This window comes from Neoarius graeffei, chromosome 5 (genome assembly GCF_027579695.1).
Source record: "Neoarius graeffei isolate fNeoGra1 chromosome 5, fNeoGra1.pri, whole genome shotgun sequence".
NCBI classification, from domain to species: domain Eukaryota; kingdom Metazoa; phylum Chordata; class Actinopteri; order Siluriformes; family Ariidae; genus Neoarius; species Neoarius graeffei.
The window spans coordinates 10,738,416-10,810,504 of record NC_083573.1 but is presented as its reverse complement, the minus strand read 5'-3'; the positions used below and the strand labels follow the sequence as shown (position 1 = coordinate 10,810,504).

The following is a 72,089-nucleotide window of genomic DNA, read 5'->3' as shown; positions in this document are numbered from 1 at the left end:
TTTATTCATCTTCCATTTTATGCTACACGGAGACGTTGCGATGAGGACTCGTACCAGACTCTGAACTGCAGCTGGTCAGCTTCCACCTTTTCAGAGCGGGCCGTAACACAGACCTCACCTCTTTATCTACTTTTAGGACTTGTGTGAAAATCTGATGATGTTTTAGGTCATATTTATGCAGAAATATAGAAACTACTCAAGGGTTCACAAACTTTCAAGCACCACTGTAAATGGCAAACAGATGGAGTTTCTATAAAATGACACAAAGTTGTCTTTAAAAAGAGAAGGGCATCAGATTTGGTTGTCAATATGTCAGAAGAGAAACTGACATCAGGGTTTTAAAAAGTGTAACTCGTAAATAGTGCAGTGAAAGTGTAGATTTTTATTGTGTAGATTTTTATTTTGGTCAGAACTGATATTCCGATAGATTTGAATGTAACATATTACCGATGGAATAAATCATCATATGAAGTTACTCACGACTAGAGTCGTCATTTAATACGATTATTATTATTATTATTAAAGTCACAATACTTTGACCCGAGTACAGTTTGTGCTTACTCTACCGCCTATGATTGTGTAGAATTTTAGGAAACACCATGAAAAATTCCTAAATGTTCTGCAGTCGGACCCCCAGATTCCCTGACAGATTTAGTGAGGGCCCCTCCCAGCTCTCTATTTTTACTGCCTTGGTATCTCACTGGGCTGCATGTTGCTCTCCCAGTCCTCTGGCCCCAGGTTCCAGTCTAGTGTGGGGTGACCCTCTGGTTTCTTTTTTCCTCCTCTTTGGAGGTGCTCATCCCTCAGTTTGCTTTCCAAGGCGTCTCTCGGCCCGATCCCCTGCTCAGCACCTTGTGCACATCAGTGTTTCGTTGGTTCTGCACTTGGGTTCACTCCCCCAGTCTCAGTTCCTGGAGCAGTGGGTCGCGCTCCTTTCTTTAGGAGCAGCGACTGAACCAGTTCCCCATTACATCATCATCATCATCCATTACTCTTCTTCTACAGCAATTTAATTAATGTCATCATATCCTGTGGGTGGGGTCTTCACCAGTCTGGAGGCTGGAGGCGAGAGCGGGCTGAGAGGTTGTGCGGGAGTGGGCTAAGAGCGACCTGCGGGCTGCGTAACAACAACAAACGCAATGCCCCCGAAGAGAGCTCCTATGCTCGAGGAGATTGACAACATCAAAAAATCCCTCGACTTTCTGGGTGAGGAAATCTCTGCTGTCAGGATGCAGCAGAAGACCACCCTGGACCTGGTGGAAGAGGTCAGAGTTCTGCGGCTGCAGAACACGGAGAAGGCAAAGAGGATCGCCTTTCTCGAGAACTGAGTGGAGGATCTTGAGCAATACACCTGGATAAATAACATCATTGTGACCGGACTGCAGATTAAACCCCGGTCATATGCTGGAGCAGTGGCAAGAGGAGACGGAGAGCAGCAGAACGAGGAGGATGCTAACTCTGTGGAGCAACAGGTGATAGCATTCCTGCACTCCAAAGGGATAGAGGTAAAAAGCTCAAACATCGAAGCATGTCACCCTCTCCCACGGAGAAGCAACACAGACAAACCGGCTTTAATAATAAGATTTGCCAACAGAAAGCATAAAATGCAACTGTTAAAACAAGGGAGGAAACCGAAAGGCTCAGACGTTTTTCTAAATGAGCACTTAACCAAAAAAAATGCAGACATTGCAAGAAAGGCGAGACTCCTGAGGAAACAGGGGAAAATCCAGAACACTTGGAAACAAAACTGCAAAATATTCATAAAGCTGAAAGGATCTCCAGAAGAGGCCAAGATCCTGGTCATCCGAGATATTGGGGAACTGGACAAATTCTGAGGGAGCCAATCAAAGCAACTTACAATCATGACACAAGGACAGGCCACTGGACACTGGACACAAGAACTGGACACTTTCCTTTATACTGAGCATAAAACACAAGATATGGAAAATAATATTGATCCGGAAAATAATCTTTTCAGCAACATCAATATCAGCTGCGGGTATTACACTGAAAATCAATACAATGCAATGATCAGAGAAGGAAATAAGATATCAATTATTCATTTCAATACCAGAAGTCTATATGCCAATTTCCATAAAATGAAGGAATATCTCAGTCAGTTCAATACTCCATTCAATATAATAGCCATATCAGAAACTTGGATCAATGATGAGATGGGAGTAGATTTTGAGCTGAACGGGTATGAACTTAATTATATAAACAGAAAGAACAAAAGAGGAGGGGGAGTGGCAATATATGTTGATAATAGTTTGGAATATAAAATTAATAATAAAATGACGGTAGCTGTTGATGATTGGATGGAGTGTATTACAGTAGAAATATGTTGTGAAAAAATGAAAAATATAACGGTGAGCTGTATATACAGATCTCCTGGATCAAGCAGAGAAGTTTTTATAGTTTGGATGGAAAGTATGTTCATAAAATCAACACAGAAGGTCATGTACATCTGTGGTGATTTTAACATCGACCTCTTAAATCATAAGAAACCTAAAATGACAGAAGAGTTCATTAACTCAATGTTCAGTATGGGACTGTATCCAACTATTACCAGACCAAGCAGGATCACTTCTCACAGCACCACTTTAACAGATAATATATTTACTAATATCCTGGAAAATAATACAGAGAGTGGACTACTATTAACAGACATCAGTGACCACCTACCTATTTTTAATGTATATTACTGTAATTATAGCAAGAAAAAGGATACTAAAAATTATAAATATATAAGAGTGAAAACTGAAGAAACCATGATTGCGCTAAAAAATGACTTAATGATAGAGGACTGGAATGTAGTTTATAAAGAAAAAGATGTTGATAAAGCATATGAGGAATTTTTAATAATATTCAATGAACTATATAATAAAAATTGTCCTATAAAGAAATACAGTAATATACATAAATATACAAATAGTCCGTGCGTCACCAAATGCCTACAAAATGCCTGCAGAAAGAAAAATATATTATACAGACAATTCTTAAAGCATCGAACTATAGAGGCAGAGGAAAAATATAAAAATATAAAAATAAATTAACTAATATTATGAGGATATGTAAGAAAGACTATTATAATAAATTAGTGGAGAAAAATAAAAACAATATTAAAGGTATATGGACTGTACTAAATGGTATTGTGAGAAATGGATCCAAAACTACAAATTACCTGGAGTACTACAGTGAAAATGATAAGACCATAAATAATATGGAGGATGTGGTGAATGGTTTTAACCAATTCTTTGTAAATGTGGGACCAGATTTAGTGGCAAAAATAAAGGAACCCGAGACAACACAATGTGGGGACATAGAAGATATGGGGGACAGAAATCCAAGTACAATTTTTCTAACTGCAACTGATGAATAAGAAATTATGCAAATTGTAAGTAAATGCAAAAACAAAACCTCTGCAGATTGGAATGATATAGACATGTCAACAGTAAAGACAGTTATTGAGGGAATTGTGAAACCACTCACCCACATCTGCAATTTATCTTTTCAATCAGGTACATTTCCAGACAAAATGAAAATTGCAAAAGTGAAACCATTGTTTAAAACTGGAGATAGACACCATTTCACAAAATACAAGCCTGTTTCTTTACTCCCCCAATTCCCCCAAAATACTCGAAAAACTTTTTTCAGATAGACTGGACAAATTCATTGAAAAACACAACCTCCTTACGGACAGTCAATATGGATTCAGAACGGACAGATCAACATCGATGGCACTAATGGAACTAATAGAGGAAATCACAAACTGTATAGACAATTAAAAAAATAGCAGTTGGAGTATTTGTGGACCTAAAAAAAAGCATTCGATACCATTGATCATAGTATATTATTAAGTAAACTAGAAAAGTGTGGTGTTAGGGGAGTTGGGTGGAGCTGGCTGTCGAGCTATCTAAGAAACAGGCAACAGTTTGTGCAGATAGGTGACCATAAATCTGATTTCATGCACATTATATGCGGGGTACCACAGGGGTCAATATTAGGTCCGAAATTATTCATATTATATATCAATGACATATGGAGAATTTCGCAAGTACTGAAATTTGTTTTGTTTGCAGACGACACTGATATTTTTTGTTCCGGTGAGAATTTGCAGCAGATTTTCGGGACAATCACAACTGAAATAAATAAACTAAAACTATGGTTTGACAAAAATAAATTATCATTAAATCTAAGCAAAACAAAGATCATGTTGTTTGGGAGACACAAAATAGATTGTAATGTAGAATTGATAATAGAAAATACTAAGATAGAAATGGTACAGGAAATTAAATTTTTTGGTGTGATTTTGGATCATAAAGTCTGCTGGAAACCTCATGTAGGATACGTATGAGCAAAACTGGCAAAGTGCTCGGCAATTCTGCGGAAAACAAAACATATTCTTGATTGCAAATCTTTGCGTACTCTATATTCCTCATTATTTTTGCCATATCTGACTTACTGTGTCGAAGTCTGGGGAAACACCTACAAAACCACTCTGCAGCCGATATGTACAATACAGAAAAGAGCAATAAGGACAATAAACAAAACAGGATACAGAGATCACACAAACTCTCTATTCATAAAATCACACATGTTGAAATTTATGGATCTGGTCAAATTCAGAACAGCACAAATAATGTACAAAGCGAGAAATAATCTATTGCCAAAAAATATACAAGGAATGTTTAGTGAGAGAGAGGGGGGATATAATCTAAGGGGAGACCTAAATTTTAAAAAACAAAAGGTTCGAACAAATATGAAAAGCATGTGTGTATCGAGCTGTGGGGTGACTTTATGGAACAGACTGGAGACAGAAATAAAACAAAGTGCAAATATAAATCTGTTTAAAAAAAGGTAAAAAAAAATATTTTTAAACAAGTATATAGAAGAGGAAGTATGATAACGGAGGATGATGAGGGATAAATAGAATAGGGATGATTGTTATATTAGAACTAACTTAGTATATGGTATATATTTATTTATGGGGATAGTTTATATATTCATATTTACAGGGATAGGTATGTAGTAGATATTTATTTTTGTAATTGTATATTTATATAGATATTTATGAAGTGTATTTATGGTATATAGTATATATATTTTTAGTAATTATATATTTATATAGATATTTATTAAGTATATATATGGTATATAGTTTATATATATTTTTGTAATTATACATTTATATAGATATTTATAAAGTGTATATATGGTATATAGTATATATATTTTTAGTAATTATATATTTATATAGATATTTATTAAGTATATATATGGTATATAGTTTATATATATTTTTGTAATTATATATTTATATAGACATTTATGAAGTGTATATATGGTATATAGTATATATATATTTTTTTGTAATTATATATTTATAAAGATATTTATGAAGTGGATATATGGTATGCAGTATATATTTATTTTTGTAATTAAATATTTATATAGATATTTATGAAGTGTATATATATGAGACATTTATTTTTTTTTGTAATTTTATATATATATATATATATATATATATATATATATATATATATATATATATATATATATATATATATATATGAAGTGTATATATGGTATATATTTTTATAGGTGTATTAATGTAGTTTGGATTTCGGGGTAGTTAAAAAAGGGGTGGGAAATTAAAAAAGTATTGTACTTCTTCCCACTCCTTTTTCGAACAGTGTGCGGTGTTTTGTACTGTCTTAGCTCTTTATGTTATTTTATTTATTTTTTGTTAATTTCTCGTTTTCTTTCTTTTGTGTGTACAAATAGTTACATACATTTTTTTATACATGTTAGAAAATAAAAATAAATTCATTCATTCAAGTTGTGACGTGGCGGATTTACGGGTCAGGGGCGAGACAGCTGATGCAGCGCACAGACGCTTTAAAATCTCCCGTGTGTTCTTCCCCCTGAGTCTGCTGTGTTCTCTGAGCAGCTTACTGTCACAAACATCACCTGTATTTCTATAAACATCACTCACTCATCACTAATCCATGTTAATCATTGAGCTTTTGATGGTGTTCAGTGTTTAATGTCAAATTAAAATTCCATTTGATTGAGGTGGAATTTTGGAGCTGATTATTTGAGCGGATTTACAGCGCAGCACCTTTACTGCTGTTTCTGTGTGAGTCGTTTACACCAACATTTATTCACTATGAGAGAGACACACACCATTTGTGCAGCATTTTTCAATCTGAGGAGTTTATTTTTGAAAAGTTTCTCATTTCCAGTCAGGGAGTGTCGATGTTACTGAGGGACGACCTGAAAGAGAAAAGCAGAGGAGAGATTTTTTTAGAACAATAATCATCAAACCTTTTATCCTGGTATATAATATTCCCATTGCACTATTCTAGATCATATGACTGCATTCAAAAGTATTCGCTCCGCATGTGCTTTGTTTAGTAGCGAGCTCCTGAGGTAATGAACAAGACCCATTCTGTAAGACATTACAAATATAACTGTGACTCATTCTGAGCTCCCTGACCACTGCACCCTTCTTCTTCTCCTCAACCTTCTCCTTTACCTCCAGGATGTCGTCCACCTGCCCCTCATCCTTTTGGCGCCCCATTTCCTCCATTAGTTCTCCCCAAGGCAGTAATGTGGGAGTTGAGGGTCTGGATGGGATTGGGTCGACGCTGTCCATTATCTCGCCCCACATCAGGGCCTTTGGACTCGCGGGTCTGGAGGACAAAGGCTCCTCGACGCCCACAGTTTCAGGTGGCAGACTGGAGGTGGGTTGAGGTTCAGGCTCTGACTCAGCTGGTGCTGGTGTTTCTGGTGCCGCATGTAGATCTGGACAAAATCAAGGACAAGAAGGAGATAAAATGGACCGTTAAGACAGAGAAAACATTACAACATTAAAGAATGCGCAAAAGAATCAACAGCGGACAACTGAGATATATTTTAATCTCGTTTACCGAGTGTGAGCACGTCAGTGGCATGAGCCTGAGCAGTGATCACACAGCCATCGTCTACACGTCCACCTTCAGGTGGTGTCACAGGAGACGTGGCGTTTCCTCCCAGAATCTCCTCCTGGACGGATGGGACGTGGTGTTCGTTCTTCCCCATCGTTGCGGGTGGAGGGTAGTAGGAGGCGGATCTCAGAACGGGGTGGGACGGGGGGTAGAACTGGTCTGGCATGATGAAGTAGGCCGGGGGGTAGAACTGCGGTGGTAGGATGGGGTAGAACAGGGGGTCGAAGTGAGCAGCCTGAGACTGAAGAAAGAAACAGTTGGATTTTAGAGAAACAAATTATTTCCTCAACAACAAAGTCCAAAAAGAAATGAACAGGTCCATACAATAGGCTACTTGTCTTACTGAATATTACAGCGACAAAATCCCGGTGGTTCTGTCATATGAACCCTGACCATCAAATTTACTCATCAGCATCATCGTCTTCAGAAGGGGACCTGGTTCCAACTTACCATTTTCGATAGAGGATGGAGTCACGCGTGAAAAGTGAAGTTTGAAGGCAGAGAGAGATGTGAAGCGTCGAGTGAGAGACGTGAAGTGTGAAATGTGGAGTGTGGAATGGAGTGTGTGTGTCATTTATATGTATTGTTTCAGGATTCCGATCTTTGAAGTTTGAATTTGAATTCAATTCTGTTTTTGTTTAAATTGTCCAGCATAAAAACTTCATCATAGCTCCGCCCCTTTTTACAGTTCTTTGAAGTTTGTATTTCAATTGTTTGAGTTTGAATTGGACCCTAATGTCATTTTTATTTGAACAAGGGGAGACCCTCAAAAAACCATCAGGTTGCAGGCCTCCCCTGCATGTCTTGTATTTGTTACATTTTTTAAGCCAATTTTGGTCTTGTATGTGCAATAAACATAACATAAGAGGAATTAATAACCCAATCAAGAGGGGAAAAAATTATGGGGCAACTAAAGAAATGACAATGTTCAGTGGCTCTCATTCATTAAACTCTATCTGAGACAGAGCACTTAAAGTTAAAAAGAGAGCGGGTTGAGCAGAGTGCCGAGGCTTTAAGATATGAGCGGCTCAGCCCCGAGAGGCCTCACTCTGATCTTTTTGCTGTCGAAATTGACACTAAAATTTTTTCCATGCTCTCGAAATCAAAACGCCCTCGGTACAGTTACATACAGTTACTGCCAAGCATTGACTGTCAAAAGGGTTTTCTGTTTGCCATTTAATATGGCAAGATCATACAGATTTGTTGAAAAGTATGGCCACCCCTTTTTTCTTCCCTTGATGGACTGTAACTCTGCTCAACCCGCTCTCTTTTTAATTTTAAGTGCTCTGTCTCAGATAAAGGACTTTCTTGAATAAGAGCCGCTGAACATTGTCATTTCTTTAGTTGCCCCATAATTTTTTCCCCTCTTGATTGGGTTATTAATTCCTCTTATGTTATAACTAATAAAGTTCAAATAAGCCATAGTTTTTATTTACCTTTCAGATAAATAGCTCTCTATTCATGAACCTATACATCATCTTGTTTTATTGTTTTGTTTTATTGTTTATTGCACATACAAGAACAAAATTGGCTTAAAAATGTAACAAATACAAGACATGCAGGGGAGGCCTGCAACCTGATTGTTTTTTGAGGGTCTCCCCTTGTTCAAATAAAAATGACGATATTAGGGTCCAATTCAAACTCAAACAATTGAAATACAAACTTCAAAGAACTGTAAAAAGGGGCGGAGCTATGATGAAGGTTTTCAAGCTGGACAATTTAAACAAAAACAGAAATGAATTCAAATTCAAACTTAAAAGATCGGAATCCTGAAACAAGCCATATAAATGACACACACACTCCATTCCACACTCCACATTTCACACTTCACGACTCTCACTCGACGCTTTACATCTCTCTCTGCCTTCAAACTTCACTTTTCACGCGTGACTCCATCCTCTATCGAAAATGGTAAGTTGGAACCAGATCCCCTTCTGAAGATGATGATGCTGATGAGTAAATTTGATGGTCAGGGTTCATATGACAGAACCACCGGGATTTTGTCGCTGCAATATTTAGTAAGACAAGTAGCCTATTGTATGGACCTGTTCATTTCTTTTTGGACTTTGTTGTTGAAGAAATAATTTGTTTCTCTAAAATCCAACTCGGTTTCTTTCTTCAGTCTCAGGCTGCTCACTTCGACCCCCTGTTCTACCCCATCCTACCACCGCAGTTCTACCCCCCGGCCTACTTCATCATGCCAGACCAGTTCTACCCCCCGTCCCACCCCGTTCAGAGATCCGCCTCCTACTACCCTCCACCCGCAACGATGGGGATGAACGAACACCACGTCCCATCCGTCCAGGAGGAGATTCTGGGAGGAAACGCCACGTCTCCTGTGACACCACCTGAAGGTGGACGTGTAGACGATGGCTGTGTGATCACTGCTCAGGCTCATGCCACTGACGTGCTCACACTCGGTAAAGGAGATTAAAATATATCTCAGTTTTCCGCTGTTGATGCTTTTGCGCATTCTTTAATGTTGTAATATTTTCTCTGTCTTAACGGTCCATTTTATCTCCTTCTTGTCCTTGATTTTGTCCAGATCTACATGCGGCACCAGAAACACCAGCACCAGCTGAGTCAGAGCCTGAACCTCAACCCACCTCCAGTCTGCCACCTGAAACTGTGGGCGTCGAGGAGCCTTTGTCCTCCAGACCCGCGAGTCCAAAGGCACTGATGTGGGCCGAGATAATGGACAGCGTCGACCCAATCCCATCCAGACCCTCAACTCCCACATTACTGCCTTGGGGAGAACTAATGGAGGAAATGGGGCGCCAAAAGGATGGAGGGGCAGGTGGACGACATCCTGGAGGTAAAGGAGAAGGTTGAGGAGAAGAAGAAGGGTGCCGTGGTCAGGGAGCTCAGAATGAGTCACAGTCATATTTGTAATGTCTTACAGAATGGGTCTTGTTCATTACCTCAGGAGCTCGCTACTAAACAAAGCACATGTGGAGCGAATACTTTTGAATGCAGTCATATGATCTAGAATAGTGCAATGGGAATATTATATACCAGGATAAAAGGTTTGATGATTATTGTTCTAAAAAAATCTCTCGTCTGCTTTTCTCTTTCAGGTCGTCCCTCAGTAACATCGACACTCCCTGACTGGAAATGAGAAACTTTTCAAAAATAAACTCCTCAGTTGAAAAATGCTGCACAAATGGTGTGTGTCTCTCTCATAGTGAATAAATGTTGGTGTAAACGACTCACACAGAAACAGCAGTAAAGGTGCTGCGCTGTAAATCCGCTCAAATAATCAGCTCCAAAATTCCACCTCAATCAAATGGAATTTTAATTTGACATTAAACACTGAACACCATCAAAAGCTCAATGATTAACATGGATTAGTGATGAGTGAGTGATGTTTATAGAAATACAGGTGATGTTTGTGACAGTAAACTGCTCAGAGAACACAGCAGACTCAGGGGGAAGAACACACGGGAGATTTTAAAGCGTCTGTGCGCTGCATCAGCTGTCTCGCCCCTGACCCGTAAATCCGCCACGTCACAACTTGAATGAATGAATTTATTTTTATTTTCGAACATGTATAAAAAATGTATGTAACTATTTGTACACACAAAAGAAAGAAAACGAGAAATTAACAAAAAAATAAATAAAATAACATAAAGAGCTAAGACAGTACAAAACACCGCACACTGTTCGAAAAAGGAGTGGGAAGAAGTACAATACTTTTTTAATTTCCCACCCCTTTTTTAACTACCCTGAAATCCAAACTACATTAATATACCTATAAAAAATATATACCATATATACACTTCATGAATATCTATATAAATATATATATATCAGCTGGATAGTACAGTGGTAATGCTCACTGACTACGACGCAGGAGATCGGGGTTCAAATCCCGGTCGGGGCAAAACATCATCCAGTAAGGGTCCTTAGGCAAAACCCCTCATGATATTTCAGCCTACCTCAGGAATGAGTGAAAACATATCTGATAGAGTCATACCGGCTCAGACGTCGCCCGGGTCAACAAGGTCTGCGTCAGTTGCTAGGGAACCAGGGCAAACTGATGAGAAATGGGCTACTGGAACAAGACATCGATGGACGAGGACAGAAAATACGGATTTGCTGGAATGCTACTATACAAGCAATCCCAGAGAGAGGGGATACATGCAGCGAATGTGGGACCATTGGATACTTCGAAACCCACAATCAAGGCTAACAAAGAAACAGCTATTAGCCCAGTGTTCCAACATCCGTAATCGAAATCTGCTATCACAACTAGAGATTAATGAAATACAACAACGGCAAGGGGGAGCCAGGAAGACAGGTCAGTGGGGAGATGTCATCATCCCCACAACCAGAGATTGGGTACCAAGCCCCAACAGCTAACAGCCTCAACACAAGAGCTGCTGACCTGAGAAGGAAGATCGTGACCCAACTGGAAACCTGGAGCCCCCGACAAATACCGAAGCTGAGTTGCCAAGTACCTTCAGAAGATCTACTAGTAGATGTGAATGCTGCTCTGAAGACAATCTCCACAAGAACCATCACTGAGACCAACAAGCTGATACACAGTACAGCAACAGTAATCATGGAGATGCTTGGACACAAGGTGGGCTCGGGACATAACAAACAGTATCCACCATGGAAGAGACGATTAGAGGCCAAGATAAAGGCAGCAAGGAGAGAAGTTAGCCAGCTAGCTGAACTACAGAAAGGGAACATGGTGAATAAAGGGGCGCCCAGGAAGTACAACTCACTCTCCATACCAGAGGCACTCGAAACTGCCAAACAGCGACTAACAGCTCTGGCCACCCGGTTGAGGAGATACACCAAGGAAGGAGAGGCCAGGAGAATAAACAAGCTGTTCTCCACTGAACCAGCCAAGGTGTACTCTCAATGGCAGGGGAACAACAACCGGTCAGACCCACCAAGAGCTGAGGTGGAAAAATACTGGAAAGACATATGGGAAAGAAAGGCATCACACAACACCGATGCCCAATGGTTAGTGGACCTAAGAGCTGACCACAGCAACCTCCCAGAACAAGAACCAGTAACCATCTCAATGGCAGACGTCCAAGAAAGAGTGTCAAAGATGAAGAGCTGGACAGCACCAGGCCCCGATATGATCCATACGTACTGGCTGAAGAAGCTAACTGCACTCCATGAACGCCTAGCAGCACAGATGAACCAGCTGCTGAGGGATGGAACCCACCCAGAATGGCTAACCCAAGGCAGGACAGTCCTAATCATGAAGGACCCCCAGAAGGGACCCATCCCATCCAACTACCGGCCAATTACCTGTCTCTGCACAACATGGAAGGCCCTGTCAGGCATCATTGCGGCAAAAATGAGTAAGCATGTGGCTCAATACATGAGCGAGGCACAGAAAGGAATTGGCAGTAACACCAGAGGAGCCAAGCACCAGCTACTGGCCGATAGAACAGTCGCCCGAGACTGTAAGAAGAGACAGACCAACCTGTGCACTGCCTGGATTGACTACAAGAAAGCCTACGACTCAATGCCACACACATGGATACTGGAATGTCTGGAACTGTATAAGATCAACAGGAACCTAAGGACCTTCATACAGAACTCAATGGAAATGTGGAAGACAACCCTAGAGGCCAACTCAAAACCCATTGCCCAAGTCAACATCAAGTGCGGCATATACCAAGGAGATGCGCTATCACCACTGCTGTTCTGCATAGGCCTGAACCCCCTCAGTCAGATCATCACGAAGAGCGGCTACAGGTACCGATTCCGTAGTGGGGCAACAATCAGCCACCTGCTCTACATGGATGACATCAAGCTGTATGCCAGGAATGAGCGAGAAATAGACTCGCTGATCCACACCACCCGGATCTACAGCGATGACATAGGGATGTCATTCGGATTGGACAAGTGTGGCCGGATGGTCTCAAAGAGAGGCAAGATGATCCGGACTGAAGGGGTTGACCTACCAGAGGGCAACATAGGTGATATCCAAGACAGCTACAAGTACCTTGGCATCCCACAGGCTAATGGAAACCATGAAGAGGCCACAAGGAAGTCAACCACAGCCAAATACCTGCAGAGAGTAAGGCAGGTCCTGAAAAGTCAGCTGAATGGTAAAAACAAGGTCCGAGCCATCAACATGTACGCACTACCAGTCATCAGATACCCCGCTGGTATCATAAACTGGCCAAAGGAGGAGATAGAAGCCACAGATATCAAGACTAGAAAGCTCCTCACCATGCATGGAGGGTTCCACCCCAAGTCCAGCACCCTGAGACTATACACTAAGCGGAAAGAGGGAGGCCGAGGGCTAGTGAGCGTCAAGACCACGGTCCAGGATGAAACATCGAAAATCCGAGAATACATCAGAAAGATGGCCCCAAAGGATGAACTGCTAAGTGAATGTCTCAGGCAGCAGAACCCTGATGAGAGTGCAGAGGAGGAGGAGGAACAGACAACCTGGAGAGACAAACCCCTACATGGCATGTACCACCGTCAGATAGAGGAAGTGGCTGATATCAAGAAATCCTACCAGTGGCTGGATAATGCAGGACTGACAGACAGCACAGAGGCACTAATCATGGCAGCACAAGAACAGGCCATAAGCACAAGAGCCATAGAGGCCAGGATCTACCAGAGTAGATCAGACCCAAGATGCAGACTGTGCAAAGAAGCCCCTGAAACAGTGCAGCACATAGTAGCAGGGTGTAAGATGCTAGCTGGATCAGCGTACATGGAGAGGCACAACCAAGTGGCTGGGATAGTATACAGGAACATCTGCAACCAGTATGGAATAGAAATACCCAAGTCCCAATGGGCCATACCACAGAAGGTGGCTGAGAACAACAGGGCCAAGATTCTGTGGGACTTCAGCTTCCAGACTGACAAACAGATCCTGGCTAACCAACCGGACATAGTGGTGGTGGACAAAGAGCAGAAGAGGGTGGTGGTGATAGATGTGGCGATCCCAGCTGACGCTAACATCAGGAAGAAGGAACATGAGAAACTTGAGAAGTATCAAGGGTTGAAAGAGCAGCTGGAACAGATGTGGAAGGTCAAGGGTTGCGTGGTCCCCGTGGTAGTGGGGGCACTTGGGGCAGTAACCCCCAAACTGGGAGAGTGGCTCCAGCAAATCCCAGGAACAACATCTGAAGCCTCAGTCCAGAAGAGCGCAGTCCTAGGAACATCGAAGATACTGCGCAGAACCCTCAAACTCCCAGGCCTCTGGTAGAGGACCCGAGCTTGAGGATGACATGGATACCACCCCCCCGCCGGGGGTGAGAAGGAGATTTATATATATATATATATATATATATATATATATATATATATATATATATATATATATATATATACACACACTTCATAAATATCTATATAAATATATATATAATTACAAAAATAAATATCTACTACATACCTATCCCTGTAAATATGAATATATAAACTATCCCCATAAATAAATATATACCATATACTAAGTTAGTTCTAATATAACAATCATCCCTATTCTATTTATCCCTCATCATCCTCCATTAACATACTTCCTCTTCTATATACTTGTTTAAAAATATATTTGTACCTTTTTTTAAACAGATTTATATTTGCACTTTGTTTTATTTCTGTCTCCAGTCTGTTCCATAAAGTCACCCCACAGCTCGATATGCACATGTTTTTCATATTTGTTCGAACCTTTGTTTTTTTTAAATTTAGGTCTCCCCTTAGATTACATCCCCCCTCTCTCTCACTAAATATTCCTTGTATATTTTTTGGCAATAAATTATTTCTCGCTTTGTACATTATTTGTGCTGTTCTGAATTTGACCAGATCCATAAATTTCAACATGTGTGATTTTATGAATAGTGAGTTTGTGTGATCTCTGTATCCTGTTTTGTTTATTGTCCTTATTGCTCTTTTCTGTATTGTACATATAGGCTGCAGAGTGGTTTTGTAGGTGTTTCCCCAGACTTCGACACAGTAAGTCAGATATGGCAAAAATAATGAGGAATATAGAGTACACAAAGATTTGCAATCAAGGATATGTTTTGTTTTCCACAGAATTGCTGAGCACTTTGCCAGTTTTGCTCATACGTATCCTACATGAGGTTTCCAGCAGACTTTATGATCCAAAATCACACCAAGAAATTTAATTTCCTGTACCATTTCTATCTTAGTATTTTCTATTATCAATTCTACATTACAATCTATTTTGTGTCTCCCAAACAACATGATCTTTGTTTTGCTTAGATTTAATGATAATTTATTTTTGTCAAACCATAGTTTTAGTTTATTTATTTCAGTTGTGATTGTCTCCAAAGTCTGCTGCAAATTCTCACCGGAACAAAAAATATCGGTGTCGTCTGCAAACAAAACAAATTTCAGTACTTGTGAAATTCTACATATGTCATTGATATATAATATGAATAATTTTGGACCTAATATTGACCCCTGTGGTACCCCGCATGTAATGTTCATGAAATCAGATTTATGGTCACCTCTCTGCACAAACTGTTGCCTGTTTCTTAGATAGATCGACAGCCAGCTCCACCCAACTCCCCTAACACCACACTTTTCTACTGTAGTTAACAATATACTATGATCAATGGTATCGAATGCTTTTTTTAGGTCCACAAATGCTCCAACTGCTATTTTTTTATTGTCTATACAGTTTGTGATTTCCTCTATTAGTTCCATTAGTGCCATCGATGTTGATCTGTCCGTTCTGAATCCATATTGACTGTCCGTAAGGAGGTTGTGTTTTTCAATGAATTTGTCCAGTCAATCTGAAAAAAGTTTTTCGAGTATTTTGGAGAATTGGGGGAGTAAAGAAACAGGCCTGTATTTTGTGAAATGGTGTCTATCTCCAGTTTTAAACAATGGTATCACTTTTGCAATTTTCATTTTGTCTGGAAATGTACCTGATTGAAAAGATAAATTGCAGATGTGGGTGAGTGGTTTCACAATTCCCTCAATAACTGTCTTTACTGTTGACATGTCTATATCATTCCAGTCTGCAGAGGTTTTGTTTTTACATTTTCTTACAATTTGCATAATTTCTTCATCATCAGTTGCAGTTAGAAAAATTGTACTTGGATTTCTGTCCCCCATATCTTCTATGTCCCCACATTATGTTGTCTCGGGTTCCTTTATTTTTGCCACTAAATCTGGTCCCACATTTACAAAGAATTGGTTAAAACCATTCACCACATCCTCCATATTGTTTATGGTCTTATCATTTTCAGTGTAGTACTCCGGGTAATTTGTAGTTTTGGATCCATTTCTCACAATACCATTTAGTACAGTCCATATACCTTTAATATTGTTTTTATTTTTCTCCACTAATTTATTGTAATAGTCTTTCTTACATATCCTCATAATATTAGTTAATTTATTCTTATATTTTTTATATTTTTCCTCTGCCTCTATAGTTCGATGCTTTAAGAATCGTCTGTATAATATAGTTTGCTTTTTGCAGGCATTTTGTAGGCATTTGGTGACCCACGGACTATTTGTATATTTACGTATATTACTGTATTTCTTTATAGGACAATTTTTATTATATACTTCATTGAATATTATTAAAAATTCCTCATATGCTTTATCAACATCTTTTTCTTTATAACCTACATTCCAGTCCTGTATCAAGTCATTTTTTAGCGCAATCATGGTTTCTTCAGTTTTCACTCTTATATATTTATAATTTTTAGTATCCTTTTTCTTGCTATAATTACAGTAATATACATTAAAAATAGGTAGGTGGTCACTGATGTCTGTTAATAGTAGTCCACTCTCTGTATTATTTTCCAGTATATTAGTAAATACATTATCTATTAAAGTGGTGCTGTGAGAAGTGATCCTGCTTGGTCTGGTAATAGTTGGATACAGTCCCATACTGAACATTGAGTTAATGAACTCTTCTGTCATTTTATGTTTCTTATGACTTAAGAGGTCGATGTTAAAATCACCACAGATGTACATGACCTTCTGTGTTGATTTTATGAACATACTTTCCATCCAATCTATAAAAACTTCTCTGCTTGATCCAGGAGATCTGTATATACAGCTCACCGTTATATTTTTCATTTTTTCACAACATATTTCTACTGTAATACACTCCATCCAATCATCAACAGCTACCACCATTTTATTATTAATTTTATATTCCAATCTCTTATCAACATACATTGCCACTCCCCCTCCTCTTTTGTTCTTTCTGTTGATATAATTTAATTCATACCCGTTCAGCTCAAAATCTACTCCCATCTCATCATTGATCCAAGTTTCTGATATGGCTATTATATTGAATGGAGTATTGAACTGACTGAGATATTCCTTCATTTTATGGAAATTGGCATATAGACTTCTGGTATTGAAATGAATAATTGATATCTTATTTCCTTCTCTGATCGTTGCATTGTATTGATTTTCAGTGTAATACCGGCAGCTGATATTGATGTTGCTGAAAAGATTATTTTCTGGATCAATATTATTTTCCATATCTTGTGTTTTATGCTCAGTATACAGGAAAGTGTCCAGTTCTTGTGTCCAGTGTCCAGTGTCCCATCCTTGTGTCATGATTGTAAGTTGCTTTGATTGGCTCCCTCAGAATTTGTCCAGTTCCCCAATATCTCGGATGACCAGGATCTTGGCCTCTTCTGGAGATCCCTTCAGCTTTATGAATATTTTGCAGTTTTATGTCCAAGTGTGGGGCGGCACGGTGGTGTAGTGGTTAGCGCTGTCGACTCACAACAAGAAGGTCCGGGTTTGAGCCCCGTAGCCGGCGAGGGCCTTTCTGTGTGGAGTTTGCATGTTCTCCCCGTGTCCGTGTGGGTTTCCTCCGGGTGCTCCGGTTTCCCCCACAGTCCAAAGACATGCAGGTTAGGTTAACTGGTGACTCTAAATTGACCGTTGGTGTGAATGTGAGTGTGAATGGTTGTCTGTGTCTATGTGTCAGCCCTGTGATGACCTGGCGACTTGTCCAGGGTGTACCCCGCCTTTCGCCCGTAGTCAGCTGGGATAGGCTCCAGCTTGCCTGCGACCCTGTAGAAGGATAAAGCGGCTAGAGATAATGAGATGAGATGAGTGTCCAAGTGTTTTGGATTTTCCCCTGTTTCCTCAGGAGTCTTGCCTTTCTTGCAATGTCTGCATTTTTTTTTTGGTTAAGTGCTCATTTAGAAAAATGTCTGAGCCTTTTAGTTTCCTCCCTTGCTTTAACAGTTGCATTTTATGCTTTTTGTTGGCAAAGCTTATTATTAAAGCTGGTTTGTCTGTGTTGCTTCTCCGTGGGAGAGGGTGACATGCTTCGATGTTTGAGCTTTTTACCTCTATCCCTTTGGAGTGCAGGAATGCTATCACCTGTCGCTCCACAGAGTTAGCATCCTCCTTGTTCTGCTCCTCTCCGTCTCCTCTCGCCATGGCTCCAGCATATGACCGGAGTTTAATCTGCAGTCTGGTCACAATGATGTTATTTATCCAGGTGTATTGTTCCAGATCCTCCACTCGGTTCTCGAGAAAGCCGATCCTCTTTGCCTTCTCCATGTTCTGCAGCCGCAGAACTCTGACCTCTTCCACCAGGTCCAGGATGGTCTTCTGCTGCATCCTGACAGCAGAGATTTCCTCACCCAGAAAGTCGAGGGATTTTTTTTATGTTCTCAATCTCCTCGACCCTAGGAGCTCTCTTCGGAGGCATTGCGTTTGTTGTTGTTACGCAGCCCGCAGGTAGCTCTCGGCCCGCTCCCGCACAACCTCTCAGCCCGCTCTCGCTCAGCCTCACTCTTGCCTCCAGCCTCCAGACTGGTGAAGACCACGCCCACAGGATATGACATCGTTAATTAAACTGCTGTAGAAGAAGAGTAATGGATGATGATGATGTAATGGGGAACTGGTTTAGTCACGGCTCCTATAGAAAAGAGCACGACCCACTGCTCCAGGAACTGAGACTGGGGGAGTGAACCCAAGTGCAGAACCAACGAAACACTGATGTGCACAAGGTGCTGAGCAGGGGATTGGGCCGAGAGACGCCTTGGAAAGCAAACTGAGGGATGAGCACCTCCAAAGAGGAGGAAAAAAGAAACCAGAGGGTCACCCCACACTAGATTGGAACCTGGGGCCGGAGGACTGGGAGAGCAACATGCAGCCCAGTGAGATACCAAGGCCGTAAAAATAGAGCGCTGGGAGAGGCCCTCACTAAATCTGGCAGGGTGTCTGGGGGTCCGACTGCAGAACATTTCGGAATTTTTCATGGCGTTTCCTAAAATTCTACACAATCAGAGGCGGTAGAGTAAGCACAAACTGTACTCGGGTCAAAGAACTGTGACTTTAATAATAATAATAATAATAATAATAATAATAATAATCATATTAAATGACGACTCGAGTCGTGAGTCACTTCATATGATGATTTATTCCATCAATAATATTTTACATTCAAATCTATTGGAATATCAGTTCTGACCAGAATAAAAATCTACACGTTCACTGCACTATTTACCAGTTACACTTTTTAAAACCCTGATGTCAGTTTCTCTTCTGACATATTGACGACCAAATCTGGTGCCCTTCTCTTTTTAAAGACAACTTTGTGTCATTTTATAGAAACTCCATCTGTTTGCCATTTACAGTGGTGCTTGAAAGTTTGTGAACCCTTGAGAAGTTTCTATATTTCTGCATAAATATGACCTAAAACATCATCATATTTTCACACAAGTCCTAAAAGTAGATAAAGAGGAGAGGTCTGTGTTACGGCCCGCTCTGAAAAGGTGGAAGCTGACCAGCTGCAGTTCAGAGTCTGGTACGAGTCCTCATCGCCACGTCTCCGTGTAGCATAAAATGGAAGATGAATAAAAGTCCCTGTTTCTCTCCACCAGCAGCTGGAGTTCCTCCAGTTTATTGTACAGTAAGTGAACATTGGAGAGAAATATCGCAGGTAGAGGAGTGTGAAGTCCGTGCTGGTGGTGACGCATGAGCACACCAGTGCATTTCCTTCTCCTCCGGTATCTCACTGAGTGAGCAAAGGTGATCGCAGTTTTGACCAGAATGTCCAATAATTCCATAGATGACACCATAAAAGTTGGTAGTAAGTCTGCTGGAGTTGTTCCCCTGATGTTCATGAGCTCTTCTCTGGTGAAAGAGATTCGAGTATCGCAGCAATGAACTTAGCTCACTCAGATCTTTTTGCTGTCGAAATTGACACTCAAGTTTTTTCCAAGCTCTTGAAATCAAAATGCCCTCGAATATTTTCACATTTGTGTCTTCATGGTTTAATCATGACCAACACATCTGAGTGAATCTCAGGATTCGCTGATTTTTAACAACAACAGTGTGGATTGATGGAGTGAAGTGGAGTTTTTGGGTTTGTCCCCTCACCATGCTGGTTTTTGTCACAGTGATGTTCCAGTATGAAGGATCTGCTGAGCCACCACTGTCCCCACAAGCCTCCTACCTTCCCTCACAGTGTGTTCCTTTAACCCCCTGGTTGAAAACAGTGGCCCTGGCTTTCTCTCATGGCTTCATAAATTAAATACTTCATTTTTTAATCGGACAGAATAAACCTTGGTGGCTGTTCATGGACTTTGACAGACAGTCCAAGTGTAACCTTGTGTTTTTCTAGATGTGGACGACCTGCTGAGATCAGCTTCACTGCTTGACCTGTTTAACATTAGCAAAGGTTTTGGAAAGACAAATCAATTATACTTGATTAAAAGAATGAAAAACGATCTATTCATGGCGAACTCTTTTTTTTGAGTACCTGGAAGGTTTGTGGTCTCACTTTGGCTATTCTCTAGCAGAGATGGGACTCGAACTTGCAACTTGGACTCAAGTCATACTTAAGCCGCTCATGCAGTGACTTGAGATTTGACTTTAGTTTCGTCCTCAAAAGACTCGAGAACAATCTTTATTAGTTTTCATCTAGTTCATATTGTAATGTGTAAACAGTTGTGTTACATATAATGTGTAAACAGGATCACTTGCTCTTGCTGATAACTGCAGTTTAGAATCTAATTTGCTGTATTAGTCGTTTACACATTTGGTCATTTCCAAAGAAAGCCACCTTGTCACCTTTTGATCATTCTAGACTAAGAGCAGGATGGGTGGCTCAATCTTATCATTCCAATTTCCACTCAAAATCCAGGGGAGCTGTAATTCTTATTTATAAAAATGCTCCATTCATCATGTCAGGGGTTGAGGCAGATCCCGCTGATCACTACATAATAGTTGTGGGTAGATTAAATAACACCCCAGTCATCCTGGAAAATGTATATGCACCAAACTGGGATGACAGTACATTTTTTACTAGGTTTTTCCCACGTCTACCCAATATGGACACACATCACCTCATACTAGGGGGAGATATGAACTGTGTACTGTCACCTTAACCAGATCGGAGCTCACCCAAAACCATGGCCCCATCTAAAGCAGCACTGGCAATTCAACTGTTTCTTAATACATATGGGATGGCTGATACTTGGCGCTTCCGGAACCCCAAAAGTAAAAGTTTTTCTTTCTACTCATCAGTCCATAAAAACCATATTTGTGCATAGATTATTTTTTTCTAAACAGTCAATTACTTCCATTAATTAGAGAATGTGAATATCAGGCAATAGTAAAATCAGATCATGCTCCATTACTGATGACTTTATGCACACCAACTACACACACTAGCGACCGTCCATGGCATTTCAATACGTTACTATTCTCTGATATTGGATTTGTCAAAGTCATCTCAACTGAAATAACTGAGTATCTAGCATGTAATCAAACTCCAGGGATGTCCTCTTCAGTAATCTGGGAATCAATGAAAGCATATCTTAGGGGACAAATTATATCATATAGTGCCCAAATAAAAACAAACAAAATGAACGCCTTAAAAAATTAATCAGAGACATACTACAACTTGATGTAACCTTAGCCCATTCCCCATCAGCTGACCTATTCAAGCAAGGCAAGGCAAGGCAAGTTTATTTATATAGCACATTTCATACACAGTGGCAGTTCAATGTGCTTTACAGAAGTAAAAGCAAAACAGTAAACAATGGAAAATAAAATTACATAAAATAAATGGGGAAGAAAACTAATAAGAATTAAACAATAGTAGAAATAAAATAATAAAATGAGATAAAAGTTCAATTAAAAAAAGCAGCAGAATAAAATAGAATAAAAGTTAAGTAAAATTTAAAACATGGAGAGACTGTAAAAGTAAAGAGTTTAAAACATGTAGAGATGACAATATTAATACTTTAGCAGAAAGCATCTGAAAACAGCTTGGTCTTTAATCTAGATTTGAAGCTGCCAACAGCTTCGATTAATTCTTCAAACTGAATTCAACCTTTTATCCACAAAAGATGCTGAAAATCTTGTAAACAAATCAAGACATAAGACATACAAATATGGTGAAAAGGCGGGAAGATTTTGGCCCACCAGTTACGTCAAAGGAATGCAGACCAATCCATAGCTGCAATAAACAATGAGACGGGTATTAAACTTACAGACCCGTTAGAGATCAATCAGTGCTTCCATACGTATTATTCAAAGCTCTATGGCTCAGAATCCAATAATGATGAATCTTTATTTAATTCTTTTTTTAGCACCTTTAAAATCCCTATAATCAATGAAGAAACCACCGCAGAATTAGGTATCCGAGTGAATTCTTTAAAAAATTTGCTACTGAACTTGCTCCCATATTGCTTTCAGTCTATGAAGACTCGCTTATCTCCGGCTTGCTACCTGAAACAATGAGACAAGCAGTCATCTCATTAATCCCTAAAAAAGATAAAAACCCGTTAGAATGCAGCTCATTTCATTATTGAATGTTGATAGTAAACTACTTGTGAAAATATTAGCCCACCGTTTAGAAATCTCGAGAGGAACCAGACCCAAAAGGGAACCAATCCTCACCTGGACAACAACAGACATGACTATAACATTAACAGTTTTAACATGAAGTCAGTTTCGTTGATGTTATAAACTCTTCATTGATAGAAACTTGAGTGCAAAACTGTTCATGACAACTGCAGTCCCAAAGTTAGCAAGTCAACTGTATTCCTCAGCCACAAAATCATTTCTGTAAGAGTCCAGAGCGTCCTCCACAGGAGCGATGCGATGAGACTCCAACCAGACACAGGGCACCAGGATGGATCAGGCAGGTTCGAGGAGCAAAAGAGGTTCAGCACCTCGATCCCAGGATTGACATGTAACTCAGATGGACAGATGGGGGGGAGAGAGAGAGAGAGAAAACAGGTTGTTAGGTATGCCCAATGTCACCTGAATAATAGGTACAGTATACATTTTGCGCTGAGTACATATTGTCATGTAGACCTGCCTCTCTACACGCTTTACTGTGCTCCAAGCTCCCACCGCCTGAACCCACACTCAGGCACTCTATGAACCCAGTGGTTAAGCATTCCTTGAAGATCTGGGCACAGTTCGACGAGCATTTTTACTCAACAGTCTCTCAGTTAATGCCCCTATAGTGAGAAACTATATATTTAAACCCTCTATTACAGATAGATCTTTCAGTGCTTGTATGTTGATGATAGTTTTGCATCATTTGAGCAGCTGAGATCTAAATTCAAAATCCCTAACTCTCGTTTTTTCAAATACTTGCAACTTCGCAGCTTTGTATCATCAAATTCAGCTAATTTTCCATCTTTCCCATTCAGTACTCTCCTTGAATTGGTTTCAGAGCTCAGGTCCAACTGTAAAAAGAGTATTGGAAAAATCTATACTTTACTCAATTCTTACAATTTAGAATCCCTGACACGTTTAAAAAGACACTGGAAGGAAGAATTAGATACAGAACTTTCTGAAGACAGACAGCAATCAACATTAGATAACATACAATCATCCTCAATTCATGTGAAACAAAGTAATACAATTCACGATTGTATTACTTTATGTTATAGATGTAAACCCCCTCTTTTTTCAATTATTTTTTCCTTTTTCTGAACTCATTTGTGGTTCGTTTTGTGTCTTCTACAAATTATATGTGCAAGGTTTTACATTTAGGATGGTGCAAAGGGGTTGGGTTGTGTGTTGGACTATATTAAACTGTATTTAAAATTGTATGTTGTACAAGCTAAAAATTAATACCTTGAACAAAAAAATTTGATATTTACAATCACGTTGTATTTTTTCTTTAGTGCATATTCTTTTGTAGATTGACAAATTAGTATATTTTATCAAAAGCTTGATACAAAAATTCCCAAATGTGATAAATCACTTAAAACTTTGGGTTGGTGTTTTCTCTACTTTCAGCCTCTACTATTCCCTCGACATAAATGAAATGTATTATTCACTAAACATAATATACACATGCTCTCTGTTTGTACTGTCTAATCACTTGTTTCTCTAATATTTTCAGGTCGAGGTCAAAAGTCTGAAATAGTGAAAAATGTCATTTTCACCATGAAATATTTTTGGCTGATAACATGCGACAGTTCTTTCTTCTTCTTCTTTTGGCTGCTCCTGATTAGGGGTCGCCACAGCGGATCTTTTGTCTCCATTGCTCCCTGTCTTCCGCATCCTTCTCTACCACACCTGTGACCTACAGTCTCCAATCCAAACATCACAGCTGGTCTCACTACTGTCTTATACATCTTACCTTTCACTTTTGCTGGGACTTTCCCATCACAAATGACTCCCGAAATCCTTCTCCAACTGCTCCACCCTGCCTGCACTCTCTTTCTCACCTCACTATTGCAGCCCCCATTTTCCTGCACAGTTGACCCCAGGTACTTAAATTCACCAATTTTCTTTATGTCTACTCCTTGCGTCTTCACTACACTCTCATCCCCATTCTCATTGATGCACATGTATTCTGTTTTGCTACTGCTCACCTTCATTCCTCTTCGTTCCAATGCATACCTCCATCTCTCCAAACCCAGCTCAACCTCCTTTCTACTTTCACCACATATCACAATATCATCTGCAAACATCATGTTCCATGGTGACTCTTGCCTCACTTCGTCCATCAAGCTATCCATTGTAAGTACAAAAGCCACTGTCCTGTCTGGAAACTACAAATCCCATCAACCCACTTCCGCGTTGACCTATGTCACGCCTGGGCGGGATCACCCACGTCACATCCTCCATGAAGCCATAAGTAACTGAACGCGCTTCCGTTGCGTTCTCTCTCTCGTCTGGACAAGCGTCTGAAGGCATAAAGAGACCCGCTCGTCAGAGCAACCCCAATAAAGACATCTTTCTATCAAGAACAGAATTTAGCGCTTTTCTTTTGGTTCACCATTGGCCACGGTAGACCCCAGAATCGCGCGAATTTTAACTCAGTCGAGTTACAACCGGTTTTGTTTGTCTATTATAGTAACGTTATGAACTGCCGCCCACAACAGTTCATTTATAATTAGAAGCGACCGGATTCCTTCTAATTAAAAGTGCTGTGCACATTGTTTGATCAGAGACTTCTTTTCATCACGAACGACCACGCGTCAGACCAAGAAATTCTCTGTGCTTCACGGAGACCTCCACAACTGTGAAACTCCAAAAGTCTCGGAACATCTTCTCATAATCTTGCGTAGAGGCGAGACACTGAAGTAAGACTGGCATTTGGGCAAAAACTAGTCTTAGGAATTAACTTTATGAAGCAGTGTGAATTTAAACTCATGAATGGTTTAATTGTGTACACTGTAAACACTTAGGGTGTTGAATTGATGATTGTTCTATTTTGTTTTGATCTCTCAGTTGTGTTTAATAGATAGGTTTTGCATGCTTCTTCTATTCCTTCCTAACACTCTTAATTTCATTCTTACACATATTTTGACCTCATCAAGATTTCAGTGGATTTAGTAAGGTTATGAGCTAGTGGGTTAGCTATTGGCTAATTCTTTGTTCTACCCAGGAACACGTGGTCACACTCACCTAGAGTAATTCTTTTTGTTTAGGCCACAGGCCTCACAACACACCTTAGCTAGCAAACCAGGGTCCGGTTTCACTAAAGTAGTTTAGACTGGTCCATGGGTTAAGATTGGTCTTAAGTTTCTTAATAGACCAGTCTAATGCAAGTAAGACAGTTTCACAAAAGTTAAGACTAATTTTTTAAGTCTAATTTTAGGCTTAAAAAGTAAGACACCCCCCCCCCCCCCCCCCCCCCAGTCTAATATGGGTCTAAGGGCTTGTTCTTGTTATTATTACTATTGTTATTAGGGCCCGAGCCCTATGGGCGAAGGCCCTATTGTTCTTGTAAGAGTTCACTATTATTATTCTTCCGTCTTCTTCTTCTTCTTCTTCTTCTTCTTCCGTCTTCTTCTTCTTCTTTATTTTTCTCCGCTGTTGGGCCATTTTCGGGGCGCTTGCCATGGGCGAAAACGCACGAAATTTGGCACCAGTTCCGAGAATTGCCACCGCTACTCAGAACCAGAAGCCCAAACTTGGCCGGGGCTCAGGGCCTCCATAGCGCCCCCTAAGTCGTTGTGATTTTGGCCTCCCGCATTAAGGTGCCTGGTTGCCATATAGTTTGTAGTAGTGGCATGCAATTTGGTACGCATATGTATCTCACTAAGCCGGACAAAAATGTAATGCCAATGCATTAGCCACGCCCAACAGGAAGTGAGGTAATTTCACTTTTGTGCGAAATGCATGGCCACGAAGACGGCGCAACTCCTCCTAGACCGTTCATAGGAATGTCACCAAAATTGATACACATCATCTACAGACATGGCTGACAAAAGTTACTAAATAGGTTTCACGTAGCATAAACCGTTCAGAAGTTATACGTCAATCAATTTTCAATGCAACATTTTACATGCTTAAAAATTCATAACAAATCTTCTGATTGCTCAAAACTGCTCATACTTCACACGCAAATCATTCATTGAGCTTCTGACATGTTACCCAATTTCTGTGATTTTTCGCCACTGGGGGCGCTATTTTTGGGCAAAAATTCCAATCTTTCCTCAATTTTGGTCAAACTTCACGGCCACCCTCTTACTACCTCCCATTTCATGTATACCACGTTTTGGAAATTTTCGTCCATGGGGGGCGCTGTTTTTGGCCGACGCAATTGTTCCAAAACAGGTTTTTGGTAAATAATTCCATAATGCTTTTCCTTCACACCACTTCCTTGTGATAGTACGTTGCTGTTGTAGACACTTATTTTTCCAACTCATAATCGCTCATGTACAGCATAGCGCCACCTACTGACATGGGAAAAACCAAAAAATTTATTCTTCAAAAATCTATATCTCATCTTCTATTTACTCAATTGTCATCAAACTTCATACGCAAACTCTTCATAGCTCACCTGACGTCTACGCCAAATTTTGTGCACTTTCGCCCCTGGGGGTGCTGGTTATGGCAAAAATGATATTGCAGCTTCTGATTTGTCAAACTTGCCAAGCAAACTCTTTACAAGACCCTTATTGGGGCGCTTGCCATGGTCGACAACGCACGAAATTTGGCTCCTTTTTCTTAGACTGCCACCGCTACTGAGAACCAGAAGCCCAGATCCAGGCGGGCCTCAGGGCCTCTATAGCGCCCCCTAACTCGTTGTGATTTTGGCCTCCCGCATTAAGGTGCCTGGTTGCCATGTAGTTTGTAGTAGTGGCATGCCATTTGGTACGCATATGTATCTCACTAAGCCGGACAAAAATGTCATGCCAATGCATTAGCCACGCCCAACAGGAAGTGAGGTAATTTCACTTTTGTGCGAAATGCATGGCCACGAAGACGGCGCAACTCCTCCTAGACCGTTCATAGGAATGTCACCAAAATTGATACACATCATCTACAGACATGGCTGACAAAAGTTACTAAATAGGTTTCACGTAGCATAAACCGTTCAGAAGTTATACGTCAATCAATTTTCAATGCAACATTTTACATGCTTATAAATTCATAACAAATCTTCTACTTGGTCAAAACTGCTCATACTTCACACGCAGATCACTCATTGGGCTTCTGACATGTTACCCACTTTCTGTGATAATTCGCCACTGGGGGCACTATTTTTGGGCAAAAATTCCAGTCTTTCCTCAAATTTGGTCAAACTTCACGGCCACCCTCTTCCTACCTCCCATGTCATGTATACCACATTTTGGGAATTTTCGTCCATGGGGGGCGCTGGTTTTGGCCGACGCAATTGCTCCAAAACGGGTTTTTGGTAAATAATTCCATAATGCTTTTCCTTCACACCACTACCTTGTGATAGTGCGTTGCTGTTGTAGACACTTATTTTTCCAACTCATAATCGCTCATGTACAGCATAGCGCCACCTACTGACATGGGAAAAACCAAAAATTTTATTCTTCAAAAATCTATATCTCATCTTCTATTTACTCAATTGTCATCAAACTTCATACGCAAACTCTTCATAGCTCACCTGACATGTACGCCTAATTTTGTGCACTTTCGCCCCTGGGGGTGCTGGTTATGGCAAAAATGATATTGCAGCTTCTGATTTGTCAAACTTGGCAAGCAAACTCTTTACAAGACCCTTATTAGGGCGCTATTATTATTGGGGCCCGAGCACCGTACAGTGCGAGACCCTATCGTTGCCATGTGTCCAATTCTGTTCTTTGTCGCCATTGCGGGAGTAATGTCTCTTGCCGAAGAAGCTGTGGAAGGTATTTCGCGGGGACGCATGCCCCCGCCCCCCCTTGGCCGCTGGCGCGAGGGCCCGTCGAGGCCGCTTGCGGCTTTAATTATTATTACTATTGTTACTTTTATTACTGGACATACTTTCTTAAATTAATAAAATTTAATAAAAAAAACACAGTCAAGCCATAAGTGCCATCAATGTCAATAACTACAAGAAAGCTTGAAATGTTAAGGCAGTGAAGTACATTGCAAGTATGTAATACACAAATTTAGGATATTATAATCTAACTATAAAGTATTCAATAAAGAACAAACAGTGTAATGTCAGCTTATTCATTTTATTACTTATAAATAATATAAATATATATAAATAATATAAATATATTATTTATATATTCATGTATGCATATAATTACATCACCACTCATCACTTATCTCTCTCTCTCTCATACACACACACACACACACACACACACACACATTTATGCATATAATTACATCACCACTCATCACTTATCTCTCTCTCTCTCTCTCTCTCTCACACACACACACACACACACACACACACACACACACACACACACACACACATTTATGCATATAATTACATCACCACTCATCACTTATCTCTCTCTCTCTCTCTTTCTCTCTCTCTCTCTCTCTCTCTCTCTCTCTCTCTCTCATACACTCACACATACACACACATTACTACATCACTCCTCCATCTGCACGAGTCTCTTCAATTTAAGTTGCAGTCTTTCCTTTTGGAGCTGCAAGACCTCAATCTCCAGAAGGAGTTTTTTCTCCTCCAGATGAAGGTTGTTGTATTGCTTGTCAAGCACCATGGCCATGGTGATGGTTCTGGTGGTGGCAGATGTCTGGGAGTCCTCCACAAACGGTTCAGGGATCAAGAAAACTTAAAAAAAAAATCAGACCGAGGTGTTCATTATTAGAAACTGTAGTCACACCACAACATAGTATTTAGTTCAGCTTGTTCCAAACGTCTTTCTTTACGTGTACTACCTACTGTAGCAGAATTTAAATCTATGTTGGTCAAACCAACGACTGTATAGTCTATGGGTCAAACCTATGTTCCATCGTTTAGTCACAGACCTTGGTATCAACCGAGTGGAATAGCTATTTCACCATCTCAAGGTAACTGTAGCTTAGCTCAGTGCTGTGGGAACATAATCTCCCCTACTGTTTATGCTGAAATGACAATAAAACCCCACTTGACAACGTTTATAACTTAAACAAGACTCTACCTGTAATTTCCTCCTGATCGGTAGGCTCTTCGTGTAGTGTCACATCCGCGCAGGTACTGGGTGATGACAACTCCGAGGGTGAAGGAGCCTCAGCTTCAACGTTGCTAAGGAAGTTGCTGCTGGGTCTGGCGAAGCCGGTTACTCCACTCTCCTTTCCTCCTTTCACTCCCCAGAATAAGGGCGACTCGTCGCCATAAATGTTGATGACCATTTCGGTGGTTACTTTTAGTTTCTTCAAACCCCCTCCTCCAGTGGGGGTGTTTTTACGTTTGAAAATTTCTTTTTTTGCTTCTTGGACCATATTTTTAAACCATTTCTGCATGGCAGCAACATCTCTTCTCGCAGATGGATTAACGCTATTCACAGACGACGTTATTTTTTCCAACACTTCATGTTTTTTCTTATTGCTACATTCTTCACTGAATTTGCCTCATAAAACGTCTTTGTAGGAATTAAATTCCTCTAATATAGCCAGATTTTCCGAGTGGCTAAACGGCACTGAACGACCACTGTCCGCCATTTTTTTTGTTTTGAAAAGAGTCTTAAAATACCCACAATCCTTTGCAGCATAGTATGACTTAAGATAGTCAGAGTCTTAACTGCTTTGTGCAACAGTATTATGTTAGACGTCTATGCTAAGCCCGACTATACCCGCTGTCTAAGTTAAAGTCGTAGTCTAACTTAGTGAAACCGGCTGCAGAGCTAATTCTTTTGTTCCCACCATGTGGTCACACTCATCCAGAGTTAATTCCTTTGTTTAGGCCACAGGCCTCACAACACACCTTAACTAGCAACACAAGGCTAATCTTTATCTCCACACGTGGCCACACACACACAAACACATCTTAGCTAGCAACCAAAGCTAACTCTTTTGTACTACTTAGAAACACGTGGTCACCTCCCCCACACACAAACACACGCTCATCAAGTATATGACCATATCATATTTGAATGTATTTCAATTGCTAATATTTAATTTTTATCACACACACACACACACACACACACACACACACACACACACACACACACGCACACATGCTCAAGTATATGACCATATATTTGTATATAATGATTCCAACTGCTATTATTCACTTTTATCTTAATAATAAATTCAATTATTATTGAAACTGTGTTTATTTGTTGTACCGATATTTTTGAAGTACCCAATCTCAAAAGAATTCCAAGGTGCATATGAGTTGTGTAATACGATAAGTGATCATAATAATTTGGAATATACCATAATTTAGCTGTTTGGTAATTTATTATTAATCACCAAAATTAATGAGACTGATTTAATGAGATTATCAATGAGACTGATTTAATGAGACTGATTTAATGAGATTGATCACTTAAAACTAATTGCACCTACACCATCACTAAGGCAAACAAGAAAGGACTCAAAGCAGATCCTAGATGGAGTCCCACTTTCACCTTGAACCATTCAGTCGTTCCAACTGCACACCTCACTGCTGTTTCACTGTTCTCATACATGTCTTGCACCACTCTAATATACTTCTCATTCACTCCACTCTTTCTCATACAATACCATAACTCATCTCTCGGCACTCTATCGTATGCCTTCTCCAGGTCTACAAACACACAATGTAGCTTTCTCTGGCCTTCCCTGTACTTCTCCATTAACATTCTTAAAGCAAAAATTGCATCCGACGTGCTCTTCCTTGGCATAAACCCGTACTGCTGTTCACAGATTGCTACCTCTCTTCTCAATCTCACCTCCAATACCCTTTCCCATAGCTTCATGGTGTGGCCCATCAATTTTATTCCTCTGTAATTACTGCAGCTCTGTACATCTCCCTTATTCTTGTATATTGGGACTAGCACACTCTTTCTCCATTCATTTGGCATTTTCTCATTCTCTAGGATCTTATTAAACAATCTCGTTCGGAACTCCACAGCCGTCTCACCCAAACATCTCCAAGCCTCAATCGGGATACCATCTGGTCCGACTGCTTTCCCAGTCTTCATTCTTTTCATGGCTGCCCTCATCTCATCCTTACTAACCAACTCTGCTTCCTGATTTGCTGTCTCCAAAGAACCTGACCTTTTCTCTCTTGGATTCTCCTCATTTAATAAATCCTCAAAGTACTCTTTCCACCTTCTTAATACACTCTCTTTGTTTGTCAGCACATTTCCATTTCCATCACTCTTACCTGCTGTACATCCCTCGCTTCCCTGTTTCTCTGCCTAGCTAGTCTGTACAGGTCTTTCTCTCCTTCTTTGGTCTCCAGTCTTTTGTACAACTCCTGGTATGCATCTGCTTTCGCTTTCACTACCGCTCTTTTTGCCTTCTGTCTCGTCTCTCTGTATAACCGCCTGCTTTCCTTGTCTCTCTGATCGTCCCAATTCGTCTTTGCTAGCCTCTTCTCTTTTATAATTTCCTGCACTTCTTTGTTCCACCACCATGTCTCCTTGTCTTCCTTCCTCCTTCCCGATGACCACCCTAGCACCTTCCTTGCTGCCTCTCTTACTAGTACAGCAGTAGTATTCCAAACATCTGGCAGACTTCCATGACCACTCAATGCTCGTCTCATTTCTTCCCTAAACTCCTTCTGATGTTCAACCTCTTCTAGTTTCCACCACTTAATCTTCGGCTCCACTATTTCACGCTTCCTCTTTTTCACTTTCAAGCTCATCCTGCACATGACCACTTGATGTTGTCTAGCTACACTCTCCCCTGCCATCACTTTAGTCTCAAATCTCCTTCAAGTTATCCCTTCTGCAGGGTATGTAGTCCACCTGTGTAGATCTTCCTCCACTCTTAAACGTCACCCTGTGCTGCTCTTTCTTCTCAAAGTATGTATTGACTATTGCCAAATTCATCCTCTTTGAAAAATCAACCACCATTTGCCCTTCCACATTACTCTCTCTTACACCATATCCGTCCATCACATCCTCATCTCCTCTGTTTCCCTCACCAACATGTCCGTTGAAATCTGCTCCTATCAGCACGCGCTCCTCCCTCGGTATACTTTCTAGCACTTCATCCATCTTTTCCCAGATAGACTCTTTCTCTTCATTCTCACATCCAACCTGTGGGGCGTACGCACACACAACATTGATTACCACTCCTTGAATCTCCAACTTCATGCCTATCACTCTATCTGACACCCTCTTTACATCAATCACACTGTTGACCAACTCTCCCCTCAAAACAATACCAACACCATTTCTCTTTCCATCCACTCCATAATAAAACAACTTGCATCCATCTCCAATGTTCTTGGCCTTGCTTCCTTTCCACCTCGACTCCTGCACGCACAAAATGTCCAACTTCATTCTTTCCATCATACCTGTTAACTCTCTCGCTCTGCCAGTCAGTGTTCCCACATTCAGTGTTCCTACCCTCAATTCTAAGCTCGTTCCCTTCCATCTTTAATGCTCTCTCCTAACACGCCTCCCCCCTCTCTTTCTCCTTCTCTGTTTTGGCGCAACAGTAGCACACTTTCCACCGGCACCCTGTTGACCAACAGTAAACCTTGCTGCCTTGTCTGTCCAGTACAGGCTCCGGCCCACCCAATCAACTGCTATACACTCTGTCTTCACACCTACAAGGACACAAAATTCCAACACTTCATCTCTTCAACTTCAGTGTTTAAAGACCTTTAGTTTAGATGTTAGGCTGCACCTTGGATTAGTGTTCCTCTGCTTTTCTGGTCCAGTGTAGTCCACATCACAATGTCACCGTTTATCCAGTACACTTTCTGCTCCTTCCAGTCATAATCCAGAGAGGGGACAGGTTGCTTTTCAGAGGAGAGAACTTCCAGGCTGGTGGTCTTGAGATTGATGAGGAAGATGTCCAATTACTTCAGGTAATTAGATATTCAATTACTTCAGGTATTATCTGTTTGAATAGACGTGTAGGTAAGGGATCTAGTACACAAGTTGAGACTTTTGATGCAGAGATTAATGAAAGTAATTCAGTTTCTCTAAGGGGAGTAAAACATTCTAATTGATGATCTGATACAGTTATATTGTTAACTCCAGGGTCACTTACATTGTCTGACCTTAAATTAGTAGTTTGAATTTTTTGTTGGATATTCTTAATTTTGTCATTAAAAAAATTCATGAAGTCGTTGCTACTACATACTGCAGGTGTGCATGTGTCTATAGTGGACTTATTCCTGGTTAATTTTGCTCTAGTATTAAATAGGAATCTAGGATTATTTTTGTTATCTTCTATTCGGGAGGAGAGATATGTTGATCTCGCAGCACTAAGAGCTTTCCTATACTTCAGGAAGCTCTCCTTCCACGCTAATTTGAACGCTACCAATTTTGTTTGACGCCATTTAAGTTCCAATTTTCGAGTGGTCTGTTTTAATAGTAGTAATGTTTTTATTAAGAATACAACTTGATATCACCACAGTCTCAGCCCAAGGGCTGAACTGATGTTGTGACATTACAAAATACGACTATTAACGTTAAAAATAACGTAAAAAATCAATATTCAGACTCATACTCCTAATTAAAACATAGGGAGAACATTTGACCAGTTAAGTGTTGATTAAATGAACGATGTGCGGGATGGCACTAGTTCTGTAACGTTCAGTTCGACACTTAAGAATGTCCAGATTGCGAGCAGAATGGGTTTGACGGCAGCTAATGTTCACTCTTGTAGGCAGTAGAAGATGGCGATATTGTTCAGACACTAAGAGTGATTTGGCAAACTTTAAAGTCAGAGTCAGTGTCATCATTATACCAGGGTGCTAATTTTTTGTCTCTGACCATTTTCCTTTTAAGAGGAGCTACATTATCTAAAGTATAGCGGAACGTTGACTCTAAGCATTCAGTTGCCTGATCAAGTTCTGCAGGGGCTGACAGTGACCCAATCAAAGTTGATAACTCTGGGAGATCATTTATAAAGCTCTGTGCAGTAGTTGACACGAATGTACGTTTAATACAGTAGTGTGGTGAGGTGCATATATTATTACTCAGACATAGTTTGAATGAGATGAGATAATGATCTGAGATAACTTCATACTGTGGAAGTGTGACTATATTTTCTACGTTTAACCTGAATGTTACTATTAGATCGAGGGTGTGACCACCATTATGGGTCGGTCCTATGACATTCTGATTAATCCCTATTGAATCTAAAATGGACACAAACACTGTTTTCAATGGGTCTTCTGGGTTATCGAAGTGAATATTAAAATCTCCGACAACTAAAGCTTTGTCTCAGGAAATAACCAGGTCTGCAAATTCAGAAAGAAACTCAGAATATGGCCCCAGGGGCCTGTAAATAATAAGTAACGGAATTAACTGGGTAGACTTATTTTTCGAGGCTACATACATTATATGAGTATGAAGAACTTCAAATGTATTAAATTTATAACCGGGTTTTTGTGTTACACCTAGATAATCATTATAAATAACCGCGGTGCCTCCTCCTCTGCCAGTGAGACGAGGCTGGTGTATATAACTGTATCCAGGAGGACTCGCTTCATTTAATGCTATATATTCATTTGGCTTAATCCATGTTTCAGTTAAACAAAGTACATTAAACTCCTGATCAGTAATGAGTTCATTAACCATTAGTGCTTTACATGTAAGAGATCTAATATTTAATAGCCCCACGTTTAGATCAAAGGTGCTGGCAGCGGCTGTACAGTCAGTATGATCTAATTTTATATTGATTAGGTTACTGGAACAAACTCTCTGAATATTTCTACCTTTTTGTTGAGCTCGGGGAACAGACACAGTCTCGATGTAGTGGACCCTGAGTGACGACTCTGTGCAGCTAGCAGACAGTTGGTTTAGCCTGTTCGTCTGCTCCCTGGCTTTGGCTCTGGATTGTCAGAAATTAACTAGGCCGGAGGGGGGGGGGGGTTGTCACGTGATGGCGGTGAGCTGAGCAGATGCTTTTGCCAGAGCTCCGTGCCACTCGGTGCTAATTTTTTCATTATCCTGACAACAACCAGGCGCTATAAGCCGTTTTTGTTATGAACATAACAGGCTGTCCTTGGAAAACTTTTGGCCACAGTCTTTCAACAAGATGGGAAGAACCAGAGGAAATAAAGACAAAAAAGACGTCCCGTCCGAGCCTGGTGACGACACACAAGATGGCGACCAGGCAGAATTTGTAACCGCAGATGGGCTTGACCCTGCCCTTGCTAAAGCCCTGAGCATAATGACTTCCAACATTATTAAAGTTATTGATGAAAAACTTAGCCCTCTGGCCGAAACTATCCACAAGCATACTACGGAGCTCCAGGCCGTTAGCAAGCGGCTAGATGAAGCAGAGGCTAGGTTACTAGCAGTTGAAAACTCTGCTGCAGCACAAGAGCTGAGGATTGTGGAGCTGGAAAAGCAGGTTAGTGCCCTCACGGAGAGTTTGGACATGGCCGAAAACTATAGTAGGCGCCTAAACATTCGAGTCGTCGGCTTGAAGACTGGGCAGCTGGTGGAGTTTTTCGAGTCATGGCTACCCCGCGTCCTAAAGATGACCACGAAGGCTGGCCACATAAAACTGGAGAGAGCCCACCGTGCCCTCGCACCGAAACCGGACCCCAACAGGAGGCCCAGGTCGCTGCTGTTACGATTCCATGTGTTCAGAGACAAACAGAGGGTCATGGAAGCGGTGCGTAGGGCGAGCCAGGATGGTGGCTTAATCTACAATGGATCCAGGGTCTCTTTCTACAGCGATTTTTCTTCGACAGTGATGAAGAAATGCAAGGCATATGATGTGGTGAAACAGCGGCTGCGAGAGCGAGGGATGCCATATGCTATGCTGTTCCCGGCTACTCTACAGGTGACACACAGAGGCTCCAAAAAGAGGTTTTCCATCCCGGAGGAGGTTCGCGCTTTCATTGACTCTCTGCCTGGATGATAACTTTGTGGAGCACGGAGCTCCGTTTGTCTGGTTTGGGACACTTTTTCTGCAACAGACATAGTTTTCCCACTCAGGCTGGTACGTCATGCTCCGTGTTCTAGATGTCGCTTACTCTTGAACACTCTCTTAACATTTTGAATATATTGAACATTTCCTAACCAAGTGGCGCGGCTGCTCGTAACGTAGGGTGACCAGACGTCCCGGTTTTACCGGGACAGTCCCGATTTGGGGTTGTGTGTCCCGAGTCCCGACAAAAGTCTGTTGGGACACGGATATGTCCCGGTTTTCACCACTCGCGACGTTTGCGACTGAACAGCGTGGGAATCATTAGCGGAGAAATGTCTGCATTTACTATTTTGATGAATTGACAGGAATCGCAAACTTTCCTGGTTACTGCCCCCTGGCCCTGTGGCATGGGTGTTCATTTAGCCACATTATTCCAGACAACAGAACGGGTTGCCATGCAACAATAAAATAAACATTAACTGGCGTGAATGTTCTTTGTCTAGCAGCTAGCAGCAGTAATGCCGCAGCAATTATGCCAAAAAGAAAATTTACCTTTTCCAAAGATTTACAGGGCACCCACCCCTTCCTCCGAGAGGTGCAGAACAACGTGCACGAAGCCTACTGCACACACAAGGTCAACTATATTCCTGAGGCACCAGCGAGAGGTGGGGAACTCCGTGAACAAGATGGCGCACGGTTGAGCTGAGCTGAGCAGTAGTGTGGAGCTGTGATTTGGAAATAAAATACCCCTTAGAATGTAAATATAAGATTTAAAATGCAATTTGAGTGTTGGAATGAATCTACATTCGGGAGAGACGGCAATTGAGAAGATTAATGCGAAACCGAAAGCACAAAGGAAGTGCAAACAGAAGGCGAAAACAATGGTAGGTGGACAAACGGAAGAGATTGACTTACAAAGTTTGATGTTAAGTATCAAAGCTGAACTTGGTGCATTCCGTGCTGATTTCAATAAGCATGCTGGTGAAACTAAACAAGAGATCGCGAAACTGACACAGGAAGTTAAAGGAATACAAGAGGAGATAAAAAATATAAAAACAGACGTTTTGGATACACAACAAAGAATCAGTGATCTCGAGGATAAAGAGTCAACAATGAATGAAATATTGTCTCACTTGCTGGTACAACAAAGTCTTATGGCTGAGAAATTTGAGTCCTTTGAGAACAAGTCGAGACAAAACAACGTAAGAATTCACCAGGTGAAAGAGGGGTCAGAGGGAGCCGATATTGTGAAATTCGTAGAAGAGCTTATATCGGAAAAGCTGGACATTCCTGATTCCGAACTGTTCATAGTTGCTGCACGCAGGTCTGCCCCAAAGAACCCCGATAATGGAAACGCATCTCGTTCCCAAGAGAATCTTGGAGATGTTAAGCCACGCTCCATAGTTGTCCGGTTCCTAACTTGGCAAACACGACAGAGAGTTTTGCAAGCCGCTTGGGACAAGAAGAGGGCCCCGATTATGCATGCTGGTGCGAGGATCTACTTCGATCAAGACTACTCCACAGCAATAATGAACAAGAGGAGCCAGTATGTGGAGCTGCGAAAGCAGTTGCGGGAAAAGAACATTAAGTCACACTTTCAGTATCCAGCGAAATTGAAGGTTCTCATTAATGGTGGCGAGCAAGTGTTCAACACAGCTACAGAGGCCTCTGCGGCACTCCAGGCACAAGGCGTCATCGGTAAGCAAAAGGCGCACGATGGACAGGTGCGCACCGGGAAACAGACAGAAACCTCTCGGAAAAGAAAGAAGAAGTTGGATGATAAAACAGTTGAATTACTGAAGAAGCTTAATGGAGAATACTGAAGCAGGCGGTCTGAGAAGCTCAATGAAAAATACTGAAGCTAGCGGTTTAAGGTATTTTTTTTTCTTTCGCTGACAGACTATAGTCTTTTTTTCAAGTTGAACACTTTCCTTTCTTTTGAAGAAGCTTAATGGAAAATACTGAAGTTGGCGGTTAAAGGTAGCCTACTTTTTTCTTGGTGACAGACTTAAGTTTCTTTTCAAGTTATATTGCATTGAGAACTATCCGCCTGGAGGAAGAAAAGAAGGGAAAGAAAAAGAAGGAAGGAAGAAAAAAGGAAAAAAAAGGGAAACGCTATCTGGGTTATTTTGAAATTGGTGTATGTTGAAAGAAATGCTGTAATTTTGGTTTACTTTTAGTCTGACATGTAGAGTCTTATCACTGAAGAATGAAAATACTAAATGTGGTGTTCTAACTCTTTCTTTAGCTGGCAGAATATTCTCTTTGTTTTTGGTTGAGGGTATTTTCAGAATAAGATGTAGTTGTGTAAACAGCAGTTGTATAATATGAAGTAAAGGGGCTAGCCTCATATCTTTTTGGTGTTAACACAGTCTCTAGGCTACTGCACACTTTTGAATGACAAATCAAATATCGGTGTGTGTGTGTGTGTGTGTGTGTGTGTGTGTGTGTGTGTGTGTGTGTTTGTTATATGTGTCTCTGTTACAATGTGTCACAGCTGCAAAATGTAATTTTAGTTGCTACTTTTTCCATGATAAGGAGTTGGTCTTATCTGAATGGTTAAAGGGTAATGTTTGACAAGCTGCCTAAGAAAGGTTTGAGAATTGCCCACCTAAACATATGCAGTATTAGGAATAAATTAACTGAAGTTGCTGATATATTGCTCAGTAATGCTTTACACATATTGGCCTTGTCAGAAACTCATTTAGATGGTACATTTGAGGATTCGTCATTGATGATCAGTGGATCTAATGTTTACAGAAAAGACAGGAATGCAAATGGAGGAGGGGTTGCTTGTTATATACAAAGTCATATACCAGTCTTAATCAGGCATGACCTGATGTCATTAGATATGGAAGTTCTCTGGTTACAAATTTACTTGTCACATATTAAACCAATATTAGTAGGATGCTGCTACAGACCCCCTAATGCTAATAGTAGTCATTTAGACTCAATTTGTGATTTGATGGATCGTGTGAGTAACATTAATCAAGAGGTGTACTTTTTGGGTGACATGAATGTAGACTGGAACTCTCAATGCTGTCCAAGGAACACAAAACTTATAAATATATGTGCTGCTTGTAGCTTTTCACAGGTTGTAAAGAAACCTACTAGAATAAGTTTTAAGTCTGATGGTACTAAAGTTGCTACATGCATTGATCACATATATATACACCTGAGGTCTGCTCTACTTCTATATCTGTCCCTATTGGTTGTAGTGACCATAACCTGGTAGCACTCGTAAGGAAAACAAAAGTCCCCAAGCCTGGTGTTAAGATTCTCAAGAAAAGATCATTCAAACACTTTAAGCTTGATTCATACAGGCAAGATATAAAAAACGCTAATTGGTCAGAAGTGTTTTCAATGCAAGATCCAGAGGAAGCACTTTATGTTTTTAACAAAACACTAATAGAAGTGGCCGACCATCATGCACCTGTAAGAAAGTTTACTGTAAGAAATGTTAACACCCCATGGTTGGACGAAGAACTAAAAGGATTTATGAGGGAGAGGGATAAGGCAAAAATGTCAGCAGTCTTATCAGGTCTTACATCTGATTGGCAAGTTTATTCTAAATTGAGAAATTTTGTAACGTGCACGAAGCCTACTGCACACACAAGGTCAACTATATTCCTGAGGCACCAGCGAGAGGTGGGGAACTCCGTGAACAAGATGGCGCACGGTTGAGCTGAGCTGAGCAGTAGTGTGGAGCTGTGATTTGGAAATAAAATACCCCTTAGAATGTAAATATAAGATTTAAAATGCAATTTGAGTGTTGGAATGAATCTACATTCGGGAGAGACGGCAATTGAGAAGATTAATGCGAAACCGAAAGCACAAAGGAAGTGCAAACAGAAGGCGAAAACAATGGTAGGTGGACAAACGGAAGAGATTGACTTACAAAGTTTGATGTTAAGTATCAAAGCTGAACTTGGTGCATTCCGTGCTGATTTCAATAAGCATGCTGGTGAAACTAAACAAGAGATCGCGAAACTGACACAGGAAGTTAAAGGAATACAAGAGGAGATAAAAAATATAAAAACAGACGTTTTGGATACACAACAAAGAATCAGTGATCTCGAGGATAAAGAGTCAACAATGAATGAAATATTGTCTCACTTGCTGGTACAACAAAGTCTTATGGCTGAGAAATTTGAGTCCTTTGAGAACAAGTCGAGACAAAACAACGTAAGAATTCACCAGGTGAAAGAGGGGTCAGAGGGAGCCGATATTGTGAAATTCGTAGAAGAGCTTATATCGGAAAAGCTGGACATTCCTGATTTAAGATTTATGAGGGAGAGGGATAAGGCAAAAATGTCAGCAGTCTTATCAGGTCTTACATCTGATTGGCAAGTTTATTCTAAATTGAGAAATTTTGTAACTAAACTTAATAATAAGAAAAAGAAATTGTTTTATGAAAAAAGAATTAATGAAATTAAACATGATAGTAAACATTTGTGGCAAACATTGAATAACCTAGTAAGAGGAAATACTAAACTGACACCATCTCACTTGGGGACGGAGAAAGGTTTTCTTACAAAGCCAGTTGAAATTGCTAATTATTTAAATAATTATTTCATGACAAAAATAGACAAGTTAGAAAGTAGTATCACCTTACAGTCTGATAATATAAATTTATCTAGTCGGTTGATATCGAAGCTTATGGAGGGTAAAGACTGTAGATTTGAATTTAGGGAAGTTAGTGTAGCTAAAATTGAGCTTTTGTTAATGTCATGTAAAGACAAGCCTCCTGGAGCTGATGATCTTGATGTTAAACTCCTTAAACCACTTTCTGCATTAATAGCGCCTATGGTTACACACATTATTAATTTATGTTTCAAGGAAAATAAATGTCCACAATCATGGAAAATATCTAAAGTTGTGCCATTACCTAAAAATAATAAACTGCCTTTCTCTGAGACTAACAGTCGACCCATTAGTTTGTTGCCGATTTTAAGTAAAATAATGGAGAAAATTGTATATGAACAGATGAAGTCTTATTTTGTTAAAAATGAACTTATGACGAATTTTCAGCATGCATATAGGAGTAAACATTCAACTGCTATGGCCTTAACACAAATGGTGGATGACTGGTTAAGGGAAATGGAACAGAGTCACATTATAGGAGCTGTTCTTTTGGATTTCTCTGCAGCATTTGATATTCTCAATCATGCACTTACTGTATATTGTAACAACTAAAATATTATGGTTTTACTGAGTCAGCTCTGCTCTGGGTCAATAGCTATCTAAGTAACAGAAAGCAAATGGTATACTTTAATGGAACCTATTCTGACATCATAACTGTGAAGCATGGAGTGCCTCAGGGGAGTTGCTTAGGCCCTCTCCTTTATTCCATATTTACTAATGATCTACCATTGGTGTTAACTAATGCTAATATTTCAGTGTACGCTGACGACTCTACTATATATTTAGCTGCAGCAAATGTGAATGATTTAAATGCAAAACTAGCAAGTGAGACAGCAAAGGTTGTAGACTGGGTTAACAACAATAAATTGATTTTGAATGTGTCTAAGACTAATTGTATAGTAATTGGTACTAACCACTCTTTGAGTTCTAAACCAATGCTCAACATTATAATAAATAATACAGTGATAAAACAACTTGAAGAAGTAAAACTTTTAGGAGTCATAATTGATAATAAATTATCTTGGGATAAACACATACAGAAGGTTGTTACTAAAATGGGAAATGCATTGTCAATAATTAAAAGATGTGCCAAGTACCTTACGCACTTACTGGTTAAGCAAGTAATCCAGGCTCTGGTGTTATCAAACCTGGATTATTGTTCTATTGTATGGTCCTCGACATCTTTGAGCAATATAAGGAGATTACAATTGGTCCAGAACAAAGCGGCAAGAGTAGCTCTTTCTTGTAATTGGAGAACAAATGTTATTAAAATGCATAAATCTTTAGGTTGGTTAGATGTAAGAAATAGGTTTTTGTCTTTACTTATGGTTTTTATTAAGAATGTCATAATTACAAAATCACCGCTGATAATATACAGTATAGAAATCTCTGTTTTAGCTCACTGGTCCATACTCATTCAACAAGACATGCAGTTGGTGGGTGTTTCACCTTACCTAGATCCAGGACAACATTGCAACGTTCAGTTATTTATAGGGCAATGCATGAATGGAATATACTACCTTATAGGGATCGACCGATATGTTTTTTTCAGGGCCGATACCGATACCGATTATTATGGAATTGGGATGCTGATAACCGATATGTGCAACCGATAAATGTAAACATTATAATTCACATGAAATTAAACATAGCACACACTGACACAGACCTTCATATCCATGAAATGTATGTTTAATTGTAAAATTGAACATGAAATTTTGTGCAGGGAGATGCCAGCAGCATTTGTACAATAAAGTCAAACATTAGTTAGAATAAAATGAGAAATAAAATAATAATAAAATAAATATTCACGAATAAAAAAATAAATCACTCCCTACTATATTACAGCTCACCATTTTCAGTGGAAAATAAATGAAAATACACTCTGGATTCTTTTACACTAAGAACTAAGTAAGACTTACCAACTTCAAGTAGTTTTTAAATAACAAATCAAGTGTAGGGAGCTGCCTGCAGCATTTTTTAAAAAGTAAAATCAAACATAAAGTCGGCTATCACGCCCTATTATGTAACAACTTAACAAGTAACCATCTACATTCTAATGCTTTTAATGCCCAAGCCTAATATTCCCAATTTAGGAGGATTATATTGTAGTGAAGGAAGCATTACATGTAGTTTCAGCGAGGCTAGTTGGTTGTAGGCTAATTCAAGTGCTTCCTTCCATAAGCTAAGTTTGCCTGGCTACACAGATGCAAATGGACAATTTTAACGAGTAGTAGATGAAGAATGTAAACATATAATGATGTTGTGCTTTTGCAACTTGTGTGTTTGTGACTTATTGCGGCAAAAGCAGCGTGTCCTTACATTGAAGTCGGATCTGCTTCTGCCCGAGTGCCCATATGGCCGCCTTGAAACAGTTCACAGCGTTTAGCTACGCGTGTTGATTGGCTGTATCCCTTGTGCCGCTTCTGCCCGAGTGCCCGTACGGCCGCCTTGAAACAGTTCACAGCGTTTAGCTACACGTGTCGATTGGCTATATCTCTTGTGGCAAACAAATCAGATGTTGTGGTGGGCGGGACCGTGTTCTTGAACTCAGAGAGGCGAGTGCAGGAAATGACGTGCAGTGACAGTCGCGTTAGGAACGAAATGGCTGCAAAAAGGCATGTTATCGGCATATCAGTGGAAATTATGGCCGATACCGATAACCCTAAAAATGCAGAATATCGGCCCGATATATCGGCCAGGCCGATTATCGGTCGACCCCTACTACCTTATAACATTACTCAGTTAACCTTTCATACCTTTAAAATACAAATTAAAAATTACTATATGAATATCAACTTTAAGTGATGCAGCTGTCTTGTCTTTTTTTTTCTTTGTTTTGTCTTTCATGTCATTTATGTTTTGTAACTTTTAGTGATGATTTATGAGAAAACGTTTATTTATTTAGTTAGTTATTTAGTTATTTAGATATGTATGTCATGTCCGTTGTCATTTTGTGTGCCTCATGTTTGTTTTTCTCAATTGTGAATATGAATGACCCCAGGAAGAATAGCCGCTGCTTTCCAAAATCTAATGGGGATCAAATAAAAACAAACAAAACTGTAAGTGCTTTGTTCTTGTACTGAGTTGGGTAGCCTATGTTGCAAATGCTGTGCGCTCCTGTGGGGGCTTTCCTTGGGCTGTCGCCCCTCTCCTCCTTTATTGCTGTTTTGTTTGAGTGTATATTTACGGAAGCTGCGAGAGGCCCTTCATATAATCTTTTTTTATTCACCTTGTTATCCCGAGATAACGACATAATTAATTCAGGATCTCGAGAAAACAACACAACTAATTCGAGATCTCGAGAAAACAAAACAATTATTTCATGATCTCAGCTGGATCACTGTATCTCCGTCGGTAGAGACGAAGCTGGGCCAGTCTTCTGCGGAGGTGCCGCGGACTAATTTTGAAATTATCCCTTATTAAAAGACTTAATGCAATCTCTCCCTGTGTCAACCCCTGATCAAAATATTGCCTTATTAGGTGATCGATTATTCCAGACATTCTAATGACCAAAGTTGCGTCTATACAGAATGAGAAATAGCCCCAAAGTCAGCATATCACAAGTCTCTTGGCGCACCTGAATGAACCATTTCTCAGCTGTTTACTCGAGATCATGAAATAATTGTTTTGTTTTCTCGAGATCTCAAATTAGTTGTGTTGTTTTCTCGAGATCCTGAATTAATTATGTTGTTATCTCGGGATAACAAGGTGAATAAAAAAAAGGATTATACGGCTTCCGTAGGCAGGGCCGATGACAGCTTTGGCTGGGCCCGGGACAAAATGCTCTGAATGGGCCCCCCCAACACCCCCCGGGCCAACCCACACACACACACACCTCTCTTATCCCAGTCTCTACTCACTCCAACCCTTAAATGACAGGTATTCAAAAACCATTCAACCAGTCAACAACCATTTCATTTTAGCATTTCAACATTTTTACAGTTTTAACATTTTAACAAAAAAAAGCCCAAAACCAGCAACCTCACACACATTGTGATCCTGTGAAGTAATCCCCAATTTCACTGAATCTTTCTCCCCTGTACTGTAATGGAATAAGCGGTTACTGTTATTTTGTATCCTTTAACTGAAGGCCATTAAATGTATTCCGTTACGCCCCAAGCCTGCATGCGACAGCCCCCGCAATGCCTTCCTAAACTCGTGGATAGTCTACTATAATCACGCGAATGGGGTGCTCTTGAAGGAGCAGTGATGGACGGGGGATTTCGGGCAGGGCTGGGGGCGAACATAGTATACTGTGCGTGCGTACTGTCCAGTGTGAAAAGCAGAGAAGAACACACCGCTCAAGAAACGGCGGGATATGATTGCGGGCTAATGTGAATATTCTTAGCTTCAATCAGATATATGAAACACAATGTTATTAAGCCGTTGTGGTTATGAAATGATTCAATGCCCTGTGCGTTTGATATGGTGTTCAGTGTGACTTGCTCTCCCCTCGTTTGTAACATGAATTGCGTGCCGCGGTTGGGGTTACTTTACGGGGCTGGAAAAAGTTGGCTGTGTCTTACCTGGCTCAGCTGCCCCACTGCTTTTGCTAGTACCTGCTGCATCATCCGAATCTTTTTTAAAATATTTATTCAGTGAGCCCCTGAGTCTCTTGGTGTCTTCCTCTCTTTTTCTCTTTTCTTTTCTTTTCTTTTCTTTTCTGTGCTCCTGACTTGTGCATGTTGGCAAATGGCACGCACGCTGATTGTCGAAGTGCTATGATTGAACGATGTCTTTTTTTTCCCCTTAATCAAAGAGTCAGACCAAACCATTTTTGCATTAGGGGTGGTAGGGGGTTCTTGACGCCTTTTTCAAAGACAATAAAGGCAAAAGATCTAGAAATCATTTATTGAATGCAAATATAGCACATTTCTCCCCCAAATCAACACATTTTGAAATGAAATAAAATAATTTAATCGCAACTTCATGAGAGCCCAGTTCTGGGCCCTCCCCATTCCTGGGCCCAGGACAACATACCCGTTTGTCCCCCCCGTCTGCGGGCCTGTCCGTAGGTATATATTCTCAAATCACTTGTCTCTTTTTTGTTTCTGTTTAACATACCATTCTGACAGTTTGGCCATATTGCTGTGTTGAACAGCTTGTTGCACCTTCCATTAAAGTGTTCACTTTTGTACACATCTTCTTGCTTTATTCATTCAGTTGTGGGGAATGGTTAGTAAGGTTGATTCCGACCTAGGCTATGTTGAGGTCACATATCTACTTTTTAAGTTCATGCTATAGTGCATACAATTTTAGAGATATAGCCTACATGTGCATATGCATTCTTCTTGGTGTTCTCACAAACAGGTGGAATAAATCAGTTTAAATTTGGCCTATGGACGTAGCCTGGCCTATTCTCAGCCATTACAAAATCTGTTGTCTGACCATAATTTAACTGATCTGTATAGCACTATGCTACTAGATAACAAAATGCCTGTTTGTTTTATTTCATGTGAGATGTTGATAAATGTGAGCTTTGTAATGGAAATTTCTAATAAACACTTCAGAACGCTTAACAGTTGTCTTTTCAGTCATTTATTATAGATCATATAAAAGATATATAAAATAGGAAAGGAAAGAGAAGAATAGAAGAAGACATCACTTCTGATGATGCCGAGAGTACGCGCACTCTGAGTTGTGTTTTAGGAATGTTATCTATTATACTCTGAAAGCATTTGCTCACTGCTTGTGTCTTCACGTGATTGGCTCAAGATTTTCTATGAAGCTTTGTAAGAGCGTGCACCTGGCGTGCGGGCGGATGCGTAGTTATGAGAACGCAGGCACCCTGCTTATCACCACCAAGGTCAGGAAAGGTGGTTACATCATGAGAAGATGCAAGCTAGGATGAACTCAAGCACCCTGCTCATTACCACCAAGGCCACAGAAAAGCAATTACAACATAGGAAAAAACATCTTTCTCAGTATAGGCCACTTGAGCTCAACACACAGAAACACAGAGAATAATAATGTTCATCCATTAAAAATTCCGTCACATTCCCCCCTTTTTATCCTATAGGATAAATTACTAAAAGGAAAGAAAAGAACTGTACACAGTTTCAGTGATAAGAGTTCTCAGAGCGATTCGACTTAACACGTCATTGAGTGTACAGGGATAATGCTAAGGCTGTTTTTATAAGACATAGACATCTTAAATGAATGCTAGCAAGCCATATACATAGATCAGGAATAATAGAACAGGAAACAATCATAATGAAAGTGTTTTAAGTTAGGGCTAGTTTCATGTCAACTGTGCTGATGTCATCGAATGGTGGGTTATAGTCTTCATGTGAGTTTGGAGGCCAGTCAGGCAAGTCATCAGAGTCTATTTTCACCATCTGGTAACCAATATTTGTCAGCTGCCTCTGAAACACAGACATACAACATTGACAGAGAACAGGGAGCAAACATAACATCACAATCACTAAGCCCAGGACCGGTATGGTGGATAGAATCAGAGTCTTCCATCCACTGAACCAATGCCACCAGCTGTCTTTGTCTCCTCCATGTTCGTCTGCTCGTAATTGTTCAGCAACCTTGCGCATCTTGTTCAGTGCCTCAGTAATGTTACCGAGTTAACCCTTGCCCTTCTTGACATGTATTGGTGCTCAGAGGGCGGGCACGCCCTATCAGCCCTCGTCCCACCTCACCAGGACTTGGAGGAAACTCAAAACCCTAAGACTTATCTATCAGCTAGACACTGAAACACTCTTCCCTATTGAGGGTGCATACGTGATTGATGTGATACTCGCACTGTTCCATGCAGTGATGCCTTTCTTCCTCACGAGCTTTAGTCAGCGTCTGGGTCACTTAGGCCTTCTTTTCCCTCCTGCTCAGCCAGTTCAGGAACCCTCCTGCAGTGGCTAGCGTGGATCCATGTCACTCTGCCTGTGACCTTCACTGCCGTTGGGGTCGTGAGCAGGACCTGGAATGGGCTATTCCACCGTGGCTTGTTCCACTTGGTTTGTTGGAAGTCCTTTACCACGATCCAATCCCCTGGTTGTAGATCATGCAGAGGTCCCTCAGCGGGTTTGGGAAGTGCTTCTTTACCTGTTTGTGGATAGATTTCAAAGCAGAGGACAACGTTGCACAGTAATTCAACATTGCATCATCACACAGTGTGGTGTCCGGCAGTGTTCCTTGAGCTGGCCCTATCCCCGTGTTGGGTACTCGTCCAAACAGAATTTCGAATGGGCTTAACCCATGTTTAGGCCTAGTTTGCATCCTCATTTGTGTGAGTGCTACAGGGAGGACCTTTGTCCATCCTAGCCCTGTTTCTGCACAAGCTTTGCTTAGTTTATTTTTAAGTGACCCATTTTCCCTCTCTAAGTGTCAGTTCAATGAAGTCCATTTGGAAGTGATCAAATGGTTTGTCTGGTATTGGGTGTGCTGCTTGAGTTAGTTTGATACCTTGATCTGCATTATGTTGTGCACATATCAAGCATTGCTTGCAAAATTTCGCAGCATAATTTGAAAACCCCTTTGTGAACCATCTCTTTGTTACTTCTGCTACCATCCCCCCTTTTGACACATGGGTGAGCCCATGTGCCAATTTTGCATAGAAAGGGAACATGTATTTTGGTAGACAGGGATGGCCTGAGGGACAAGCCCAGACCGAGTTTGCAAGGATACAGCCCGCCTGTTTCCAGACTCGTCTCTCGTCCTGGGTGGCAGTGCTCTGAAGGTCCGCTAGCTGTAAACAAAGGGTAGAAACCTGAGGAAAGGCAAGGTTAGAGGGTGAACTGGAAGCCGAGGCTGCACACTTAGCTGCCGCGTCCACCCTGGCATTCCCTTGAGACACAAGATCAGTATTGTTAGTATGGGCAGCACACTTACTGTACACACAGCAATGGCTCTAGGGAGTAGAACAGCATCCAACAACTCAGAGACCAGTTTATGATGTGCAATGGGAGATCCTGTGCTAGTGAGAAAATTTCTATGTTTCCAAATGGTGCCAAAATCGTGCACAACGCCAAATGCATACCTACTGTCCGTAAAAATATTGACAGATTGCCCTGCTGCCAATTTGCACGCCTCAATGAGGGCACAGAGCTCTGCAGCCTGCGTTGACAGGTTCGAGAGCAGACGTGACGCCTTGAGGACCTCGTGATCTGAGACTACGGCAAAACCTACTTTGTTCTTTCCCGTCTCTGGGTCTCTGGAGGCTGAACCATCCACATAGAGGATCATGTCTGGATTTTCCAAAGGGTCGCTCTTTAAATCTGCCCTGGGGGAACAAAAATCGTTAGTGAGAGCTACACAGTCATGTGGTTCTCCATCGTCCTCTGTAGGGAGAAGAGAGGCAGAATTCAGAACAGAACAACATTTCACAATGATGTTAGGCATATCAAGTATGACAGTGTTATACTTCAACCATCTCTGTGCTGATCATCCTCTGTGCTTTTCTCCAACAGAAGCGGGGAGACAGCATGTGGGACCAAAAGGGTGAGGTTAGAGTACGCCACAATATTTCTGGAAGCAGTTACCACCTTTTCAGCTGCAGCAACTGCACACAGGCAAACAGGAAGTCCAGCCGCCACTGGATCCACCCTGCTGGAGAAGTAAGCTACAGGTCTCAATCTATCCCCGTGTTTCTGCAAAAGAACAGAGGTCATAAAACCCTTCTTTTCATCTACAGTTTGAACAAATGGTTTACTGGGGTCAGGCAGTCCCAGAGTGGGTGTGGTCTGCAGAGCGCTCTTTAGGGACGTCAGGCGCGCGCGGGACAGCCGCAGCATTGACTGCTTGCAGATCTTGGACAAACCTCCACTCATCGGGCTGGGATGGTTTTCTTGCCTTCTTAACTGGAAAAAATAGGAGTGCACACTGGAGAGTCCTGGCAAGGGACAATTACATCTGCCTTCAGCAACGAATCAAAGACCGGTCATATACCTGCGATTGCTTCTGGTTTGAGTGGATACTGGGTCTGTTTAGGACTGAAATCTGATTTGGGGGTGATCACCACTGGTTCAGCATTCTTTATTAGGCCCACATCATGTTTACCCTTTGCCCAAACGGAATTTGGAACTCCCGCCAATTTGGGGTGCACCTCTGCTGGAGTTATGCCTGTGGAAACAGAGACAAACAGGCCACTATGGCTGGGGTCCCCAGGACCCTGGTCATCAGTGGCTAGTATTACACTGCGCTTAACATGCACACACACAGCCTGACTTTGCTTGTAGACCCCAAGCCTTTGACAAAACAACACACTAGGGTCCTCTGTTCGGGACCATTCATTGTCATTGGCTGCACACTTCTTGACCCACTTCCCCACGTCTTTCCAATGGGCGGCTCGCGGTTTTGCTAATGAGACATGGGGTATAGAATCAATGATGTCAAAGAAATCATGTTGGCAGCAGCCGACCTCAGAGTCCTCTGACACAAGGCTGCATATAACATGTTTGAGAACACTGCGATTAGCATTGATGCAGCTGTTTGGACAACGAGTAAAATGGACCTGCACAGCGCAATAATGTTTAGACCAATACATAGTTTGAGGGTCAATCTTTCACGTGCATGGGGGTCTGCAAACCAAGTCTTTTCAAACTCTACATCTTGCCCTTGGTGAACATGTGCTGTACAATGCAAATCTTCCTCTTTCATATAATCTGTGTCAACTGATGAGGTGTTCAAGTGTGCGAGCTGTACAAGGTGTTTTGGAGTTTGTGCGAGTTGATCTGAGCAGAGCTGCCAGACATACACATACAGAGGGCTTCCAAACCCATACTGCACACCGCACGTTTCACTTACTTCAATAGTTAGTCCATCTGGAGTGGATGTGAGATTTACTTCTAATTTGCACATTAAATCATGTGCTAACAAATTTACTGGACATGTATGTGAGATGAGAAATGAGTGGGACGTAACTATTCCTCCCTCGCTTTCACACGGGAGGTTGACTGAGAAAGTTTCGGTTACAGGTCGTCCTGAGATGCCCACTGTCTGAATAGAATTTGAGCTGAGCGGTGGGTCTACTGGAAGTACCCCATGTTGTATCACTGAGTGTGCTGCTCCAGAATCTACTAAAAAGGTTAACACATGCCCACACACAGTGAGGGGCATACAAGGGAGTTTAGAAAAGGGAGTAGTTGTGTATTTTAACAAACTTAATGCAACTTCAGGTGTATTTATTTGGACTGGTGTATCGGGCATTTCTGTGTAGTCTTGCTGTTGCATGCAGGTGCTGCTACTAATGTGTTTAACATTATGTGAATGCTCCTGTCTATGTGTATGTGCATCATCAGGTGTGTGTGTGTTACCTCCCCTGTTCTCTGTGTGGGGCCCGTTCCCAGAGTCCGCCCATCAGTCTGCTTTGCTGTACTCCTCACAGGGCCTCTGCCTGCTACTGTGGAGACAATCTCGAGCAATGTGTCCCTTTTGATTGCAGTTGTAGCAGGTTGCACCTTTTATCCAGGACGAGTCACTCCAGGTTGTCCTGTCTCGGCCCCTACTTCGACCTCTTCCTCCTCTTGTTCCTTTTTCTCCAGGCTGAACAGTCTGGAAAAGAGTGAGAGTGGCGGCGTGTAGATCTTGGTCTCTTTGTGTCGACTTTGTCTTCTCCTTCTCTTTCAGCAGCTTTTCTGCATGCACAGCGTACTGCTAGATCTTGGTGAGACTCAGGAGTGCCCTCCACTGCAGCCAGGTTCACGGGTCTGGTCAGGCCACTGTGTTTTTTTTTTTTTTTCTCATGCACGGCGGTGAGACGGGCAAAAAATGCTGACACCACTTCACATCTTCTTGCTTACACATACTGATCTTAGTAATGTCTATGTTCAAGGGAAAAGTACTGTCCAGACGAGCACAGAGAGCAGTGATGGTATCTCTATACTCACCATTGCCAGCCATGCTCCAGTCTGGTGTAGTCATTCGCTGGTCAGCTTCCGGCCACTCTTTGGAAACTTTGCTCCAATCTATACCCATCTTGATCATGAGTAGGCGGCGAAGTTCATGGGTGGTCGGTCGGAATTCTCTGCAAAATATCAACAGTTCGTTACCAAATCTCTTTCCTCCTACCTCTCTCACATTGGGAAGAGAAGCCATGCTTTCCTTGATATCAGCTGTCATCCAGGGTCTGTGGACTAAAAGCACGCCGTCAGCTCCAGCCACTTCCATCATTGGAAGATGAAGGACTTCAGACTTTAGATTATGGCCTTGTGGACCCACTGGTGAGCACGTGGTCAGGTCCAGGAGGGTGTCTTTTCCATCACCATATGCAAGACCGGATCTCGTGTGTGACGGAGAAGCGCTGAGAGGCGCTGATGCTGGAGGCGGCTGGTAGGCTGGGATAGATTCCAGAGGCTCAGTTTTTTTTTTCCTTTTTTTTTCTTTGTCTTGACTTCTCCCCCTTTCTGTGGGTGAAGCGCTTGTGGGAATGATGCTCCGCCTCGCTGAGGAGGCAGTGTGTGTTGGGGTGGCGGGGCAGACTCCAGGTCAGGGTCCATCTGAAATTTCAAACACTGAGAAGAGGGTGAGAGCCCTGCCTGTCGTTTCTCTCTTTTGTACTCTCTCTTAAGTGTTTCTTCTTTCCATGCAGAAAACACCCTCCAGTCCCCTAAGAACTTAACATTATCTGCAGACTCTTCTTTTTCCTTCTGTTTCAACTTTCTTCTAACTGTCCTATCTGCCTGGGACTAAAACTGCCCTTCTCAGGGAATCCTAAGTCCTTTACCCATATGTCAAACTGTGCCAAACAATCCTCGCCATACGAGGTTTTCATAAACTGGATGTTTGGGCTGCCATAGGAACATCCAATTCTTATTATAGCACATGTAGCTTCACACTTACTTGCTTTTTCTTTTCTTTCCCTAACTTACTGTTTCTGTTCCTCATTGTACACTGTTATATCAATAGGTTATGACAACAATGGCTGAGTTTTTTCAGGATCACAAGAAGAGCAAGTTGGACTATGTCCAAAAATGCGACACAATAATCCTTTAGGTATGTTCTTATTAGTAAACAATTTATCTGACATTTGCCTTAAACCAAAGTAGGTATCATTTAACACAACAACCTCAAAGACAACTCGCGCATGTGTACAAAAGCTGTTTCTCTGTTTCAGAATTTGGAGGAGGACAGTACTCTGTTAATTCATCAATATTTTGCGTGCACACCGGTGTGTCTTTGCTACTTCGTGATCGAACCTCTCTATCCCGTTCCTCCGACGGGCCAGTTGTTCACACAGAACAAAGGGAGCAAGATTCAATTCTTTCCCAGTTACGAATCGCTGAACGTGAGTCCGTCGAGACACGCACCCGTACTTCCTTCGCTCAAGTAGGTGAGCCGTTACCCAGTCGTCACTTGGGCAGATAATTCTCTTACACAACCCAATAAACTACTCGCAGTTTATTGTCTCAAAATTGTGTTTATCCGTTTCGGCAAACATATTGATGGTACCACAGCTTAGCAGTCCTCCTGGGCTCGGACAAACTTCTGTCCGTCTCTTATATCAGTCTTCCTTGACTGGGACAATCTCTGTCCATCTCTTATATCATTCTTTAAATACTAGGACAAATCTCTGTCGATTTCTTGTATCATTCATTAAATACTGTTTCCACTAATTTCCTTACACAAGAATGCAAAGTTATCACTTACTGGTTTGGTGAGCCCTGATGGCCTGGTCTCTCATCCGAGTTCTCAGCTCCGCACCGTGGCCTTGGGAGTGTTCCGTCGTCCGAGGATCAGACGCATAGGGCCCACCCAGGGGACACCAAATTGTAATGGAAATTTCTAATAAACACTTCAGAATGCTTAACAGTTGTCTTTTCAGTCATTTATTATAGATCATATAAAAGATATATAAAATAGGAAAGGAAAGAGAAGAATAGAAGAAGACATCACTTCTGATGATGCCGAAAGTACGCGCACTCTGAGTTGTGTTTTAGGAATGTTATCTATTATACTCTGAAAGCATTTGCTCACTGCTTGTGTCTTCACGTGATTGGCTCAAGATTTTCTATGAAGCTTTGTTAGAGCGTGCACCTGGCGTGCGGGCGGATGCGTAGTTATGAGAACTCAGGCACCCTGCTTATCACCACCAAGGTCAGGAAAGGTGGTTACATCATGAGAAGATGCAAGCTAGGATGAACTCAAGCACCCTGCTCATTACCACCAAGGCCACAGAAAAGCAATTACAACATAGGAAAAACATCTTTCTCAGTATAGGCCACTTGAGCTCAACACACAGAAACACAGAGAATAATAATGTTCATCCATTAAAAATTCCCTCACAGCTTCAACAAAATGATAAGAGCACCTCTCTGAGTGTCACATTTACTTGAAAAAAAGGTGCGCGTGCACGAGCATGGTTGCGCGCAAAAGTGTCCCGGTTTCAGACTAGGGAAATCTGGTCACCCTATCGTAACGTGAATATTTTGTTTCCACCTTATTTCGTTCACTCCCATAAGGAGGACTTTTTTTCGTTTTTTTGGCACGCTATTCATCATATGCAGTCAGTTCGCTCATGGTGAGTGTGAAAGGTGCTTGTATGGTGAACAGTCCCTGTTTATTTGGGTAAAGACCCTGTTAGGGTTCAACCCAGTCTGAAACAGTCAATCGGTCAACTTATTTCTCGGGACCCCCACCCTCGTACCACCCAGACGTCTGGGACGGAACACCGCAAAAAAACAGAGAACCAGAGATCAGTTTAACTGCTGTTTAATCACAGTATTCTCGCCAAAGATGAAAGATTACAAACACCTTTTATAACAAATCATAATCTCTCCAAACGGCTATTGTGTCTGTCGAATGTATGTGTGTATATGAGCAGGTCTTAATTACTTCATTGTTCAGACATCTTAAAGGTCATTGCTTACGTACCCCCCTTCAGGTCAGGGCACTATGTACTTAAACACAGATAATATATCTAGTCTACGAAGTCTAGTCAAAGAAAACTACATCAGACATTAATACCAATTTAAACAGCAATAGTTTTAAAGGATCTAAAAGCTAAAAGATGAAAAGCTAAAAATATTAAAATCAAAACTCTTAACACATGAATGTGTGTCTTGTGCTAAGTCAGCAAATTACATCTTGATTTCAGCAATATGTAGTAAGACAATCATAAGCAAAATAACAAACAATTTTAACAAAGATATGTTATAAATATATGTTATATGTTATAAACAAAATAAGAACAAACAAACAAAACAGTCATATGAAAAATAAGAAAAATAAGAATATGTCTGGCAAAGCAAAGAAATGCTACTTCACTGGAGGACAGGATTCAGGATTAAACTCATAAAATCTTTAACATTAGAATCATAAAGTCTTAACAATCCTGTTATATTCTGTAATTATAAAACTACATTCAATCATTGGATATTCAGCTGTGAGTGTCTGTTGGTGTGTCTGACATCATATGTAGACCTCCAGGCGCCGTTTAGACACATATCTGATCAATAATACACATTTCATATCAAACATAAACAAAATGTTCCCAAACAATGTCCAGCCGAGACAGAAGGTCATTTTAACTGGACCGAAGTTCATCCTTAATTTTGTCACCGTTTTAATAAATTACTGCCTTCTTGGCCAAGAATAATACTTATATAAACCTAACAATCCCCCCCCCTTTGATAATAGTATCACTATTATCAAATCCTAGGATCATATTTGATCATTATCACCTCATGATCATATATGTGATTACATCGAGAATTAATCGAGTTAATCTTTGCCCTTCTTGACGTATATTGGTGCTCAGAGGGCGGGCATGCCCGATCAGTCCTTGTCCCACCTCACCAGAGCTTAGAGAAACTCAAAACCTCTTAATTCGTCCCAAATACACGCTACTTCCTTCAGAGTAATTTGTTCTCAAACAGTGAGGGAAAAATGAAATTAGAAGGGTACTATAAGGGAATTATAGGGCATATCGACCTATAGTGAGAACAGAGTCCTGTAAGAATACAGAGTTTCAGAGCATAGAGATGTGTAATAATAGTAGAAGATGGCATCAGATGAAAGACATAACACATTCGTGTGGTGTGCACTTGTGCAGTCCAGTTAGTGAAGTTAGTCCAGAAGATGTTGTCTCGAAGTCCAGCTCGAGCGGGTAACCCTGCTCCGAGCAATGAAGTCCAGAAGGCTCGGGCGGGTAACCCTGCCCCGAGCAAAGATGAAGCAGTCACGAAGGCTCGGGCGGGTAGCCCTGCCCCGAGCAACAATGAAGTCACGAAACCCGTGATGAGGACTGTCATGGTTGTAGTGAGGATGATTGGTTCCAAACGGGGCGCAAGATCTCTTCCCCTCTTTGTTCACAACGTCTTGAGGATTCTCAGTCGAATCTGTGTAGAGCTCAGAAATAGAGAGACAGAGAGAGAGAACAGAGATTCTCGGGACACAGAGAAAGCATTAGTAGTGTGACTTTTGAAGTGACACTTTGTCTGAGTCTATGGCATTTGAAACCCCATAACTATAACAATAATTATTATTATTGATTTCTTATTATTTTAATGTTGTTATTTTATTGTTCTGCTTTTATTGTTTGTTTTTCTTTTTTACTGTCCAGTGTTCTTAGGTACCTTGAAAGGCACTCATAAATAAAATGTATCATTATTATTATTATAACTAGGTATTATTTCTTTTGCCAGAGTACGAGTGAACTACCTTCACGTTCTCTCGAGAACAGGGAAAAACTTCTACCCATTTAGAGAATTTGTCCACAATCAAGATGACAAAAATCAAATGAGAAAGGAAGAGCATATGTCTCATGCAGAATATCAGGCTGATATTGATTGAACACACAGAATAACCACAGAGGTATGATAAATATCATAAATTATAAAACAAGAACCGTGTAGAACAAGAACCATCAACAAAGAGTACTTCCCCCATCCCTAGAGGGCTGGAGGAGAGATCAGACCTGATACTAGTAGTATGTACGATTTTTAGACAGACAATATTAATGTCATCCCAAGTGTCATCCTGAGAATTAAGGAAGTGTGCGAGAGCGTGACCTACATTATCAAAAGAGGATGTGACACAAATTTTGAGATTGTTAGTAGAACAGAGAATAAATAGTCATATGTTAATTTAATTATCAATTAAATTACTGATAAATTAATTTAATGGGTCTGTAAATTTTGCAACACCTGTTTAACTTGATGTGACGAGTGCAAGATCAGTGGGTAAGACAAAACCAATTTTTCCGCATCTAAAACCATCAAAGCACATGCGGAGACAGCCCCCAGACACACAGGTAAGCCTTGAGCAACAATGTCTAATGTTTTGGATAAAAACGCACAATGATGCATTTCCCCCCCTCCCCCCCCATGCTCCCCAGAGGCTGTGCCTTGGTGTTCACAGGCATAGAGGTGGAAGGGCTTGAAGTGAGCAGGTAACCCAGGGGCGGAACAAAGGGTGCTTCTGAGGGAGTGATAAGCAACCACCATAGCGTCAGTCCAGGTCAAAGGATGTTGCAGTGGATCGTGATGAGAGATTGCAGAACGGAGAAGCTTGTCATATAAAGAGCAGTCAGGGATCCATTTTCTGACCCAGAAAAGACATCAGTGCATGTTTAGTTGCAGGGCGTTTTGTGTCTAGAATGACAGCCTTGAGAAAGTTCAAAACTTCAAAAGTTCAAATATTTAAGTGTCCATGCATTATTGCAGCTTGGTCCTGAAAACCTTAAAGCCCTTGTGCGCCAGATGTTGGAGCAGGTGCAAGTGTCAGTGTCTTGGCAGATTTCTGGTGACTCAGCAGATACCAGAACACACAGACCACAGAGTCCTAAGGGAGGGAGACGGTCACAGAGTACGTTATGAATTACAGCTGAAAAAAAACAGCAGGAGAGTCAAATGAAACCTTGAGTCCAAACGCTATCTCCTCATGTGCATGGAAAAAAGGCAGAAAAAGGCAGAACAGAGATCATTAATGGAAAACAGCAATGATGAGCAGGAACCTGTGATATTACAGAAGAAACAATCAATTCATTAATCTTACATAAATCTTGTGTAAAGTGTCTCACCATGCCTTGCTCGAGAAGAGACTGTAGGATGACATCGGTCCAAAGAGAGAGAGGTACTCATCTCATCTCATTCTCATTATCTCTAGCCACTTTATCCTTCTACAGGGTCGCAGGCAAGCTGGAGCCTATCCCAGCTGTCTACGGGAGAAAGGTGGGGTACACCCTGGACAAGTCGCCAGGTCATCACAGGGCTGACACATAGACACAGACAACCATTCACACTCACATTCACACCTACGGTCAATTTAGAGTCACCAGTTAACCTAACCTGCATGTCTTTGGACTGTGGGGGAAACCGGAGCACCCGGAGGAAACCCACGTGGACACGGGGAGAACATGCAAACTCCGCACAGAAAGGCCCTCGCCGGCCATGGGGCTCGAACCCGGACCTTCTTGCTGTGAGGCGACAGCACTAACCACTACACCACCGTGCCGCCCGAGAGAGAGGTACTGCTTAACATAAACAACTTAACTCTGTTAACTCTGTTTCTTGCTGAAAAAATTATGGTTAACTAAATACATTAAAAGCCTATCCATTCCATATCCTCTGTGGTTTTTAAAGGCAAAAGTATGGAGGTTTAAAACTCAGCAAACAGTTAATCAGAGCATTTCATATCAATAGTTCGAAATTAGGAGGAACATGGTTAAGCTTAGCCTCATAAGTAGCAATAAGTTTAAAGAAAGAAGGAGATAAAAAAACAGGGCAAATTGAAATGACAAACAATTTCACTGAATGTAATTTGAATAAAATTGAATAGCTGATAAGCACTCTTTGTTGGATTCGATATGTGACAGAGACTCAAAATAAATTTTAATTCAATTAACAGTATTAATGAGAATAAGAATTGGTTATCTTGGACATTTTGACTTTATGTATATGGAATTTACCTAGTAATATAAAGAGATTACTTATTAAATTTATTATTGTGAGAGAGTGCCAAAAATAATGATTTTCTCTGCCCATTGCAGATTTCTGTGGCTGTCTTTGCCTGCTGTTCTTGCATGAGTTGTTTGTTTATATTATGGCTATCTGTAACAGTCTGGGAGCCTTATCTCAATGCTGACTGAAAAAGAGAGAGAGACTATAGAGACGGAACAATTATTCAAAATATTATATATTATTAAATATTATGACGACAATTATTCAAAAAAATGTCAACAATGAAGTAAAAAGCGGGTTAGCTCGCTGTTGAACTAATTTCATGCTTCCCAGACAAGACAAGTCCACATTTCACTAAAACGCGTTAGAAACAGGAGTATATAGGATATTTAAAGGTTAGAATTACATATGATTAATAAAAATACCACTACACGATCAGTTTTAAATGTTTTAGATCAACATTAAACTTTTCGGCATTTCCATTCACACGTAGGGTGAATATATTTGATGCCTTTTATTATGCCTTTAAACAGGAAGTGGTATAACACTCAATATTTTAAAAATGATTCCTGATAAATATCTTCAAATCTGAAAGTGATATTTGATTTGGCTGAATTAATCAAACTCTAAGCCTTAAATATATTTCTTCTGTTTTTACCATGTCTGTTTAATTTAAGTGAATGTTTTAAAAATGTTTTTTTTTTTGTGTTGTATTTGCTTGTACAGTTATTTCATTATTTAAGGTCTGAACGCATAGAATTACTGCCCAAATCTGATGAGACGAGAGTTTTGCCCTAAAGAGCTGCTTTTTCTTTTATCCAGTGCGCATGCCCAGTTCACAAACATCATGGGAACTGGAGTTCTAATGTTATTTTGCCGTCACATACTTCGTATTCATCATTTATAAGATCTAGACATGAAACTGCATTAATAGCTGCACTATTAATTATTAAAACACATTAATAGTCTTGTAGACTGCTCGCGGACCACTCGTGACTTTCCAGTTACAAGTTTCGAACTATCAACACACAATGAATATAAAATAAAATACAGATGCTCACCAATAAAATACTCACCAAACGCTGAAACTAACTGATTAAGAAGCAGATTTTTCCTCTGATGATTCCATTCTGTGTTAAGGGAAGACGATCTCTTCTCTTGGATTTCTAACAGTGATGAGATTCACAAATGATTCGGATCTTTTTCAGGACGAAACATAAATGACTCGATCAAGCGAATCGATACAGACGCATGGACTGCATTTGTTGAGTTCATGCACACGTAATGGTTTGAGGAAAGTTCATACTTTAATTTCATGCAGCATGAAAGAGTGATTATTGCTTACAATTTGAAAACAGGAATACAAATAAGGTTTCCGTAGTTTCTGAGTCAAGAATCAAGAGTGAATCAAGTAAATTGATTCACACGCATACGAGTTTGTTCTAAAGAATCGATTCAGTGAAGCTTTCGTTGAGATTAAAATGCACACCCATGTCAACTTATACAGAATGTCCGTATTTTATACGGATTTGATTCAATAAACATAGTATACGGGCGTACAAATAAAGTTATACGGATTCTTTTTAACAAAAAAAACCCACTTCAATATTTATTTAGAGCTATAATCAATTCCCACGATGATAAAAGAGCACATAACATTTACACTTTGTCACTACACTACACATAAAGTCTTAACAATCCTAAATTATATTCTGTAATTATAAAACTACATTCAATCATTGGATATGCAGCTGTGAGTGTGTGTTGGTGTGTCATCTCATCTCATTATCTCTAGCCGCTTTATCCTGTTCTACAGGGTCGCAGGCAAGCTGGAGCCTATCCCAGCTGACTACGGGCGAAAGGTGGGGTACACCCTGGACAAGTCGCCAGGTCATCACAGGGCTGACACATAGACACAGACAACCATTCACACTCACATTCACACCTACGGTCAATTTAGAGTCACCAGTTAACCTAACCTGCATGTCTTTGGACTGTGGGGGAAACCGGAGCACCCGGAGGAAACCCACACGGACAACATGCAAACTCCACACAGAAAGGCCCTCGCCGGCCCCGGGGCTCGAACCCAGGACCTTCTTGCTGTGAGGCGACAGCGCTAACCACTACACCACCGTGCCGCCCTGTGTTGGTGTGTCTGACATCATATGTAGACCTCCAGGCGCCGTTTAGACACATATCTGATCAATAATACACATTTCATATCAAACATAAACAAAATGTCCCCAAACAATGTCCAGCCGAGACAGAAGGTCATTTTAACTGACAGAAATTAATCGTTAATTTTGTCACAAATATATTACTGCCTTCTTGGTCAAGAATAATACTTATATAAACCTAACAATAGCCTACACGGACTTTTTTTTTCTCCCTCTTCTTTGAGCTAACGCAAACGGGCTAACTAGCCAAATGCTAAGACAGCAACATGACAAAACTAGTGAAAGAAAAGAAGGGGAACATTTTGATGGACTGGAATGATGATTGTCCGCTCCGCTTATGCTCTCCTTTACCTGATACTCCTATCTCAAGCCCTAACTCCAAGAAAACATGCTCAAGAGATAACGATGAGGCAGCCAATGCAGACATACTAAAAGCTGTCCAACACTTAACGAGCAGGTTCATATCTCTCGAACAAAAGATAAGCCAAAACACTGAAGAGATTGTGGCTATCAAAGAAAACATTGAAGGTATCGAACACATGGCAAAGACAAACATTGACAAGATGCAAGTGATGAGTCGCCGGCTCGGTGAACAGGATGAAAAAATTGAAGAAGCAGAGCGTTACAGCCGACGCTGGAATCTGAAACTTTTCAACCTACCGGAATCCACCAATGAGTCCACGGAAGATCGAAGAAAACAGATCTTTCAGATTTTTGGACAAATGGCTCCAGATGAAAAAAACAAGCTTGGCTTTCTCGTCGACACGATTCACCGAGTTGGACGCCCCAGAGATGACAGGAGCCCTCGTCCTGTGATTATCCAATTCACCATGCGCACCTCATCTCATCTCATCTCATTATCTCTAGCCGCTTTATCCTGTTCTACAGGGTCGCAGGCAAGCTGGAGCCTATCCCAGCTGACTACGGGCGAAAGGCGGGGTACACCCTGGACAAGTCACCAGGTCATCACAGGGCTGACACATAGACACAGACAACCATTCACACTCACATTCACACCTACGGTCAATTTAGAGTCACCAGTTAACCTAACCTGCATGGCTTTGGACTGTGGGGGAAACCGGAGCACCCGGAGGAAACCCACGCAGACACGGGGAGAACATGCAAACTCCACACAGAAAGGCCCTCGCCGGCCACGGGGCTCGAACCCGGACCTTCTTGCTGTGAGGCGACAGCGCTAACCACTACACCACCGTGCCGCCCCCCATGCGCACCATCAGGCAGAAAATATGGAAAACTTCGATGACCACCACCATGATGAGGGAGAAAAAGCTTCGACTTGCGGAGGATCTGACATATGGGGAAAGACAGCGTCAAAAGAAACTTTGGCCACTGGTTGAAAAAGCCCGCAAAGATGGAAGAAAGACTGCATGGCGTGGTCCTGATGTGATCATCGAAGGAAAGAAAATCACCGCTGACTCAGTGAAAGATGTCTTTTGAGACACCCATAGGTTTGTCCCTATCTCTCCAGCTTCAAAGCTGAATGTTCTCTTTTTTTCCATTAAGGGAGAAAAAAATAGAAAAGTTTGTTATAAACCACTTGTTAGACTGTTAGACAAATTTGTTATTTAATGCATTTCAGTTATAGTTACTTAAATTGATTACTGGTGCCTAAACTTTAAAAAACTCGTTCACACTTTTGAGGCATTTGCACAAGCAAGCCTTTTTTTAAGGCTTACATTATCTCATTTCTTTGTTCTCCAGACATTGTGCTCTTATTTTTTTATATTTTATTTTTTTCATCGGCGGCACGGTGGTGTAGTGGTTAGCGCTGTCGCCTCACAGCAAGAAGGTCCTGGGTTCGAGCCCCGGGGCCGGCAAGGGCCTTTCTGTGTGGAGTTTGCATGTTCTCCCCGTGTCTGCGTGGGTTTCCTCCGGGTGCTCCGGTTTCCCCCACAGTCCAAAGACATGCAGGTTAGGGTAACTGGTGACTCTAAATTGACCGTAGGTGTGAATGTGAGCGTGAATGGTTGTCTGTGTCTATGTGTCAGCCCTGTGATGACCTGGCGACTTGTCCAGGGTGTACCCCGCCTTTCGCCCGTAGTCAGCTGGGATAGGCTCCAGCTTGCCTGCGACCCTGTAGAACAGGATAAAGCGGCTAGAGATAATGAGATGAGATGAGATTTTTTTCATCGAAAATGAATGATTTCAAGTTTAACTCATTGAAAATGGTCTCACTTAATGTTAGGGGATTAAGAAACAATCTCATCTCATCTCATCTCATTATCTCTAGCCGCTTCATCCTTCTACAGGGTCGCAGGCAAGCTGGAGCCTATCCCAGCTGACTACGGGCGAAAGGCGGGGTACACCCTGGACAAGTCGCCAGGTCATCACAGGGCTGACACATAGACACAGACAACCATTCACACTCACATTCACACCTACGGTCAATTTAGAGTCACCAGTTAACCTAACCTGCATGTCTTTGGACTGTGGGGGAAACCGGAGCACCCGGAGGAAACCCACGCGGACACGGGGAGAACATGCAAACTCCTTAAGAAACAATATAAAAAGAAAAGCAATGTTCCTCTTTCTTCCAAAAACAAATGCCAATATTATCCTCTTACAAGAAACACACTCTTGTGACTCAGACAATAAGTTTTGGAAAAGTCAATGGGAAGATCAAGCTTACTTCTGTCATGCTACACATAATTCTGCAGGTGTTGCACTACTATTTAATAAATTTACAGGTGATATCTTAGAAACCTACAACTCTGATAGTGGTAGATGGGGTATTGTGTTATGCAAACTGGATAATGCTTTTTTCATAATATGTAATGTATATGATCACAATGGAACCACACAAGCCTGAACTATGTTTACAGAAATCTTGTCCAAAATAAGGGAATTACAAAGTAAAAATAAAGAGGCATTCCTGATTATAGGAGGAGACTTTAATGATGCTCCAAATGATAGGATAGACAGAATTCCAGGGAGAGTTTCTCAAAATTCACTTTTCAAAGCCACTCAATTTATGAGCCAAGAATTATCAGTAATAGATGCATGGCGTTTTTTTAGTCCAGATTGTAAAGAGTTTACCTGGTCTAATACAAGAGGGACATTACAATCCAGGACTGATTTATGGTTAACCTCCTCTTCATGTTTACAATATATTTCAGAAATTAATCACTCATATGCTCCTCTATCTGACCATAAACTTATCTCAGTACATTTAACTGGTTCTAAACAAGAAGTTAAGGGGATATTGGAAGCTAAATAATAACCTACTTAAAAATAAAACTTTTCAAGACTCAGTCAAATTAATAGCTTTAGATATCTTTCCTAAAAATGATCTGAACAATGTCCAGAAATGGGAATACTTTAAATTTAAAATTAGAGAAATGGCCATCCTCTGCAGTAAAAATATCAAAAAAGCTAAAGACAAAAAAGAAAAGGAAATTATGGATGAATTAAAAACTTTTCTAAATAAGGAAAATCTTTCAGGAGAGGAACACATTAGATTATTGCAACTCCAAAATGAAATCAATGATTTATATACTGAAGCTGCTAAAGGCGCATTTATTCGTTCTAGGGCAAAATGGTGAGAACATGGTGAAAGAAACTCGAGTTACTTTTTCGCTCTTGAAAAATGTAATCGAAAAAGATCTAACACTTTGGCACTGAGAATAAACAATAATCTAAAATCTAATCCATAAGAAATAGCAGAACGTATTTGTGCTTTTTATGAAAAACTGTATAAATCTAAATATGAACCTGAACATTGTGAAAAATTCTAAGACAGTATTAAGGATTCTATCCCAATGATCTCAGAAGAATTTAAACAACATTGTGAAAATCCAATCTCGAATCTGGAACTCATTGAAGCTTTGAAACACATGAAATCCGGGAAATCTCTGGGGATCGACGGTTTATCTGCTGAATTCTATAAATTTTTTGGGGATATTATTGAAACTCCACTTTTGAATATGTATAAAGATTGTATTACAAACAATGAAATGACATCAACTAAGAAACAAGGTTTAATTAGCCTAATTCCAAAACCAAACAAAGACCCTTTATGTATAGATAATTGGAGACCCATCACACTTCTGAATGTGGATTATAAATTATTTGCATTTGTCTATTCCAGATGCTTAAAATCTAATCTTGAAGATATAATAAATGAATGCCAAACAGGTTTCATGTCTAAGCGACACATTAGTAATAACATTAGATTAATCTTAGATTTACTTGACTACTCAGAACATGTGGAGTCACAAGCAGTTATAGTATTTCTTGATTTCTACAAAGCTTTTGACACATTGGAACACCCTTTTATTTTTAATACATTAAAATTAATGGGATTTGGAGAGAACTTCGTCTCAGTAGCTAAAATGTTATACAAAGACATCAACAGTAATTTAATGATCTATCCTAACACCTCCAAAAGATTTCCGATCAACCGTTCTGTCTGTCAAGGATGCCCAATTTCTCCATTTTTATTTTTAATTGTAGTAGAGCTTCTCTCCCTCAAAATCTTAAATAATGACAGTATAAAAGGCTTAACCATATTTCAAAAGGAACTTAAAATTACACAACTAGCTGATGATACAGCTCTACTTTTAAAGGACAAACATCAAATTGAGCCGGTTTTACAACTAATTAATGATTTCTCTAAAGCTTCAGGTTTACATCTCAATATTAACAAATGCGAAATCTTGTGTCTTTATGATACAGATTGTGCAAACATATGTAACATCCAAGTTAAAAAACAGTGAAATACTTAGGCATAGATATCACTAAAGATATGTCCTCTAGACAACAACTTAATTTCCTCCCCAGGCTTAAAAAAAACAAAATATCATGAATATGTGGCTTCAACGTGACCTATCTATTTTTGGCAGAATTCTCTTATCTAAAGCGGAAGGTATGTCAAGACTGGTCTATTCTGCTTAATCATTATTCGTCGAGGATTCAACATCCAAAGAAATTAATAAAATACTGAGCAATTTTACCTGGAAAAATAAGAAACACCATCTGAAGAATGAAATTCTCTCGGCATCCAGGAAACAAGGAGGCTTTGAATTATTAAATTTCAATGATTTAAATAACACTTTCAAAATAAAATGGATGAAGGAATTTCTCAAATTCCCAAACTCAAATTTTTTTATTCCAAATAAGATTTTTAAGAAATTAGGTGGTCTACATTTTTTACTCACCTGTAACTTCAATGTTACCAAATTACCTTTGAAATTATCAAAATTTTACCAACAGGCACTCTTAGCGTGGAAATTGTGCTATTCCCACAACTTTTCCCCTCACAAAGCCTTAATATGGAATAATGAAGATATTACTGTCAGGAAAAAATCCATATTTAAACAGAAGTGGATTGATAAGAACATTATTTTCATATGTGACCTTTTTGATTGTCATGGTATAATGCTTAGTTATGAACGTTTTCTTCGTCTTAAATCCTTCCCCGTTACAAGTAAAGAATTTAATTACATAACTAAAGCAATCTTTAATGGCCTTTCTCTCCTGATGAGAAGCCATTATCAGTATCAAGAAACACTTCGAATAAAACGCTTTCTAATGATAAATGGACTTGATATAATGGATTCAAAGTGCAACAACAAACATATACGTAATACTTTTTATGAAAAGAGGAAAATAACTCCATGAGGGAAAGCATTTTGGGATAACATCTTTATGGACACTGACTGGAAGAAGGCCTGGACATTGCCTTATAAGTTTTGTATTTCCAATAAAATAAAAGAGGTTCACATCAAAATTTTACACGCTATATATCCAACAAATTTATATTTTTCTAAATTTTTAAACATTGAAAACAAATGCAGTTTTTGCAATATGGAACCAGAAACCTTAACTCATTTATTCTACCATTGTGCCCAATCTATCAATTTCTGGTCTCAACTTGAACAATATATAGTGTGTTATATAATGTGTAAAATCAAGATAAACATCTTAATTGACTGTAGAAGTGTGATAATGTATTTTGCCCATGGAGAAAATGACATCACCTTTATTACAAACCTATTCATTTTGTATGGCAAATTTCACATACACAAATGCAAATACTCCAAAACTCCACCCAACTTTAAAAGTTTCTTGCATGAGTTTAAAGAGTACATGAAATCCCTTACACTAAAGCACCACATCCACAGATATATATGAGAGGTTTTTCAAAGATGAATGAATTTGCTTTCTGTTTCCTTTTTTGTTTGTTGTTGTTGTTTTGTTTATTGTTTTTCCCCTTTCCTGTCATTTTATTTATTCATTTATTTATTATCCTCCCTACTTCTTTAAGTTTACTGGCATTACTAATAACATCCTTAGTGTACTGTGATTTATTTATTATTATTTTTTTTTTAATGATACATGTATATTGGAACACTTGTCTGCTGTTCTATGTACATCTGTTTGTATGTACAACCTTTTTCAATAAAGTTATTAAAAAAAATTATACGAAAAATGAAGAAAAATGTCCTGACAAACTATAATGTTATATAAATAAAGTATGTTTGTTTACATGTTGGGCGGCACGGTGGTGTAGTGGTTAGCGCTGTCGCCTCACAGCAAGAAGGTCCGGGTTTGAGCCCCGTGGCCGGCGAGGGCCTTTCTGCACGGAGTTTGCATGTTCTCCCTGTGTCAGAATTCTCCCCGTGTGATCTGGGTATCGTCTGCATAGCAGTGGAAGGAGATGTTATATTTTCTTAGAATGGAACCCAATGGCAAAAGGGAAAGGGAAAACAGGATAGGGCCAAGAATTGACCCCTGGGGGACCCCATAGGGGAGGGGTGCTGAGGAGGAGGTGTATTCTCCAATGCTGACAGAAAAAACTTCTGTCAGCAAGATAAGACTTGAACCACTCAAGAGCCGTTCCCTTGATGCCAACCCACTGTTCTAGGCAGTGTATAAGGATGTTATGATCTACTGTGTCAAATGCCGCTGTAAGGTCAGGAAGAACCAGGATCACACAGTCACCACTATCAGTGATTTGAAGCATGTCATTAAAAACTTTAAGGAGTGCCGACTCGGTACTATGACTAGCTTTAAAACCAGATTGAAATGGCTCTAGGAGATTATTTGTGTCTAAATAAGACTGAAGCTGTTTAAATACAATTTTCTCCAACAATTTAGACAAAAATGGGAGCTTGGATATAGGCCTATGATTAGAGTAGACTGAAGTGTCCAGGTTAAGCTTCTTAATTAAAGGCTGGACAATAGCATGCTTAAAATGCCTGGGCACAATGCCTGATGTAAGACTGCTGTTTATGATGGCTAAAATACTGGCTCCAATGGCATCAATAGTGCCTTGAATGAGACGAGGAGGGATGGTGTCTGTAAGCCTAGTTGAAGGTTTCAGCTGCCCAATGGTTTCCAAGAGGAGAGACAGGGACACAGGCTCAAAGTTGCTCAACACTGTAGGGCACATAACAGAGATGGATGGATCATCCAAGGGGGAGATATAAGAGCTCTAATGCTTCAAATCTTATCCACAAAAAACAGTAAAAAATTTTCACAGCTAAAGGGAGTAGCATCACTCCAGGTAGACTGGGGTGCATTTAGGGCAGTATCAATGATGTTAAATAATGTGTGCGGATTGTTGCAGTTCTGTTGGACAACGTTAGAAAAATATTTAGTTTTTTCATTTTTAACAGTTTTTTGACATTTGACCCAGCAGTCTTTTAAGATATCAACAGAAATTTGCAGTTTATCTTTCTTCCCCTTGCGTTTGGCACTTCTGCATTCACGCCTACGTATATGCTCGAGTGACATCATTCAACCATGGCTCTGTTTTATTCTTTGGCCGCATTTTTTTGTCATATGATTCACATATGTGACACAACGGAAAAAAGACTGACACAACGGAAAAAATTATTGCTTGACAGGTTCACCTCAAAGGACAATGTTGACAGGTATTATTATATTTATTCTTGTCTGGCATGCACCTGCTCCAACATGGAGTACATTCTAGTTCGGAGGAACTTACTAATCTGAAATACCATCTAGATTTCACACCCAGTACACTTGAAGTATGTTATAGACAGAATAACAGACAGCACTTGTACTGGGTTGTTCTCTCACAAAAACCCAAAACTGATTTAAGCATTGGATGTTCTCCAAACCTGCCACGGTGAAGGCTTTTAGAATCATGAGTCTGGATTCAAATCTTGCCAGGAAAAAAAAAAATCAATGACACTGCTTATTTTGGAGTAATATTGCACAAATCACTTTGCTCACATAAAACTAATAGTCCTATAGGTGGGGCCGCACAGTGGTGCAGTGGGTAGCACTCTTGCCTCACAACAAGAATTTTTTGGGTTCGAACCTCATGGCTCAAGAGGGTCCTTTCTGCATGGAGTTGGTATGTTCTCCCTGTATCGCTGTGGGTTTCCTCCAGGTGCTCCGGTTTCCCCACAGTCCAAAGACATGCAGTTAGGCTAAATGGCTACTCTAAACTGTCCATTCATCAAGCTCGGAGAGGGATGGGCTCCACCAAGTTTAAATGCCCAAGAGACACCGATGATGGACTGTTAAATGTCATCAGTGGGGCCCGTACAGTCTTTATTGGCTATGGGAAGAGGAAGAAGATAGTCTATGAAAGGAGGAACATGTGCAAAGGAAATGAATTAGTTGATCCAACTAAAATGTCAAAACAATAAGTCTCAGTGTTCAGCTGCGATAAAGACTTATTTGTAAAAGCTGGGATCAGATTGTGCTATTTCAATGTTCTTTTTAGATTATTACTTGTCACACTGTCACAATGCTTTGATTTCTTTATTTGCATGTCTAACTATTTGTTTTGTGTTTTATGGAACAAGCTTTGACAGTGGGCGGGAATGCAGGTCCAGTCACATGGTCTTTTCATATTACCGAAATAATTGTCATGAAGGATGGGTTGTGATGCAGTGGTTAGCACTGTTGTCTCACAGCAAGAAAGTTCTGGGTTCAAAACTCCTGGCTGACTGGGGCCTTAATGTGTGGAGTTTACATGTTTTCCCCATTCCTATGTGGGTTTCTTCCACATGCTCCAGCTTCTTCCCATGTCCAAAGACATGGTTATCTTGCACAGGGTCATGGGCAAGCTGGAGCCTATCCCAGCTGACTATGGGCAAGAGGCAGGGTACACCCTGGACAAGTCGCCAGATCATTGCAGGGCTGACACATAGAGACAAACAACCATTCACACCCACAGTCAATTTTGAGCCACCAATTAACATAACTTGCAGTTCCTTGGACTGTGGGGGAAACCAGAGCAAACAAAATCCTCAGTTCTTGCTGCAGACAGGGGCACCTCGAATACTTGGTCAACTGGGAAGGCTATAGCCCAGAGGAATGCAGTTGGGTCAGTTCCAAGGACGTTTTAGACCCACTTCTCATGCAAGAATTCCAAAGCCAGCATCCTGAAAAGCCCGCACCAAGAAAAAGGCATCGACCAATGAAAGAGGTTGCTCCCAGAGGGAGCTCCTGGGCCAGGGGGTGTTTGTCAGTGACACCACTGAAAATTAGAGTTTGGAGCAGCCTCCAAACATGGCTGCTCTGGACTAAACTTCCCAAGAGCAACAGTGCCCCCCATCACCAGAATTCTAATCACTTCATCTGTAGCCAATTACCCTACAATCACCAACCCCATGTAAGCTCAGCAGTCACAAGGACTTCTCACAATGTATTGTTCTGTGTCTCGTACCTGATTTTACAAAGCCTTCTGTTTATCTGACTGACTTCCTGTTAAGACTTCTGTTCCTGTTTTCTCCCAACATTGTCTTCTCTTCTGCCCTGCACTGTGCTGTTCGCCGATCAATCGACCCATGCCTGGTTCCTGACTACAATTCCTGATTCACGTTTTGGCTTTGTCTGCAGTTTGCACCACACCCACTCTCCCATGCGTTTGCTGTGATCTGACACAGCCCAGTTGCTCCAAGCTTCCACTATGCCATGTCATCGCATAAGTCACTTCCGCAGGAGGCCCATCTGGTATTTTTATAAAAATAAATTTTTCTAGAACACTATCTGGTCTCTGAAAATGAATATTTCACCATTGAAATCTACAAATGCTTTTACTTAACATAAGATTAAGAGTAAATCCGCTGCAGGAGCCCATACAATTTTGTACATGAAACCCAGTATTGGCAACTAATTAAGAAAAAAAAATGTTAAACAAGTGATTCATGGAACACTAAATCTATATATTTATGGACTTCATCATCCACACTCAAATTCTAATGAGAATTCTCTGTGTTCCAATGAGGACACTCTATGAGTGTTCAGGTGCGTGTCATGTTTGGTATAGCAGTTACTCTCAGTTGAATTTACTGTAAATTGTTTAAAAGTGATGAAAAATCTTGAACCCATTTCTTGTACTTTAATCAAAATATTAATCCATAGTCTTCAGAAACTCTTAACTGGTTGTGCTACTCAGTTGATGATATAGTTACTATGAATGTAACAAAACAACCACCTTGGTATTGGAAAGTCGCTTAAGTTAAAGCAGAGATTTAAAGCATCACAACTAATATTGCTGGCCCATTATATTGATACCGCAGATAAAATTACACATATTTCAGCATCAACGACCTGCATTGACATTTTATTTACAAAAAGCACATCCTGTGAGAAGCTGACACATTATTTACAGTATCAGTCAATTTACAAAGGACAGTTTATACATTATATGTCTTTACTTGTTGAAACAAACAAACAAAAAAAATGAGGATATAAAATTCTATTAGATTGTTGATGGAATTCCATCAAATCCCACCAGTGTATCCTGGTACGAGGACCATATGTGAGAGAATTTTGTC

The 72,089-nt window shown here is 40.6% G+C and overlaps 1 protein-coding gene and 1 long non-coding RNA gene across 2 annotated transcripts; one reads left to right on the top strand and one right to left on the bottom strand.

Moving 5' to 3' along the window:
- Positions 1 to 8,935: 8,935 nt before the first annotated feature.
- LOC132885830 (E3 ubiquitin-protein ligase Hakai-like) lies at positions 8,936 to 10,113 on the top strand. The gene is made up of 4 exons (XM_060920346.1): positions 8,936 to 9,013; positions 9,118 to 9,415; positions 9,541 to 9,810; positions 10,073 to 10,113. The coding sequence occupies exons 1-4, from the start codon at positions 8,936 to 8,938 to the stop codon at positions 10,111 to 10,113; spliced, it is 687 nt and encodes a 228-aa protein (XP_060776329.1).
- Positions 10,114 to 54,922: 44,809 nt separating this feature from the next.
- On the bottom strand, positions 54,923 to 62,128 carry LOC132886502 (uncharacterized). Its single transcript, XR_009654704.1, has 3 exons — positions 61,966 to 62,128; positions 60,205 to 60,294; positions 54,923 to 58,411 (listed from the first exon to the last, which is right to left on the bottom strand). It is a non-coding gene; the product is annotated as an uncharacterized LOC132886502 (long non-coding RNA).
- Positions 62,129 to 72,089: the final 9,961 nt, after the last annotated feature.

Bases quoted from the DNA above. Each gene is read 5' to 3' on its own strand.
- LOC132885830 (XM_060920346.1), top strand. From the start codon at position 8,936: ATGATGATGCTGATGAGTAAATTTGATGGTCAGGGTTCATATGACAGA. The intron at 9,416-9,540 runs GTAAAGGAGATT...GATTTTGTCCAG, and splicing joins CACTGACGTGCTCACACTCG to ATCTACATGCGGCACCAGAA. The intron at 9,811-10,072 runs GTAAAGGAGAAG...TTTCTCTTTCAG, and splicing joins AGGTGGACGACATCCTGGAG to GTCGTCCCTCAGTAACATCG.